Here is a 72,089-nt window from a genome sequence, read left to right on the forward strand (position 1 = left end):
GAGGATGATCTCTCACCTCTCCGCTGCCATCGCCACCAGACACTGAATTTCGGCTCAGTGCACATGACCCCGGAGTTTCGGTCATGAAAAGAGAGCTCCCTGCCTCCTAAATATTGTAATCTATATCAATTGTGGCATTTAGGAGGATAAACATCTTGGGGTGGTGGAGACATGGGTCTTGAAGGGGTAACACATACGACACTATATACACAAATTTGGAGAAAAAAACTTTATGTAAGTTTCTTTAATGTGATTTCTGTTGTGATGAATGAATTCTCGGTTGTTACAATCAGTTTACATAGATTATATACTATACTGCTTAAGCTTACAGGGCATCATTGTAGTGATTGTGATCAGATATAACTTTTCGCCTTGTATTTTTGGATCCTGTGTGTGAAAGCTTTGCATAGGGACCCAATGCGGTTGCCATTTGTCCATTCTTTCACTAATCCACAACTTCTTGCACTTACCTTGTGAAGTAGGTTGTAAAATTCAGTGTTGGGAATGGGATGTGTTCACTTTGTCTAATCATCACTTCGTATGCGTGAGTAATATGCAGGCTTTGCTGTTGTAATCTGCAATACAATAACTTATTATAGTATTAGTAACTATTACAAGGTTATGGGAACATTTAGTTAATGGAAGTTTGTTTTACAGGTACCACAGCCTGTACTTAAAGGTCAAGGGTAACGTGTTTAAGAACAAGCGTATTCTCATGGAGCACATCCACAAACTGAAGGCAGACAAGGCTCGTAAGAAGATGTTGGCGTAAGTATCTGCTGCAGAAACTAGAAATGGTTTCATGAATGTAAGAGGGGAGACTATCAATTGTCAATTCTTCTCGAGGATGCTTTGCCTTATGTGCTCCAAGCTTGTGTTGCTGTTTCTTTGCTTGTAACACTTCTCTCTAGAGATGGTTTTTATACTGCCCCTTCATGACAGTAGTGAAAAATTGCAACTTTCTGCAGGTTCTTAAACTTTAAATTTGCTCAACCACGCTAACGTTCCCTTTCAGTTAGTGTCAAACAGCGTATAAATACAGAACCTGCATGCTTTTGCATAAAAGTATGGTAATAAAAAATAGATTTAAAATCAAGGAAAGTCATTAACCACTTCACGACACATACTGGGTACATCATGGCTCATGTCTGGGGAATCACCGCCGGCCGCTGCGGGCAGCCAGCGGAGATCCCCGCACATGTCAGCTAATTTGAACAGCTGACTTGTGCCTCGCAGGCACGAGTGGATCCGCAATCCACCCATGCCTGTTAACCCCTTAGATCGCGCTGTCATGTGATGGAAATGCCTGTCACGGTAAACGTGTGCTCACCCGACATGATCACGGGGAGCTGATGGTTACCCAATGTAGCACAGGGTCATGTGATGACTCCTGTAGCTATCATGACTCACTTGCTCTTACTGCTGAGAGCACAGTCTGTAATAGGAGAGCAGCAGATCAAATCTCTGCAGCTGTGATCTACAGAAATACACAAGCGATCAGACTGCTTATCCTTATAGCCCTCTAGGGGGCTAGTAAAATAGTTTAAAGTTTTAAAAAATTAAAAAAACCTAAAAGTTCAAATGACATTTGGCATTGCTGCATTCAGAAATGCCCGATCTATAAAAATATAAAATCAGTTATTCTGATTAAAACACTTTTGCCGTTAACCAAACGCTAAAATGTTTATTGGTCGCTGCAGAATGCATTAACAGGCGATCAGAACGCCCACTCCCCCTTAGATAAAAGTAAACCTATACATGTCTGGTGTTTACGAACTCATACCGACTTGAGACATCACACCTGACACATCAGTTTTACCATATAGTGAATAAAATATCCCAGAAACACTTGTGCAATCGCACTTGGAATTTTTTTTGTGGACTTTTAAAGTGTAGGGCAAGAAAACTGAACATTCTGTGGTCTTCATTCTAAAAGTAGGTAAAGCGGCCAAAACTGCTGAGTTGGAGGGGTATGTGGCATGGCTCATCTGTGCATAGATATGTCGTATTCATACTTCCAGACCAGCTGTCTTTTTTTTTTTTTTTTTCTTAAGTGGTCGTAGAAATAGTTAAACCACGCTACCGTGCGGGAGAACCTTATCTGGACACTGTTTTCCCGCACAGCAGTGCAGTTTAACCATATTTATCACCACTTAGTTTGCATCTATGTTGGGCTGCTGCAGCCATGTATTGTAACAGTCATATTGGTTGTGACTCTCACAACCTGACAAGGTGAGCCTCCCTTCTCCATGGTCACCCAGACTTCCACCTGAGTAAGACCTTTTGCGCTCCTTTTTTCTTCAACAGTTATCAGTCTACTGACCCGAACTTGACAGCCTCCTAAAAAAAGAGCCTGTTAAGTTCAGGTCTGGACAGCCATGACCGGTCAATGCATCAGTCTGTGCTCAAACATGACACACATAAATGCCACCTAAGGCCGGGGTCACACTTGCAATTGACTCGCACCAGTGCAATCTGAGAATCTTATTGCACTTGAACCAATGTTAATCAGGCAGCTCTGATCTGCTTTTTTTTTTCTCAGCTTTAAATCGTACTGAGGGAAAAAAAATAGCAGCATGCTGCGATTTCAAGAGTATCTCACGTAAGACTCCAATGCAAGTCTATGCGTGTGAAGAAAAAATGGGTGGCACACTGACCATCCTAGTAACATCTGTTTTTCTAAATAGAATTCTATAATGTAGCAGAGAACACTGTAAATGCTCCTGTATATGACTAAGTGACTAATAGCTGCAAAGAAAAAAAACAATTTCACACGGACAGCACAGAATGAAAAGTGAGAAATTGTCCTACTCTCCGGCATGAGAATCGGACCGATTCCTCATACGCAAGTGTGACTCCGAACTAAAGCAGACCCTGGTGGATTTTAACGTTCAAAAACAATTACTTATGGAGCCATTATAAATGGCACTAATCATATGCTGTAAGTTCATGCTCTGTTCATAGAGCGTGGTTTCCAGCTCGCAGCATGCTGAAGGGGGGGGAGCTTTTATTAGCCGGCTTATCAGAATTCTTAGACTTCAGAACAGGGTTCATATGAAGCTGCCAATCATTTTAAGGCAGAAAATGGTAGATTTATTTCTACTTCTGTGATATATATAATATATATATTATATTATTCTCTACATCTATCACATAGAAGATAGTATGCTATGGGGCAGTCATTTTTCCAATTTGTGCATGGATGATTTAAGATTTAAAGCACACCAATCACCAGGATTTTCGTATATAACCTAAAGCCAGTGCTATACTGGCACAATCAGGCTGATTTTATACATACCTTTAGTTGTCAGCTAGGATGTATAGTTTCTGAAACACAAGCAAGTAAAGCTTGTAAAATAGCTTTTTGATTGGCAGCAGCTGCTGATCAGCTAATGTCTGGGGTGGGTATTCATAGTGGTTCCCGCCCCCTGCCTGCCCGTCCTCCACCTATTTATGCTAATTCCATTATAAACGGTCGGGGCTATAATGTTGGCTAGAAGGACCTTGCTCAGGTCATACCCATGTGACCAGAAGGGGCAGGACCTCAGTGAACAGAAAAATAATGTTGCTTCATGCTATCAGCTATGTTGGCGAAGGCCCCGTCCCTTTTGGTCACATGGGTATGATGTCAGCACAGGTCCTTCTAGCTACAACCATTAGTAAAACACTTCTATAATAGAATTTGTATAAATAATAGGGGGAGGACGGGCAGGCAGGGGATGAGAATCGCTATCAAACCTCACCCCAGCTATCAGCTGCTGCTGTCAATAAAAAAAAACAAACCCCTATAGATTCTGTATGGCGTGCACTCAGTCAGGATAGAGGTGCTGGTAGAGGGGATGAGAATCCCACGTAGTCAATAAATTCTAATCACCGCACACTCAGAAGTAGTTTGCAAGAAGTGTTCAAAGTTTATTTACAAATATGGTACAGGGCAGTAGGTGGTGTCGGGAATTGAGCAACTAAAACAACGTTTTGACCCTGCATGGGTCTTGTTCACGTTGTCGCTGAAATAGTGAAAATAAGAGAACATAGAATAAATAACGACATACAGGTACGGTGAAACAATAATGAAAAACAAGCAATATACACAGTAATAGGGTTAAAATGACATCTGATGAATACAATATATACATATGCAGCGAGCTAACATGGAAATTTGGATCATTCTTAAAGTACAATATGAGAGAGACTGCAGTAAGTATGAACCAGAGGAGAAACAGAGGAACAAACAACAAAATGAGATAAAAGAAATTATATGTACCTCAGATATATACAGTGCAAGAGGCGCTCCTGTGCCTGTATCCATTAGTGGTAACCAATGGTGGGTACCTTGAATGATAACAAAATGGGTATCTATTGAAAAATAGATGGGATAGGTGAGTTATTTTGAAATTAATACAGTGGATTGTGTTTAAAAGGGTAACTGGAAGGGGAGATACCTTCTGAGTCCTGGTTAATATAACGCACCAGCGTTTTGTAGTGACAGGGTTCTAGTTATATAGCCTGTGGAAATCACATAAATAACCTATGGACATATGTGGATATATATGGCATACTTTTCTAATTAAAAGGATAATGTTGGTTTACCTTGAGGATGGAGATAGTGACCCAAACGTTCCCTCGTTTCATTTTACAACCATTACGTGCTTGTGTTTCAAAACCTATACATCCAAGCTGACCACTACAGGTACGTATAGAATCAGCCTGATAGCGCCAGTATAGCACTGGCTTTAGGTTATATACGAAAATCCTGGCAATTGGTGCACTTTAATAACCTGACAATATAGATCACTGCTTGGCTCATTAGTGTCCAGGGTGCGCTGGGCAGTAGTGATTATCTGGCATGGTTTTTAATGTTTTTAAATGTTTTTTTTTCTCTTTATTTTAGTGACCAGGCAGAAGCTCGCAGATCCAAGACAAAGGAGGCAAGGAAGCGCCGCGAGGAAAGGCTTCAGGCCAAGAAAGAGGAGATAGTCAAGACTCTTTCAAAGGAAGAGGAGTCCGGCAAGAAATAAATTGTCTACCCCATGACGTGTATATAGAGTACTGCTCTGTGCAAGCTCAATAAACCATCCTCAACCAGGGTGCTGTCTGCATGTGGTTCACACAAGTCCATCTGTCATCATTTTGAGTGAATCTTCCATTATGTATCAAATGGTTTTCAGACAATTAAATGGAACCCTTACCCAAAATACAAATTCCCTGATTTATTTCTTTTGATAATGGTACACCCTAGCCTTTTTATTTTTATGGGTGTGATTTGCTTTGGTATGAATTCCTCTAATGTAAGTTCGAGCCTCATTGTGAGTCTCATTGTGATAGGGATTTCCAGTCACACACAATGCTGTTGTGAGTCAGCTAGTGACATGATCCAGGGCAACACTGGAAACTGCATGTGTCGCGGGCGGGGAGGAGGGTGTCGGCACACCGCGCTCGCCCCCTTCTGCTCGGGTCCGGCGGCCGCTGCTCAGTGGTGGCTCGAGCCGTAGGCCGGATCCCGGGGGTTTCTCGAGCGGCACTCCTCGCCCGTGAGTGAAAGGGGTTTGTTGGGTGCGGGGATTGTTATAGTTCGTGACGCCACCCACGGTTGTGGTGATTTCACCACCGCTGCTCAATGCGGGGATCCCGGGGATGGTGATGCGGAGCAGCCAGGTGTTGTGTTGCCCCTCCGTGGGCAGGGGTTGGTGGGCCCGGTGATGGTTTGTGAGGTGCGGGGCCTGGTGGGCGCAGGGACGCGGGGGCAGCGCTGTGCCTTGCGGCACTGTGGTACTCACTCAGCCTGAGACACGGACACAGTTTGTACGGTAAACCAAACTGCTGGTAGGACGGTCCCACAGACGGCTGCACCTGCACTCCCGGTAGGTGACGGTGATGTCCCTCTTCCTTGCACCTATGGTTGACTTGTGGTAGCGGTGGATTCCCTCCGGTTACCCGCTCCCCGACTACAATCTGGGCCGGAGGAGCTCTACACTTTGCCCGCAGGCGCTGGCCCTGAGAAACTGGTGCCTTGGCGGTGGCGGCGTCTCTGCTTCAGGTTGGGCTGTTGCCTTCAATCGGGACTTGGTTGCTGGGGGATCTACGTCCCCTTCACTGACGGATTCGGCAAATTTGGCGACTCCTAGCCTTGCCGGGGTCCGAGAGGCCCCTGCCCTGGTGCTGACTGTCCTTCGGAACACTGCTCCAGACCACCGGGCACACAGCCAACGGGGTCCTTCCAGGAACTTCCAAACGGTCCCACTCCAGACGGTCACCGCCGTCGCTGACCTTGCTGTTCTGGCCCTACACAAAGCTGGACCTTTCAGGCTTTCCTTCCTTCTTGTCACCTCACTTGCTTTCCTCCTTTACCACCTTTCTACTTTCACTACTTGTTTACTCTTGCCCTCCCTGGGCTACTCTCTAGCTCTTCCCTGAGCTAACTGCTCACACAAGCCCTGCCTGGGCTACTCTGCCTGGTTTCTCCCGCCTCCAGAACTGTGATCTCCTTGGTGGGCGGAGCCCACCGCCTGGCCCAACCCCTTGTGTGAATCATCAGCCTCTGGAGGAAGGCAACAAGGATTTGTAGTTTAGCTGTGATGTGCCTACCTGGAGTGTGGGGTGTGGTGGTGTTGTGACCTGTGACCCCTGGCTTGCCCAGGGCGTCACATTCCCCCTTAGCAAAATGCAGACCGTCCGCGGGCTGCCGTCCTACACCGGTTTTATTTTTCTGAAAAAGATAACATTTGGAAAAATCAACATATATACATTTTTTATAACTCTTCCCAAGACGGGAGGCACATTTCTTAAACGTTGCAACGGTTTACGGTTACGGTTTCCGCTCTCTCCCACCCAAGCAACCTGGCCCTGATGCTGCCCCTAAAGCCCAGGCAGCACCCCTTGACCCACAGTCCAGCACACGGTACCCGAGCGGGATCTGTCCTTCCCTCCAGAGGGTAGCCACCGGTTCCTTTGGTGGCTGGGCCCCAGCCTGCTCTGCTGAGGGCCCTCCCTCCAACCTGCCTCTCCGGAGGCGGCCTGCGGAAAACGGTAACGGTAACCAACATATTTACAAGCCACTAACGTCTGTGGTTGCCCTGCAAGTTCACGGGCTTGTCCATGGATAGTTCCCATGCATTTTTAAACGGTCCCCACGGGGACAACGGTGCCGGCTCCGGCCGGTTCAATCACAACAGACAATCTGGTGAAAACTCGGTAATTATCATTTTTCAAACTTTCAACAAACAAACTGTGGTGGTCCCAACGGGGACGGTGCTGCGGGCGTCCGCTGCCCTACTCCGGTTCTTCGGCTGCGGCGGACCCATCCTCGGCCACCAGCATATCCAACATGCACTGACATGCCCGCGGTGACAGGGGCACCCGGTACCCATTTCCACCGGTACACGGATTATGAACAACCACAGGGTCTCCTACACAACAGGTACGCTCACCTGCCTCTTCGCACTCCACAGCGGACCCGAGGCTAGGGCAGGAGTCGTCATCTCTTGTCCCTGCGTCAGGCGGGTTGCCGCCAGCTGTCGCAGCTTCCTGACATCCAGCATTTCAGACCCTTCCGCAGTAGCACGGAGCAGCATATTAGGCGAGCTTACACTGGGGCGCCTCATCAGTAACGGTAAGGGCGGTGCATAAGCCGAGACTAGGCCGGGCCCCTCAGCCGCAGCGGCCGGTCCTGGTAGGACATAGGGACGTGGGTCACTAGTCGACTCTGCTACATCCATTTCCCCTCCGCACATCGGGGCAGTTGTAATCAGCTCTTCCACCTCGTTGGTCCACTGCTCCATCATCCTGCAGATCTGTTCCTGCTGGCGCTGGTGGAACTGAATCACCTGGGCCCTCATCCAGGCCACGGTCCCGGACTCGGGGCCTGGCACCATCACTGCCGGGGCTTCTGGCACAATGCTGTTAAGGGGCCGCGGTTCTAGCGGTTCCCCCTGGTGTACTTCAGGGACGTCCCGATCGTCGGCAGCCGGCTGGTCCGCCGGAGCGGCTGGGCAGGGTATCGCTACCGGTTGGGCAGGTAGCGGGCCTAATGGCGGGGCGGCAGCAACTATCAGGGGTAGAGGGGAGAGAGGCAGGGTGAGCGGAAGCCGGCCGGGCCCCTCAGGTCCAACGGCCGATCCCTCAGGAATACAGGGGCGTGGGTCGCTTACCCGCTCCTCCAAATCCCCTTCTGCCTCGCGTCGCCACATAGCAGCCACCACGTCCGCCATGTCGGTCTCCCACTCCTCCAGGAGGAGTTGCATATGAGCCTGCAGACGGTTACTCAGCGGGACGGTCCGGTCCCTCAACCACGTCGCCGGGCGCGGGGGCTTCCTCGTTGGGAGTTGGGTTGTACATCTTGGCAATTGTGCTTTCCAGGAACCCAATCAGTCTGCAGAGTCCTGGCGTCCCTGCTTTTATGGCTGCAGCTACATGCGGCCAGCCGCCATCGCATCCCCCTTAGCTCTTTTCGGCCCCTCCTCTCTCGGGGCGGGGTCTTGGCCTTCGCGCCTCTACTGCTCGAGAAGACGCTCGAGCGGGAACTTTTCGCGCCAAAGATGGCGGCTTCTGCAATTTTTCTGCCGGATACCTCCGGCGGTAACAAGGCGCACCTCTACCAGACGGCAGAGCGGTAAGATCCTGTTCGTGACGCCAAGTTGTCGCGGGCGGGGAGGAGGGTGTCGGCACACCGCGCTCGCCCCCTTCTGCTCGGGTCCGGCGGCCGCTGCTCAGTGGTGGCTCGAGCCGTAGGCCGGATCCCGGGGGTTTCTCGAGCGGCACTCCTCGCCCGTGAGTGAAAGGGGCTTGTTGGGTGCGGGGATTGTTATAGTTCGTGACGCCACCCACGGTTGTGGTGATTTCACCACCGCTGCTCAATGCGGGGATCCCGGGGATAGTGATGCGGAGCAGCCAGGTGTTGTGTTGCCTCTCCGTGGGCAGGGGTTGGTGATCCCGGGGCCCGGTGATGGTTTGTGAGGTGCGGGGCCTGGTGGGCGCAGGGACGCGGGAGCAGCGCTGTGCCTTGCGGCACTGTGGTACTCACTCAGCCTGAGACACGGACACAGTTTGTACGGTAAACCAAACGGCTGGTAGGACGGTCCCACAGACGGCTGCACCTGCACTCCCGGTAGGTGACGGTGATGTCCCTCTTCCTTGCACCTATGGTTGACTTGTGGTAGCGGTGGATTCCCTCCGGTTACCCGCTCCCCGACTACAATCTGGGCCGGAGGAGCTCTACACTTTGCCCGCAGGCGCTGGCCCTGAGAAACTGGTGCCTTGGCGGTGGCGGCGTCTCTCTGCTTCAGGTTGGGCTGTTGCCTTCAATCGGGACTTGGTTGCTGGGGGATCTACGTCCCCTTCACTGACGGATTCGGCAAATTTGGCGACTCCTAGCCTTGCCGGGGTCCGAGAGGCCCCTGCCCTGGTGCTGACTGTCCTTCGGAACACTGCTCCAGACCACCGGGCACACAGCCAACGGGGTCCTTCCAGGAACTTCCAAACGGTCCCACTCCAGACGGTCACCGCCGTCGCTGACCTTGCTGTTCTGGCCCTACACAAAGCTGGACCTTTCAGGCTTTCCTTCCTTCTTGTCACCTCACTTGCTTTCCTCCTTTACCACCTTTCTACTTTCACTACTTGTTTACTCTTGCCCTCCCTGGGCTACTCTCTAGCTCTTCCCTGAGCTAACTGCTCACATAAGCCCTGCCTGGGCTACTCTGCCTGGTTTCTCCCGCCTCCAGAACTGTGATCTCCTTGGTGGGCGGAGCCAACCGCCTGGCCCACCCCCTGGTGTGAATCATCAGCCTCTGGAGGAAGGCAACAAGGATTTGTAGTTTAGCTGTGATGTGCCTACCTGGAGTGTGGGGTGTGGTGGTGTTGTGACCTGTGACCCGTGACCCCTGGCTTGCCCAGGGCGTCACACATGCATTATACATGCATTACTGTATTCCCCCCCCCCCTTTTCCCCTTGGGAAGGGGGAAGCAACACCTTGTAATGGGATTTTAATTTGTGTATCTCTCAAATTGCTTGCCTTTCCTCCTATACCAGAAAACCCAATTAGTGTGAGAGTCTGGCTTAGCATGAAATATAGCAAATCTTTAACTTTTTAGCAGCGCTGAGGAGTCTGAGTCGGATCTCTTTTTGGTGGAGTCTGAGTCGGTATAAAATGCTTTGGGGACAGTAGTGCAATGAACATTTTTTTCATAGGAATTTGGGAAAGTTATGAAATGTCCTATAAATGGCTGTTCTATTCCTGATGTAAGGCTGCATTCACACACAGCATTTTTTCTGCGTTTTTTGAGGATACGTTTTTCAGCTGCAAAAGCAGATCGGCTTTTTAAAAAAAAACGCATCACCTGAAAGGTTTCTGAGCTCGTAGATAATGCTTTCAATAGCAAAAGCAGATTAGAAACACCACAAAAACTGACATGCTGATTCTTTGTGAGGATCCTCACAAAACGCTGTCTGAATGTCCTATCTTGAAACCCATTGCCTTTGCTGGGATGCCCGGAGTCACTGCATTTCACTGAATTTTGCCATCATGTTCGATATGTTTGTGACAAGAAAGAAAGAAATTGTTAGCAAGACACTGGCAGTAAAAGATGGTAAGGCTAAGTTCACACACTGCGGGGGTTTTTTTTTTTTTTTGACGCTGCATTTTTGGCCGCTAAAAAATGCACCCGCGTCAAAAAAACGCATGCGTTTTTACCGCGATTTGGTGCGTTTTTGGCTGCGTTTTGCTGCGTTTTTCCTATGCATTGCATGGGGGAAAAACGCAGGAAAGAATTGACATGTCCATTTTTTTTTTTTTTTTCAAGCTCAAAAACGCACCTTAAAAAAAGTTGTGTGTGGACAGCAAAAATGAAAACTCATAGACTTTGCTGGGGAAGCAAAGTCATGCAGTTTTGAGGCCAAAAACCGCACCCGAAAAACGCACTGTGCGCACATAGCCTTAAGCTCATCACATCAGCCAGTTTCTCCAGGCCTTAGTGGGAAAAAGTTCAGCAAGATTAGGAACGCAAAAAAGAACAGGTTCTTGCCATTGTAACGGACAATGCTTCAAACCTAAGTACAATTATCTGATGAATGAGAGTAATGAACAACTAGAAGAAAATTTAGGATTTAGTATGTGTGAGATGGAAGGCCACAGTGCTGTTCATGTAACTGAGGAACAAACAGATATTACAACAGAACAGCAAAATGATACTTTAGGATGATCTTGTTGAAGCGGCTTCAAAACACTTTCATATTCAGCACATACTGAAGCTGGCAATAAGATAGTCTGCAAGAGGGACCCTGGTTTCACACATCCGTGTTTTCGCCGGTTTGGCGGATGCGGCGCACTCCAGTACAGTGTATACAGTACAGTGGCAGCGCGACAAACTATGGTCACATGCTTTCATGTGACCGTATTATGTGACCCGGAAGTTGTGGCGCTGCCACAGTACTGTATCGTACTGTACTGGTGTGCGCCACATCCGCTAACCCGGCAAGAAGCCGGATGTGTGAAACTGGGCGAACATGCTGGAAATCTGATTGGAGAAGTGAGGAAGTTGATTATTGCCGCCAGAGCCCCTAAAATTGATTCCATCTTGAAGAGATATGCTGGGAAAGGGGCAATTGTCGATCAGGCCACTCGGTGAGGCAGCACTTATTTAATGACTGAGCGATTTGCTTTAACTAAAATCGTTTCTTATAGATATGGTGAACCCTCAAGTAACCTTAAATGAAGGTCAATAGACACAGGTAGCTGAATTGAAGGAATTGCTTAATCACCCATTTACCTTGACTAAAAAATTACAAGCTGAGGATTTAACTCCTGGTATTTTCATAAGGGAGTGGAAGAACTTGCTATTTTACCTGTCCCAAAGAGGAGGTTTAATCACAGATGGCATTTCTGCTTCAATGAAACTGAGCGAGACACAGCTATAGAAAAATAAAATTCTTCTGGCAGCTGTTTATGTGGACCAAAGTCATCGTATATTGCTTGATCAACAGCTTACTAAAGGAAAAGAAGCTTTTGAGTGAGGTAGCAGTTAGGATGACCGGCTACAGGACTGCCAGGCGCAAGAGGACTTGGGTCCTGACAGTGCTACTGCTGCCATATCTTTATCCTCATCAAATGAGTTTAACTTTGACAAGTATTTGGATGACATGGAGCAGGCAAAGCGTTGCCGCAAGGAAAAAGATTTCACTCCGTCTGCTATAGCAGCAGATTGACCAGATTTCAGTAAAATTCACTTGCTCTCAAAGAAATAGAAAAATTCAACCGTTCACAAAACTGACTGTGCATGAGGCAATTCCTTTATACCCGGAAATTGTTAGAGATGTTGCCCATGTGGTTACGGCTTTGCCTCCAACCCAAGTTAGTGTAGAGAGGTTGTTCTCTAGCCTTAACATTATTAGGTCAGATTTAGGTAATCTATGAAGGAGGATCTGATGGAAGCAATTCTATTTCTTAGAACAAATTCATAGACTGCACAAATGTTTAGTATGTTTTTGTTGAAAACTGTTTTTTGCCACTTACATGGTGTATTACATAGTTATTTACATTAACATTTAGTATATTGCTTACATTTAAGTGAAAAATGTATTGCAGTACAATGTGAACATCAGACATTTTAATCATTTTTACGATACAATAATCAAGATATTTAGAACATAAAATATATTTAATGGAATACAACTTTAGAACACAAACTGTAATTGTAAATGTTATACAATATGTAATATACAGTAGATTACATATATCTTGTGTAAAATATATATATATATATATATATATATATTAGTATTACATATATACAATTTTATTAGTTTTTTGTGTTCTAAAGTTGTATTCCAATAAATATATTTTATCTAACTCTTGGTTATTGTATCATAAAAATGATTAAATGTCTGATGTTCACATTGTACTGCAATACATTTTTCACTTAACTATAAGCAATATATGTGGGAGTCTTGAGTCGGTGCAAGGGAAATTGAGTCTGGGTCGAAGGTTTGGCTTACCAACTCCACAGCCCTGCTTTTTAGTGTGAATTTTAAAATTCTTGACAATTGTATAACCTCACAAAAATACACATTACTAAGTAATACCTTTTATTGAAATACATTTATTTTATCTGTATTGTTTAGTAGGAAGGCTAAGGTTCATGGGTTAACATGCAAGGTCTTAAATGGGTTGTCTAGGACCTTAACATTGAGAAGTAGAGATGAGCCAATTCAAACTTTAAAGTACCACTTTCTTACCGAAACATTTCAGCCCAGTACGAGCCACTTGCAGTCTCTGAATGGCTCACTGGGGTAAAAACAGCGTTATTGGGTGTAGTGGGTACAAACAAAATACTTGCTGCCCCGGAAGTGCAGTTTATGGCTGGTTGTATGGGCGGAAACATGAACTGCCCAATCAGTGACTTCTAATGAGGTTCTGATCCAAAAGAGAAGTTTATCTAAGGCTGCCTTCACATGTCCATGCAAAACACTAACGTTTTGCACTGTCCATGGGCCACGTCAATATGTGTGTGCTATCTGTGTGACATCTGGATAGCACATAGACAGCATGAGCTGGTATACTTGCCTGTCTCCGGCGCTGCTCTTACTTCTGGGTCCGCGGTGAGTGCAGTGAATATGCATGAGCATAATGAGCAGGCCCAGAAGCAACAGCTGAGGCAGAGAAAGCAGTGCTTTTATAAGTTTAGTCATAAGAAAAACTTTGGGCACCCCTATTAATGTTAACCTTTTTTCTTTATAACAATTTGGATTTTTGCAACAGCTATTTCAGTTTCATATATCTAATAATGGACTCAGTAATATTTCTGGATTGAAATTGTACTAACAGAAAATGTGCAATCCGCATTTAAACAAAATTTGACAGGTGCAAAAATATGGGCACCTCAACATAAGTGACATTAATATTTTGTAGATCCTCCTTTTGCAAAAATAACAGCCTCTAGTCGCTTCCTGTAGCTTTTAATGAGTTCCTGGATGAAGGTATATTTGACCATTCCTGTTTACAAAACAATTCCAGTTCAGTTAAGTTTGATGGTCGCCGAGCATGGACCGCACGCTTCAAATCGTCCCACAGCTTTTCAATGATATTCAGGTCTGGGAACTGGGATGGCCATTCCAGAACATTGTAATTGTTCCTCTGCATGAATGCCTGAGTAGATTTGTCATTCATGCACGGTTCACATCAGTGTGTGTGGTCTGTCACCCATGCTTACGGGCAGAAAATGGACATGTCACTGCATGGAGCACACTGACACGTGTGCCCCAAACGGACGTGTGCGCAGACCCATTGGTTTTAACAGGTCTACGTGAGTCCGTGTCCCCTGTACATGCCAAAACATGTCGCATGTACCAGAGACATGAATTTGTGAAGGAGGCCTCAAGGTCAGCTGAACATGCAGAACCTGAGCATCCACGGGCCCGCTCCTCTCTATTGATGAGCTATCGTTAGGTTATCAATGTCTGATCTGTGGGGGTGTAATTCCTGGCACCTCCGCCAAGCCACTGTCTCAGAGACCGCTGCCAGTCGAATTCCTCTGTTACGGAGCTGCACAGTACAGCTGTCAAGTGTATAGTGGCTGTGGCTGGGTACTACATACAGTTAGGTCCAGAAATATTTGGACAGTGACACAAGTTTTGTTATTTTAGCTGTTTACAAAAACATGTTCAGAAATACAATTATATATATAATATGGGCTGAAAGTGCACACTCCCAGCTGCAATATGAGAGTTTTCACATCTAAATCGGAGAAAGGGTTTAGGAATCATAGGTCTGTAATGCATAGCCTCCTCTTTTTCAAGGGACCAAAAGTAATTGGACAAGGGACTCTAAGGGCTGCAATTAACTCTGAAGGCGTCTCCCTCGTTAACCTGTAATCAATGAAGTAGTTAAAAGGTCTGGGGTTGATTACAGGTGTGTGGTTTTGCATTTGGAAGCTGTTGCTGTGACCAGACAACATGCGGTCTAAGGAACTCTCAATTGAGGTGAAGCAGAACATCTTGAGGATGAAAAAAAAGAAAAAATCCATCAGAGAGATAGCAGACATGCTTGGAGTAGCAAAATCAACAGTCGGGTACATTCTGAGAAAAAAGGAATTGACTGGTGAGCTTGGGAACTCGGATGACAACAGTGGTGGATGATCGCCGCATACTTTGGTGAAGAAGAACCCGTTCACAACATCAACTGAAGTCCAGAATACTCTCAGTGAAGTAGGTGTATCTGTCTCTAAGTCAACAGTAAAGAGAAGACTCCATGAAAGTAAATACAAAGGGTTCACATGCAGGTTGGAGAGGCGGAGAAAGCTTATATTGCCAATCCCTCTGACAACAGACAGACATGGCTCTGTGCACATAGAAGATATACACAGCACCTAGACACTAAGTCGAAACGTAAACTATTCTTCACAAGACAACAATATTTTGAACTGGGGAACCAGTCCAGCAAACTCCTAGCGTTTATGGTTAGGCAACATTAACAATGTGCTTCAAATCCGTAGGCCAGACGGTAGTATGGCCACTTCCCCCACTGACATCATTCAATGCTTTTGTAGCTTTTACGGCTCGCTTTATCAGTCTAAAAGTGGGGCGACTATGACAGGCTGCCTGACATATTTGGAGGAAGTGGACTTCCCGAGGCTTACTACAGCTCAGCAGGCTTATTTGGATGCCGAAATCACTCTGGTTGAGCTGAAATCTGCAGTGGCAGATCTGACTGTGGGCAAGGCTCCGGGGCCGGATGGCTTTCCGGTGGAATTATATGGGAAATACCAAGAGTTCATGCTACCACATTTGCTGGAGGTGTTTGTTCAGGCCACGCCGGAGACCTCTCTCCCAGACTCCTTTCACGATGCTAATATCATAGTGCTTCTGAAAGAAGGGAAGGACCCCTCAGAGTGCGGATCCTACCTCCCCATCTCTCTTGTAAACGTGGACTATAACATTTTCACTAAAATATTGGCCACTAGACTGAACTCTATCATATTAGATTTGATTCACCCTGATCAGACGGGGTTTATGCCAGGGAAGAGCACTTCCATTAATGTCAGAAGAGTTCAGTCGGTGGTCCAATCAAGTACCTTGGTGACGGATAATAAGTGGGCCTTGGCCTCCCTGGACGCGGCCAAGGCATTTGATTCTGTGGAGTGGAGTTTCCTGCGGGCCTGCCTTCAAAAGTTTGGATTTGGTCCTAAATTTTGTGATTGAATCTAGATGCTGTACCATGCTCCCCGAGCTAAGGTGATGGTCAATGGTATTCTTTCAAACTCCTTATGTTTGGGAAGAGGAATCCGGCAGGGGTTCCCCTTGTCCCCGGCTCTTTTTGCTTTGGCCATCGAAGCCCTGGCGATCAAGATTCGATCAGACAGACTGATTCAGGGCATACGCATAGCAGATCGGGTAGATACCATAGGATTGTATGCGGATGACATGATCATATTCATGGAGGATGTGTAGTGGTCTCTGCCTCGGGTGTTTGACGTTATTGACGAATTCAGTAAATTTTCAGGACTTTACATAAATTGGGACAAGTCTCATTTGATGCCCCTGTCCCTCAGCCCGATGTCCGGCTTGGAGGCATTGTCCCCGTTGCCGCTGGTTTCTAGTTTTAAGTATCTGGGGATCATTATAAATCGAGATAGCTGACAGGACCTACAGTCTAACATTTACCCTCTATTGACAGTGGTCAAAACTAAGTTCTCGCTATGGAGTTAGCTGCCCCTATTGGTCCAGAGACGTGTCAATTTGGTGAAAATGATTTTACTTCCCAAACTCAGTTACTTCCTCCAGCATAGTGCGCTTCCAGTTCCTAAATCCTTTTTCTCTTCCCTGAACTCGTTATTGTCTGGGTTCATTTGGGGCACCACACGACCTAAACTGAAACTGACCACACTACATAGATCTAAGTGACGGAGGGGCTGGCTCTGCCAGATTTCTACTTATATTACCTGTCGGGCCAGCTGAGGGCGCTGTCCTCGTGGATGCCAGGATCCGACCTTCCGAACACAGAGAGCCACCTTGCACACGCTGCTGGAACAAGGTGCTTACTTGGGTTTCTGGAACTGGATGGAACTGGCCCATCTGGGATGGTACTGCTTCTCAGGTTGGCACGGCGGGTTTGGAGACAAGCTAAAAGGGTGGTGCGTTTCTCGGGTATTATTGCCGAGATGCCCTTATGGCAGAACACGTATTTCCCTACGCTATTAGAACACCCGTCCTCCATCTTCTGGAGTTCCCATGGCGCTCTCACTTTGAGTAACATTTATGAACAAAATGTCCTGGTTCCTTTGATCCAATCCACTCCCGATTTAAAGTGGCTAGATGTCACTTCTTTAGATATCTGCAGCTTAGATCAGCAATCCAACATCATATGCAGAATAGGACGGGAGCTACCCTTATATCCTCATTTCCCTTAATTGGAATTCTGCGGTCCCAGGGCCCTAAAGAACTGATCTCATCTCTGTACACCCACTTACTGTCTGTAGGAAATGAGTCCCAGCCACTGACTGTTAGGAGGAGATGGGAGCTGTTAGTCCCGATCTTACAAGAGGAGGACTGGGAGGAGATTCCCGAATCCCCAACTAAGGTATCACCCTCAGTTAACAACAGAATGACCCAACTATATATCATACATCAAGCGTATTTAACCCCTTTAAGGTTGTTCAAAATGCAACACCGGGCAACCCCTGACTGCCCGCGGTGCTATGGGGGGATGCTGACTTTCTTCACATGATATGGGGCTGTCCGGTGGCTGCCACCTTTTGGAAGGAGGTTGTCTCAGTCTTGTCCTCCCTGGCTCTTTTTCCTATACCCCTTGAATCAGTTCTCTGTTTATTTGGGGTTATGGATGAAGGGACATGGTAACACTATCACAAAATATTTCTGCGAGAATCCCTTTTTATGGCTCGGAAACTCATAGCCATGCGGCGGATGGGCGGTTCTCCTCCTACGGTGCGAGCGTGGATAGAACTGGTGAACCAAATACTCCCGTATGAGCGGACTGTATATCAAAACAGAGGGTGTCCGAAGAAATTCAACCGGATATGGGAAATGTGGAACTCCTCCCCTTTGACCTTATCTGATTGAGTATAAGATATTCACATGTCTCTACCAATACTGAATACAAAACTGATTGTGGAGGAGGGCAGTTTCCAACGTCTGGGATGGTGTTATCGGCAGAGCTAGTTAGTAGTTATTTACTGGTTTTGTTTGTCTGTTTGTAGTATTTACCATACACTCAAATGCAATGTAATCAGCTATCTCATTGACCGTAAGACACTATAGCAGTTTTAAAATGAACATTTATTTAGCAATATAGCGACATGTCTATTTGTTGAGCCTTCTTGAGTGGCTCATAGCAAACCTGTATGTGCATATCTAATGTGTCTTTTGCTCTGTATTTGAGAATTTTTTTACTGTTTAATAAACGAATTTAAAAAAAAAAAAAAATCCGTAGACAGCAGATGTGCAGTACTCGGCCGCAGCCACTATACATTCGACAAAGCTAGGCTGTGTGGCTACGTAACTATGTAGTTCCAGTCACCAGTGGCATCAGGAATGATTGTTGCACCCTCACTGATCAGACATTGAAGACCTATCCTATGGCTGGTTCATCTGTTAGGCTGGAAACACATTTATGCGTGTAAAATCGGTCCGAGTTGCATGATAAAAAGTCGTACGATTTTAGTTCACGATATGATCAGTGTGCAATGCAACTGCAATGCGATCCTGGGATTTTTCTTATGATTGCATTCCGTGTTTGATGCATATGGGATCTGTTTTTACTATGTCATCTGCCATTCAGCTCTGCTACATGGCCGCTGAGAGCAGACACAGACTGAGCCATGTAGCAGAGCTGAATGGCCGCTGACAGCAGATACAGACAGAGCCGCACGATCAGAATGAAGTCGGAAGAACTTCACCCGACTTCATTGTCATCCCACGGCTCTGTCTGTGTGGCATGGCCTGATTTTCGGTCACCGGTGAAGGTCTCACCGGTGACCGCAAATCCCCTGAGTGACTGCAGTGAGCCGCGCTATCAGCGTTGCCGTCACTGAGGTTACCCGCAGCCACAGCTGCAGTCCTCCCGCTGAGATCTGTGGCCACGGGTAACCTGAGTGAAGTCATCGCTGATAGCGCGACTCACTTCAGTTACTGCGGGGAGCTCACAGAGAGCGGTCGTGGTCTGTGGCCGCTCTCTGTCAGCTTCCGATGTAGCAGAGCTGAAAGAATCGTGGGACTGCTGTGGATTACGTCGGACCTGGAGGGATATTTGGGGACCATTTTATTAAAATGGTGAAAGAGGTTGCTGTTTTTTGTGTTTTATTGCAAATAAAGGATTTTTTGGATGTGAGTGTTTATTTTCTTTAACTAACAGATTAATCATGGAAGATATCTTGGGGAAACATCTGCCATGATTAATCTTGGACTTAGTGGCAGCTATGGGCTGCTGCCATTATCATCTTATTACCCCGATTGCCAACGCACCAGGGCAATTCGGGATGAGCCGGGTACAGTCCCGGGATTGTCGCATCTAATGGATGTGGCCATTTCGGGCGGTTGCTGGCTGATATTGTTAGGCTGGGGGGGCTCCCCATAACATGGAGCTCCCCATCCTGAGAACACCAGCCTTCAGCCGTTTGCTTTACCCTGGCTGGTATCAAAATTGGGGGGAACCGCACGCCTTTTTTTAATTATTTATATATTTATTTAACTTCATGATATAGACCCGCCCACTGGCAGCTGTGATTGGTTGCAGTGAGACAGCTGTCACTCATCGTGGGGCGTGTCTGACTGCAACCAATCATAGGCGCCGGTGGGCGGGGAAAGCAGGGAATACGAGATGGATTAATGAGCGGCCGGCTTTTTCAAAAGAGGAGAAGCCGCCGGAGCAGTGTGAACGCCGTGCAGTGCCGCGCCGGTGATCGGGGATCGGTGAGTATGAGAGACGGGGGAAGAGGGATAGACCGACATGGACAGAGAGAGAGACCGACCGGCAGACCGACCGACAGAGAGAGAATAGAGACCGAGAGGGAGAGACCGGCCTACAGAGATAGAGATTGACCGACATTGTGAGACCTCACTCATTTCCAGTGTTTTCTGAAACATGCGATAAATGTATTTAGAAAAACGAATGTCACTAGGATGGTGTGTGCGCCGGTCTGTGTGACATCCGTTTATTTACCCGCTCCCATAGAGTTGGATTAGAGAGATTTGCGCGAGAAACTCACCAAAACGCAGCATGCTGCGATTTTTTTCTCAGTCCGATTTGGATTGAGAAAAAAATAGCAGATGGGAACTGCATCATTGATTAACATGTGTCCGAGTGCAATGCGAGAATTTCTCGCATTGCACTCGTGCGAGATAATCGCAAGTGTGAAACTGGCCTTAGGCTGTGTGCGCACATTGAGTTTTGCGTTACAGATTTGGTCCAGTTTATCATGCAAATTGTTGCCCAAATCTGCATATTTTTCCTTCTTCCAGCCAAGTCAATAAGAATTCTGAATTGCTATGTGCACATTGAATCTTTTTTCCTTGCAGTTTTGGGTGCAGAAAATAGAAACAGCAGGTCAATTGTTGGTGCGTTTTTGTTTTTTTTTTTGTTTTTCCTCCAGTTTTCAGCTCTTCCAATGATTTCACAAAAAAAAACAAAAAACACATGGGACAAAAAGTACCAAAAACGCATGCATTTTTGGTGCATTTTTTCTGCCTAAGTTGCCGCACGGAGACATCTCCATTTTTTTCTGGCATCACTGATGTCCCACGGACCACGCAGTGGTGTGTTTCATGAAACACGTGCCAGAAAAAAACATGCATATAAAATAAAAATCATTTTTACTCACCCGGCTTCAGCCGCGCTCTCTGCAGCCTGTTCTGCATGCTGCTTCTGAGCCGGCTCATTACTGTCGTGCATGACCACTGAGGAAGGATTTTCCGGTCGTGATGGTGACTATACCCCTTAAAACTTAACTTAAAAATAATACACCGACTGCATGCGACTTGGTTAAACAAATTGGCCACAGCAGCCTTTATTACCTATTATTAACATACTAACCACAAAGGGGGCGCCGTCCAACGGGCGACCCCAAACACAGAATAATAGGTAACACATAATAATAAACGGTACATGAAACCCTATGTAGGCCCGGTCCAGAAACCCTTTTCTACACCAATATCCCTGGACGCAACACTCCGACCCAGAGATGAGGTATTAATCACCCCACGGATTAATACCCCCCAAACTTTGCAGAACCCCGTGCCTGCAATTTCCCGGAACCCAGAGACACCATACCAAGACAGTGCCTCTCGGTCCAGCTACAAATCCCTTCCAACCGCTTCTGGACCAGACCTACCCCCGCTGCTGCGACAAAACATACATCCCTTTTATAATAATTCCTTGTTGTCTTCTTGTTTTTTTTGTTTTTTTTTTAACATAGTTAAACAACTCACAAACACAAAAAAGGGAGGGTGGGCGGGAATCTGTCGCCGTCCGGTGTCCAAAAGGGGAGGTAAGACCCTCCCTCATCGCTTTTATACTCCCCCCCCCCCCTCCCCTACAGGGATCCTTTCTCCACCAATCCCCTATACCTTCCCATAATGCCCCTCATTATAACTTTATTAACCCCTCACTCCCTCCCTTCCCTCTGGTCATGTCGCCCCTCCCCCCTATGGGGTCCATGGCTTTCTTGACCACTGAGGAAGGATTTTCCGGTCGTGATGGTTACTATACCCCTTAAAACTTAACCTAAAAATAATACACCGACTGCATGCGACTTGGTTAAACAAATTGGCCACAGCAGCCTTTATTACCTATTATTAACATACTAACCACAAAGGGGGCGCCGTCCAACGGGCGACCCCAAACACAGAATAATAGGTAACACATAATAATAAACGGTACATGAAACCCTATGTAGGCCCGGTCCAGAAACCCTTTTCTACACCAATATCCCTGGCCGCAACACTCCGACCCAGAGATGAGGTATTAATCACCCCACGGATTAATACCCCCCAAACTTTGCAGAACCCCGTGCCTGCAATTTCCCGGAACCCAGAGACACCATACCAAGACAGTGCCTCTCGGTCCAGCTACAAATCCCTTCCAACCGCTTCTGGACCAGACCTACCCCCGCCACAGGACAGGACACGTGACACCTTACGTGGCCTGGACCCGCCACACGCCCAAGGCTTGCTCCACACCATCCCGCAAACCCAGGGCCCATAAATCAGAACCAATGTCATTAAGATGAACCCCATCACCTCTCCGAAACTGCCACTTCGCCGATTCCAGGTCCACATGCCTCACCACCACGCCGCCGTTTCTCCGCACGAAACGCGCAACCACCCTGTTCACTTGTGCCCGGGCGCGATTAATCTTCTCAACCGACCGGGCCCCCCTCCACCATAATCTGGCCACAATATCCGACCACACCACTATCAGGCCCGGATACCTTGCCCATAACCGCAGTAGGTCGATCTTAATGTCCCGAATCAGATCGCGGGATGCCCGCGAACCCAGGTCATTCCCCCCCACGTGCAAAACCAACACGTTCGGGGGTCTGTCCATCCTGCAATAGTACTCGAATTCCGGCACGACCCTGCTCCATTCCATGCCCCGCACTCCAATCCACTTGACCGATGCCAGCGACCTGTCCAGACCCAACTGCCGACCATTCGGGCGAGCGTCGGCCCGACGGGCCCCCCAAAAAACGAATGAGTGCCCCAGGATCCAGATCAGACACACTCCTACAATAAAGGAAACAATTTTAACAACAACACCAGCATTCCAGATTGCAACAAAGAACAACAAAAACCTAACGGCAGAACAAACAACTCCCCACCAGAGCCCTCAACGAGATAATAACTGCGGGCGAACATAACCACGAAAACGAGAGGACTCCCACCGACCAATCCGTCTCACCATGTCATCTCCAAGACCCCAACGAGAAGCCTCGGTAGCCGCCCCAATCCTGAACGAATGGGACCCGTAATCCTCTGGGCGCTCACCCGCCCAGCGCAAACAACTCCTCAGCACTGCCACAAACTGATAACGAGACAACCAAGCCCCGTCCTCGTGACGTAGCAGGGGCCCGGAAGACCGCCCCGCAGACCACAAAACTGACTCACCACCTGCACCGGGCACAAGCCATCCCCTTGCACCGCATACAACACTACCAACCTGCCCCGACCCATCTGGTCCGTCTTGGACCGCCGAAGCCGACACTCCACTCTCCGTCCCACTACCGACACATCCTCGAATAGCAAACCACCCCCAATCACCATTGACGGGCTCACCAATTCTCCTATCCGAAAAGCCCCGAAAAAAGCCAACACGAAAGCAGTTTTAAACAACACCGTCTCATACGCTGAGACACAAATGCCCTGCAAACCATCCACCAAACGCCGTAACAAGTCCAACGAAATGGGCCGCCTAGTGTCCCGCACCTTCACCCCTTTCCGAAAACCTTTCAATGCTTGCCGTACCCGAAAGTCCCTTGAAACGTCCTGCTCACCCCTAACCTTTAACCAGAAGGCCACGGCCGCCACCCTAATCGCCACCGCCGACGCTGACCTCCCAGCCCTAAAATCCTCACTCACCAATGCCAAGAGCACCAGTAAATAATCCGCTCGCCCGTTACCAAACATCTCACCCAGCACTGCCTGCCACTCAACCCACACCTTAGCATAACGGCACCAAGTCACCTCGGTCACCGAATTCCTAATCAAACCCGCAATCACTGCCTCACCAGGCTCCACAATTCCTCTGGGCACACCGCTCCGACCTCGTCCGCCCCCGGCAGTAACTCCCGAAACCTGTGGAACTGAAAACGAGATAAAGCGTCAGCCACCCCGTTATCCACCCCCGGCACATGTTTTGCAACCACATGAATATTCCACAGCAAACACTCGAGCACCAAATGCCGCAAATATGCCACTACAGGTCCAGATTTCGCTGACAAGCTGTTGATTGCATGTACAACTGCCTGATTATCGCAATGGAAGCACACCTTACGTCCCGAAAATTGCGACCCCCACAACTCCACCGCCACCACGATTGGAAACAACTCGAGCAGGGCCAGATTTTTGACAAGGCCACCCTGTCGCCAATCCTCGGGCCACCTTCCCACACACCAATGACCCTGAAAAATGGCGCCGAAACCCGCCGACCCGGCCGCATCCGTATATAGTTCCAGAGCATCATTGGGCACCACCTTCTTCAACCACAAAGTGCGGCCGTTAAAATGTCGCAAGAAGACGTCCCAAACCAACAAGTCTGCCTTGATCTCCCGCGTGACCCGCACGAAATGCGCCGATGACCGTACGCCTGCCGTAGCTGCCGCCAACCTCCTGGCGAAAACACGCCCCATCGGCATAATCCTGCATGCAAAATTCAGCTTTCCAAGCAAAGACTGTACCACCTTAAGCCGCACTTTTTTTGCTGCCAGCATTGCTGCAACCGCACTCCGCAAATCCACAATCTTGTCCTCTGGCAACCTACATTCCATGGCCAGCGAGTCGATTTCAATCCCCAGGAACCGCATAACCGGCGCCGGCCCCTCCGTTTTTTCCTGCGCCAAAGGGATCCCGAACCGATCCGCCACTCTCTGCAAGGCGAACAACAAACCAGCGCAAACCATGGAACCCGCCGGACCAACACACAGAAAATCATCCAAATAATGAATAATGGACGACAAGCCGGACACGTCCCGCACCACCCACTCAACAAAGGAGCTAAACGCCTCAAAATATGAACAAGAAATCGAACAGCCCATGGGCAAACAACGATCAACATAAAACTTCCCGTTCTACCAGCAACCCAGAAGGTGCTGACTCTCCGGATGCACCGGCAACAAACGAAACGCCGATTCTACATCCGCCTTTGCCATCAATGCACCGCGTCCTGCCGCCCGTACCAAGTCCAACGCTTTGTCAAACGAGACGTAGTACACCGCCGACAATTCCGGCGCAATGCCGTCATTCACAGACGACCCCTCCGGAAATGAAAGATGATGAATGAGCCGAAATTTATTCGGCTCCTTCTTTGGCACCACCCCCAGCGGGGACACCACCAAATTACTGCACGGAGGGCTCTCAAATGGGCCCCCCATCCTGCCCAGCTCAACCTCTTTACCCAACTTCTCACCCACAACCATAGGGTGGTCCCTTGCCGACCGTAAGTTGCGACAAACCGGAGGCAATGCCTCAACCGCCGACGGAATCCGAAAACCGTACAAAAAACCAAACCGCAAAAGCGACGCCGCTGCCCCGTCCGGGTACCTACTTAAAAACGGCGCCATCGCCTCTATTTTCACCGGCGTCCTCCCTTTTTCCAGACCCGTCCCCAGCCTTGCCTCTCCCTTTTTTAAAGCATTTGGACAAGCTATGTCCCCCCCCGCAGCCGGAGCACTCATGCTTGAACCTACACGCTGCGCCAAATTTGCACTGGCCTTCGTTAAATTGCCAGCACAATCCCTTTTTCTGAATCCCCGAGGGCCCGGCTCCCGGTCCCCCGGCACCGCCACGAAAGGGCTGGCTCGGGGCCGCCATTAAGCGCATCCATAAGGAAATGTCCTTATGGTCCCACCGCATGCCGGGCCGCAACGCCTTCCGCTGCCTAAACTGCTCATCATACCGCAGCCATGCCAAACCCCCGTACGTGCGATACGCCTCCCCAATTGCATCCATATAGCCGAATAGAGCCGAGCAGTGCTCCGGCTCCTTTTCCCCTACCACGCTAGCCAAAATTGCGAACGCCTGCAACCAATTGGAAAAGGAACGAGGAATGAGCATATAACGGCGTTTTTCTTCCTCCTCCTTTTCCTTCTTGGAATCGCTCGGCTTCACCTTGTCTAGGTTAAATTTTTCCAGGGGCAGCAGGGAAAATATCTCCACATACTCCCCTTTCCAAATTTTTTCCCTCACCTCTTTTTTGAGGTGCGCCCCTAGCGGTCCCTCAAAGCACACATACACCTCGCTCTTAGCCCTATCATCCAGCCTCACCACCTCATCTTCCTTTTCCTTCTCCTTTTCTCCCGCTTTCTCGCCTGCAGGCTCCACTACTCCGCTACCTACACCCGCCCCCACCGGCACCTTCTCGCCGCTAGCCGCCGCCGCGCCATCCACCGCCGACCCTGTCCAGGCCGTCGCCGCCGCCGGCGCTCGCGCTAAACCCTGCAAAAGCCCCAGCAACTGGCTAAGCAAAACTGACCCCTCTGGCGCTGCCGTGCCCGCAGCCACCTCCCCAGCACCCGCACCCCGTGCCGCAAGCAATGCCGAATCCACGGCTAGCTCACCCGACCGTGACGCGGAGACGGAATTCGATACTGCGATGTCGTCCGCCAGCGGCTCCTCTAATTCATCCCCCGACCTGAGGGCTCCTTCTTCCTCTTCGCTGTAGCCGTCCTCCACCGTCCCAGCTCCAGAGGACGCAGCCGATGCGTCCCCTCCACCACAGCCACCCTCCTGGGCAGCCGCGTGGGCACTGGCGGTGGGCGTCCTCTGCTTTCTGTGCGGCGACAGCCCACAAGACCGTCCTGTCCCCTGGGCCGCCGACGACTGAGTCCTCTTCCTGGAGAAGCCTCTCCCCAAGGTCAGGGGGCTCCCCTCCGCCGGTTCCGGCCCTCCAGGGCCTCCGACCGAGCCCTCCCGCTGGGTCCTCCCCCGCCCGAGGGAGACCGCGGCCGCCGGGCGCAGCGCTGATGACCTGAGGGACCTGGCGGTCCCTGTGGGGGTCCCGCCGTCCCTCCCGCCCTCCGCAGCCGTACAGGTATCCGGGTGGCGCCTGCCCACACCGGTCCCCCTGCTGGCCGCCCGCGCCCGGCCCCCCCATCGTCCTCGGGGGGTACTGCTGGCCTCAGTCACAAGCCGGGCCCGCTCCTGCCCAGAAGCAGCCGCCGGGACGTGCCCCACCGCCAGGGGCCCGGCGTCCAGAGCAGGCCCCAGGCTGGACACGCCCCCTCTCCGTGCCTCCTGATCACGCTGGGCACGGCCCGGTTCCCGGGCTGCCGCCGGCCTATCAAATCTAGCCCGAGGCCTGGGACCGGAAGTAGGCCCCAGGCCGGGCCCGCCGCCATCCAGGCCACCGCTGGCCTCATTCCATCGCCGGGCTCGCTCCCGGCCGGGAGACGCCGCTGGGCTCTGCACTCCAGCCCGAGGCCTGACATCGGAAGAAGGCCCCGGGCTGGCCACGCCCCTTTCTCGGCCACCGCGGCCTCGCCGGAGATTCCTCCCGGCGGCCGGGGCAGACGCTGGGAGCTGCTGCCGCCCGCCCCGCCGCGGAGGGTCCCGAGGGGGGCTCTCGCTGGGCCTCCTCGCCCCCCCTGCGCCCGGAGAGTACCTGAGCGGGGGCCTGGAACACCGCCCGCGGCTGGAGGGGGAGCGAGGGGCAGGTGCCGACGGGGAAACCCAGGCAGCCCTGACGTGGGACTGCACTGCCTGGGCCCCGTGCACCGCCATCGCCGCTCTTATCATCCGATTCAGCTCCTGGAGGTCCGCCATGCTGGGTCCTGTGGTCCTGGTCCTGGGTCACAAATCTGTCGCCGTCCGGAGTCCAAAAGGGGAGGTAAGACCCTCCCTCATCGCTTTTATACTCCCCCCCCTCCCCTACAGGGATCCTTTCTCCACCAATCCCCTATACCTTCCCATAATGCCCCTCATTATAACTTTATTAACCCCTCACTCCCTCCCTTCCCTCTGGTCATGTCGCCCCTCCCCCCTATGGGGTCCATGGCTTTCTTATTCATGAATGGCCGACCTGGAAGCAGCTGCTGCGGAGGTCAGCGCCGGCCGGATGCTGCACCGGGGGAGCGTTCAACACCATGGAGAGCGGGAGCGGGCACAGGTGAGTTAATCTCTATGTGCAATCACGGACCACGGAGAACGGAGCCCGGATTGCACATAGACAACCCACGTGTGCCGAGAATCACGGCACACGGAGGGACAGGTGCGTGTTTAACACTTCAGTGAAGAACGTCTGTGTTTTTCACTGACGTGTGAAACAGGCCTTACCTGCAAAGTGCACACAACTCCTTTAGGCCTGTTGCACACGTCAGTGATTCTGGTACGTTTGTGCTTTTTTATACGTACCAGAATCACTGACATATGCAGATACATTATAATCAATGGGTCTGCTCACACATCAGTGATTTTTCACTGAACGTGTCTCCGTGCAGCGTGCACGCGTGGCCGTGATTCTGCACGGAGACAGTTTTTGTCTGGCATCACTGATGACACACGGACCACACTATGGTGTGATCTGTGTATGATCAGTGAAACACGTACCAGAAAATTACGGACATGTTAAATATTAAAAATGTTCTACTTACCTTGCCTGCTATTCGCTGTGCATGCTCCGCTCTCGGCAGCTCTTGCCTGGCTCATGAATATTCATGAGCAGGAATAGCTGACCAGGAAGTAGGTGCTGAGAGCGGTGGGCGGACGCTGCAGAGCCAAAGACTTCAGCACCATGGACAGCAGCAGTGAAGGCAGGTGAGTAATGTCCATATGCAATCACGGGATCAAGGATTGCACATGGACAACCCACGTGTGCCGTGAATCACGGAACACGGAGGGACATGTGCGTCCCTGAACGTCAGTGTTTTTCACCGACGTGTGAAACGGGCCTTAAGATCTTACATGTAATCACTGAACCTCAGCCTACCTCCTACACAAAACAGGTGACAAAAATGTCATACATAGCCTTACAAAGCACCTGCAGACTACTATATGCACACATTGCAGATTTTGCATGTCTGGCAGGAAAAACGCTGTGGGAAAAAAAGCTTGCGTATTTGCCGTGTTTTCATTGCTTTGGTGAAAACGCAGAAAGAATTGACATATTGCAGATTTCTTTTTTCTGCAACAAAATCTGCAAATAAAAAATCCTGAGTGAGTGCACAACACTACAGAGAATGCTCAGACTTTCCTTCCATCAGGATTTCCTTGCATATTTCTGAAAATCTGCAAGAAAAAAGTGGCAAACGAAACGTGTGCACACAGCCTAAGGCCTCTGCCACACTCACGTGAAAATCACGCACGTGCCGAGAGACACGTATTTCCCCTGCGTGTTGCGTGCAGGTAAGTACGTGTCTCTGGTACGTGCGGGCCACGTGTGTTCTACGTGTGCTATCTGCGATAGAACACGTAGAACCGGTAATTTGCATACTCACGTGGTCCTTCCTGCTGTCCGCGCGGCTATCCGTGGTGCTGATCTTCGGTCTCCAGCCCTCCCGTCTCCAGTGAAGTGAATATTAAATGAGCATAATGAGCGGCGGTCGGCAGCAAGTGGCAGCAGCAGCAGCAGAGACAAGAGGGCTGGAGAAGGTGAGTAAATGTTTTTTTTTTTTTTTCACTGACACATGTGTTTTCTCCAGCGCGTGTCAAACGGGACCGCATCCACACTACATCCGTGTGGTACGGGTGCGGGCCGTGTGACACCCGTGCTGTCGGAGAAAACACTGACATGTCAGCGTTTAGAAAAACGCACACACGTACAAACGCACACGGACACACGTTCCGTGCGGTTTTACGTGTGTGTGCCTGCTACCATAGGGTAGCATTGGTATACGTTTCTCCGTGCCGCCGGGACGTGCAAAAAATGGCAAACACGTACCGGCGGCACGGATGTGTGTTGCAGGCCTAAAGCTGCACAGGGTTTTTGACATTCTCATGTATGTGCCTCCAAGGCCTCGGCCACATGGCAATTTTATGCCTGATGACTAGTGTACACTGACTACAGTAGATCAGATTGCGGAAAGGCATGATCACTCCTACTGTCAATCCATGGGGGCCTGATATTAATTCGCATATGCACATGTATCTCTAATTTGACAATTGCTAATTAAATGTATGGATACAATTGTATATACCCCCCCCCACCTTAGGTTAGCATCTGCAATGTACTGCAAAGATTGGTTTGTGGAAGTCACGTTTATCACTTCTGGTGCTTATTGCCATCGTAGCAGGAGAGAGATCGATTATACACGTCACGTCCAGTGTCCTGCAGCCACGTTAAATGCAATCTCACACTGCTCCTGCATGTGCATTTATCACTCATTGCAGCAATATGGTGCCTATACTACTGTGTGAGTTCTTACTGCACTTCCATCAGCATTTATTTCACATGGCCGTCATGCAACGGCCTCATTCACACAGGGTTTCATCAGTATTTGTAGGCCAAAAGCAGGAGTGGCTCAAAATGCAGAGCAGCTGTGACTCTCATAGTGGTTTTTTTTCCCCCCTCAGTAGGTTCAACCCATTGTTATGGCTTAGGCTAGTTTCACACTTGCGCTATTTTGACGCAAACGGAATCCGTCACTAATGTAGTACAGTTCATTTATTTACAGTGGAAGCGCGTTACTATGGCGCGTGTGTGTGTCATGCAGTACCCGCTTGTGTCCACATGATGTCGCGCTTCCACTGTTAATAAATGAACTGTACTACATTAGTGACGGATTCCGTTTGCGTCAAAATAGCGCAAGTGTGAGTGGGTCCTAAGGCTAGCTTCACATCAGCGTTTTAATGCCGGTCGTCAGAAAAACGGAAAACGCATGTTGCCGGATCCGTTGTCTGCTCAATGCAATGTCACTGGACTAGCGGCAACATGCGTTTGCATCCGTTTGCATGCGCCTGGGTCTGGATCCGGTGAGTTGCAGTTTTTTTACCATGTTATAAAAATGCAACATGTAACGTTTTTTGCCTCCGACCAAAAACTGCAGCTCACCGGATCCTGTACATTGCTGCACTAGCTGCAATGTATTTCAATGGGCGGCGGGTCCTGTTTTCCCACTTGCGGTATTATGCGGCTGGAATGTTCCTTTTTGCCGTTGAAAACATGGTGAAAAGGACATAGTTTTCTTTCAAATACTTCAAAATCTTTATTCAAACCTAAAATCTATAATATACATTTATATATGTATTAATAAATATATAACTTTCAAAATAGAAATGTTAATGTGTATATATATATATTTATTTAATTATCTATATATCTATATTTATAAGTAGCATTATATCTAACAATATTCATCTATCTCTATCTATCTATCTCTAGCAATCTATCAAACTTTCCATTTTTCTTTTTGTTTCTTAAAGATAAACCTATCTATCGATCTATATATATATTTATTTCCATAATCTTGCTTACTTCCTATCTATATATATATATATATATATATATATTTCTATGCATCGATCAATCTATCTATATTTATTTCTCCATTGATCTATATATCTATGTCTCTCTTCATTAGCTAACTATTGGATTTGCTAATTTTTTTTTTTTTTTACAAATCTCTAATCTCTCTCGGTCGGTCGGTCGGTCGGTCTCGCTCTCTGTCTGTCTGTCCATGTCGGTCTATCCCTCTCCCCCCTCTCTCATACTCACCGATCCCCGATTACCGGTGCGGCACTGCACGGCGTTCACACTGCTCTGGCGGCTTCTCCACTTTTGAAAAAGCCGGCCGCTCATTATTCAATCTCGTATTCCCTGCTTTCCCCGCCCACCGGCGTCTATGATTGGTTGCAGTCAGACACGTCCCCACAATGAGTGACAGCTGTCTCACTGCAACCAATCACAGCTGCCGGTGGGCGGGTCTATATCATGAAGTAAAATAAATAAATAAATAATTAAAAAAAAACAGCGTGCGGTTCCCCCCAATTTAGATACCAGCCAGGGTAAAGCCATACGGATGAAGGCTGGTATTCTCAGGATGCAGAGCTCCACGTTATGGGGAGCCCCCAGCCTAACAATATCAGCGAGCAGCCGCCCAGAATTACCGCATCCATTAGATGTAACAGTCCCGGAACTGTACCCGACTCATCCTCAATTGCCATCGTGCGATGGCAATCGAGGTAATACGGAGTTAATGGCAGCAGCCCATAGCTGCCACTAAGTCCTAGGTTAATCATGGCTGATGTCTCCTTAAGATACCTTCCATGATTAACCTGTTAGTTAAACAAAATGAAGACATACACCAAAAAATCCATTATTTGTAATAAATGACGAAAAACAACAACCTCTTTCACCACTTTATTAAAGTCCCCAATTACCCTTCCATGTCCAACGTAATCCACCGAGGTCCCACAACGTCTCTTTCAGCTCTGCTACATCAGAAGCTGACAGAGAGCGGTCACAGACCACGACCGCTCTCTGTGACCTCCCCGCAGCGACTGAAGTGAGTCGCGCTATCAGCGATGACGTCACTCAGGTTACCTGCGGCCACAGTTCTCAGTGGGAGGACTTCAGCTGTGGCCGCGAGTAACCTCAGTGACGGCACCACTGATAGCGCAGATCACTTCTGTCACTCATGGGATTTGCGGTCACCGGTGAGAACATCACTGGTGACAGAAAATCAGGCCATGACACACAGTCAGAGCCGCGGGATGACAATGAAGTCGGGTGAAGTTCATCCGACTTCATTCTGATCGCACGGCTCTGTCTGTGTCTGCTGTCAGCGGCCATTCAGCTCTGCTACATGGCTCTGTCTGTGTCTGCTGTCATCTGCCATTTAGCTCTGGTACATGGCTCTGTCTGTGTCTACTGTCAGCGGCCATGTAGCAGAGCTGAATGGCAGATGATATAGTAAAAACAGATCCGTCAAAACTAAGCCAAAAAACAGCATGCAAACGCAAGTGAACGGTCCGTTTTTATGCTGGATCCGGTAGACAGATCCAGTAAAAAAACGTTCAGGTCACTAGCGGTTCTCCAGGTCACTAGCGGTTCAATGCGTTATTCTCCTTTAAAAACGGATCCTGTAACATGCAATTTGCGTTTTTTTGCCTTAAGGCAAAAAAACGCTGATGTGTAGCCTGCCTTAGGGCACAAACACATCAGCAGTATTCCGCCGCACTGCCAGATCCGGCATAAGGGCAGTACAGTACAATACAGTTCACAGACAGTGCGGCAAGCCCCGGTCACATGCTGTCACATGCTCCAGTCACATGACCGCATGTGACCGGAGCTTGCCAGTGAACATTAATGTACTGTACTGTCCTTGTGCCGGATCTGCGAGTGCGGCAGGAAAACGCTGATGTGAAACCAGTGTAAGGCTACTTTCACACATCCGGTTTGAGCCCTGCGGCTCAATCCGGCTGTGAAAACTATGCAACGGATGCGGTGAAAACACCGCATCCTTTGCATCAGTTTTTACATGCGGCCGGTCCGTTTTTTTCCGGTTGCGGCATGCTACTGAGCATGCGCAGTGGAAAATACCGCATGCGGCGACCGGATGCGGTTTTTTCCGCATCGCGCCGCATCCGGCCTCCATAGGGATGCATTGAAAAATGCGCCGCAGCGGCCGGATGCGGCGCGATGCGGTGTTTTTTGCCGGAGCAAAAAACGTTGCAGGGTACGTTCGATCCGGCCGCCGCATCGGCTAAATCTGCCGCATGCGGCAAAAACCGGACCGAACGCAAGCCCCTACGGCACAATGCGGCACTAATGTAAGTCAATGCAAAAAAAACCGCAATCGGCGTTACAAAAGCCGGTTGCGGTTTTTCTGCAGAACGCCGTATTGTGCCGCAGAGCAAAAATCCGGATGTGTGAAAGTACCCTTTCACACATCAGTTTTTTGGCATCAGGCACAATCCAGCGTGTGCCTGATGCAACGGATCCGGCGCAGAATATGCAAAAATGGATTCGCCTGATCCTTTTCTTTTTTATGAATCCGGTATACCTGATCCGTAAAAAAATGGATCCGGCGCATCCGGCTTTTGCATCCATTTCGTCCGTTTTTTTTTTGCTGGATCCATTTTTTTCAATAAATTGGAGCATGTTCAGTTTAAAAAGACGGCCGCATACGTTTTTTGCCGCATCGCACCGGATCCGGCGTCCATAGGCTTCCATTGTAAATCACGGCGTATGGCGCTGGATCCGGCGCGATACGGTTTTTTTCAGAGACAAAAAACGTTCAATGAGACGTTCCATCCGGCCGCCGCATTGAGTAATTACGCTGGATCCGTCAAAAGCCGGATGCAACGCAAGACCATCAGGCACAATCCCGCGCTAATACAAATCAATGGGGATAAAACAGATCTGGCGCCGGATCCGTTTTATCCGTTTTTTTCCAGATTGTGCCTGATGGAAAAAAACTGATGTGTGAACGTAGCCTTAGGCTAGTTTCACACATCCAGCATTTCGCTGGATCCGCCACACTCCAGTATAATGTTAATACAGTACAATGGCATTGCGGCAAGCTCCGGTCACATGCTGTCATGTGACCGGAGCATTTGACCGGCGGTGACGCAATGCCATTGTGCTGTATTACACTGTACTGGAGTGTGCCAGATCCAGCAAACCGGCGAAAAGGGTTTTTTTTGGTTTTTTTTACCTCCGTATTTCTTAGGCTGAGTCCACATGTCCACTAATCATCTGTTAGAACGGATCCTGCAAAGATCTGTTGGCAAAAAATTTCTACAACTTTTTTTTTTTTTTGTCCGTTGTTATATACCTGTTTTCTGCCTGATCCATTTTCCTTTTAACATTGGAGTCTATGGGAATGGATCCATTAACGGATTGTGTTTGCAGACCTTTTTTCCCAATGGATCTCTGCTGGAGTTCCACTTGCGTATGACTCGTGGGAGTCTTGCATCGGCATCACCTGACACGGTCGCACAATCTCCTGACAGGAGCGGGTTGGCTGTATGTATTTCTATGCAGCTGAGGCGCTACTGTCCGAAGAGCGTCAGGCCGTGCCGCATGATGCCGATGCGAGACTCCCACGAGTCAAACGCATGTGGAACTCTGGCGTATAATTTGGACGAGTGCAATGCGAGAAAATCTCGCATTGCACTTGGCCCCATGTTAAACAATGCTGCAGCTCAGATCAGCGATTTTTTTTCTCAGCCCTAAACGGACTGAGGAAAAAAATCACTGCATGCTGTGACCCGATTGCAAGATCGGACCACAGTCGCATGACCCTCGGCTCATGCTCACAGCAGAGCCTGAACCGGGGGTCATTAGCATATCGCATCCGTTGCTCTCGCATCAGATGCCATACGCTTATGTGTCTGCAGCCTAAGGGCCGTTTCACACATCTGGCTTTTCGCCGGATTCGGCGCACTCCAGTACAGTGTATACAGTACAATGGCAGCGTGACAAGCATGTGACCCGGAAGTTGTTGCGATGCCATTGTACTGTATCATACTGAACTGGAGTGCGGCGAATCCAGCAATCTGGCGAAAAACCGGATGTGTGAAACTAGCCTAGCAGATCATTACTGTGAACTTAGCCTAAGCCAAAACCAGAAGTAAAAAAAATCTGAGGAAAAGTATAATTGAAACCCGTAACCACTTCTGCATTTTTTTTTTTTTTTTTTACCTACTCCTGGTTTTGGCTTACAAATATTGAGGTTAAAAAACTCCCTAAATACGCAATGTGTGCACGTGGCCTTACAAATACTGTTGTGTAAATAAGGCTGTGGTCACACATTGCAGCTACAGAGCTCCAAAAATGTACCTTTTTGCTACAATTTTCAAAAACCCTGGTAAAAACATCCGGTTATATTATTTTAATACTGCAGCCATGTGTGAGCATAAGGCTGGAATCACACTTGCGAGTGTAAAATCGGACAGAGTCTCATGCTAGAAAGTAGCATGAGCTCTGTCCGAGTCTTGATCAGTGTGCAATGCAACAGCAATGCGATTCTGTGATTTTTCTCATGATTGTAGTCCATGTGCAATCCGTGTTTGATGCGTATGTGATCCGTTTTTATTTTCAGCAGCTATGTCATCTGCCATTCAGCTCTGCTAAATGGCCGCTGACAGCAGACACAGACAGAGCCATAGAGAAACCAAGGAAAAAATTGTGAAAACATACCCTGCTGTAACTAAATAAAAGCATAGTGCATATAAACATAGGGTACTTAGTAAACACTGTTTTTGATCAAAAAAAGCATAAAGCTATCCCACCAAACGTCAAGGTGTACCCAGTTGGGATAGTACCTACACTCTCTAATATTAAAACCTTACCATGGGTCTAAAATAGGCCTCAATGTGGCTAAGGGCTGAGAGCGACCGGGTCCCAACAGGACACACACAGTCAGGGGGATTCACAGAATGAAATGTCCAGCTCACTGAGAAGGGGGCCACTCCCTGTTTGTACTGAATACAAAAAAACTACATAAGAACAAAAAAGTGAGCCGGACTATGAGATGGTATACATGGAACTTGTAAGACCATGTTCACACTGGCCATGAGACAAAGAGAAATCTGCGCTATCAGAGGTGCCGTCACTGAGGTTACCCGCGGCCACAGCAGAAGTCCTCCCGCTGAGATCTGTGGCCGCGGGTAACCTGAGTGACGTCATCGCTGATAGCACGACTCACTTCAGTCGCTGCGGGGAGCTCACAGAGAGTGGTCGTAAAAAAATTTAAGACATGTCTGAGTTTGGTCTGATTCCTGGATCAAAATTGCATATGTGAACAGATGCCATTGGACAACAAGTGCATTCCATCTGTCTGGGGTCCTTTAACACTAGAACTACTGGACTCGTGACACCTATATAGAAATACATAGTGCAAAGTAGTCAAAATGAATACCTCAGTAGTTCTAGTGTTAAAAAAACAAAAAACAACCCACTGCCAGAAAGGCTGCTTTCACACATCGGTTTGTTGGCATCTGGCACAATCCAGCGAAAAATGGATAAAACGGATCCAGCGCCGGATCCGTTTTTTCCCCATAGTCTTATATTAGCGCCGGATTATGCCGCATGGTGTTGCGTTTCATCCGGCGTGCGCCGGATCCGCTAAAAGTTGTCTGTGTGGCTGCTGGACAGGACGCACCATGTATGGCCTTTTACACACATCACTTTTTGCCATCATGCGGAATCTGGCATTTTATGCAGAAAAAACGGATCCGGCGCCGGTTTCGTTTTTCCCTCATAGTGTTGTTTTTGAGCCGGATTGTGCCGCATGGCATTGCGTTTTGATCCAGCATGCGCCGATCTGGCGAAATGTGTTTGTGCAGCCGCCGGAAGGAACGCAGCATGCAAAGAAACGGATTGCGACGAATCCGGTGATGTCTGTTTTTTTTACAATGGTAGCCTATAGGTGCCGGATCTGTCGCCATTCGTAAAAAAAAACGGAATCAGGCGATGAATCCATTGAATCCATGAATCCAGAACATATGTAGATGCACTTCTGGAAATAAAAAAAAAAAAAAAACCTCTCTCACTGGAAGGGGACAAATGAGACTGATCCGGTTTTCTGCCTCATCCGTCACATCAGTTTTGTCACAATCTGTGATGGATCCGTCGCATCAGGCACAATCCGGTTTGTGCCTGAGGAAAAAAAAAAAATGAGAAAAAGTAAAGTTTTTTGATGAAAAACAAAAAAAAAACAGACGCCGGATACGGCTGGCGTGTTGTATAATGGAAGCCTATGGGCGCCGGATCCGTCGTAATACGGCAAAAAACGCAATACAGCGACGGATTGCGTTTTTTTAAACTGAACATGCTCAGTATCACAATGGATCCGTCGAAAAACAGAAGAAATGGATGGGAAAAAACTGATGCGACGGATCTGTCACATCAGTTTTTTCGCCGGATTGTGCCTGATGCCAAAAAACTGATGTGTGAAAAGCAGCCTTAGGCTACTTTCACACATCCGTTTTTTGCTCTGCGGCACAATACGGCGCTCTGCAGAAAAACCGCAACCGTTTTTTTTTCCGCCGGTTGCGTTTTTTTTTTGCATAGACTTACATTAGTGCCGTATTGTGCCGCATGGCCTTGCGTTCGGTCCGGTTTTTGCCGCATGCGGCAGATTTAGCCGATGCCGCGGCCGGATGGAACGTTGCCTGCAACGTTTTTTGCTCCGGCAAAAAAAACTGCATTGCGCGCGATGCGGAAAAAAACGCATCCGGCCGCCGCATGCGGTGTCTTCCACTGCGCATGCTCAGTAGCGTGCCGCAACCGGAAAAAAACGGACGGACCGCATGTAAAAACTTATGCAAAGGATGCGGTGTTTTCGCCGCATCCGTTGCATAGGTTTCACAGCCGGCTTGAGCTGCACTGCTCAAACCGGATGTGTGAAAGTAGCCAAACCTGTGCCATGTAGCACCTGACAGATTTCACTGCAGTGCCTCCTTCATCAGGGACTGAGTGCTATCAGCTTGTATAAGCTGGATCACCTGGGCAGGAGCAGGGCTTATAACATGCAGGAGCACAGGTTAGAGGGGGCTGTTTAAGGTGGTCAACAGGAGCAGAACTTCAGAGCCAAATGGCAGAGACACTGAGAAAGAAGCCTCTTCTTACTTGCCCATCTGTGGGGTGTAAGGCAACATTTAGAAAGCAAATGAGGCTGCGAGAGCATGTGGCGAAGCACACTGGACAGGTAAGAGGGGAAGTGGTGGGGTGTCCATAGTACAAGTGCGTAGAGCAGACTGGTGGCATTGTCTCATTACTATATCTGATTTGTGTCCATATTGTACTCAGACAAAATAGTGGTCCCTCTTTTTTGTACTTGTATACTGTCTTGTGTATAGCTAATTGTGGCAACTGAATGTCCAAAGTGGATGGTTCTGTCCTTCACCAGTCCAAGAATTCTAGTAACTGCTCTGGCCTCCATGTTATGCCCAAACTGTCATTGTGGCAACCCTTTAACACCTACTAGCCAGAAGTATTCCTTTGCTGAGAGGTCAGACTCTACCTATTGTGAGAATCTGGGTCTTGAGTAGCTTGATGGTTATATAAATTCTAAACCTTGAGTTATGTATCCATGATGACTACTTAGTGTGGTGTATGGGCTTTCTGTGTTGTGTTTTTGTTTTTTTTTTCTTCCAATTGCCGCCCTCCCCCCTCCCGAAAAAAAAAATAAAATAAATAAAAATCAGTGTATATGTGCAGTGTGTAGTATACTCCCCTGCAACTGCTTTCTCTAGAGCCCCATGCTCTTCTGGGTGAGGTTACTGCATTTTGGACCATCTGGCTCAATGTTCTGTGAGCTTAATCTTTTACAATGACTATATGGCCTTGTTCTTGTGCTCCATAAACTTGCATTGTAAGGCTACTCTCACACCTCCGGTTTTTGCAATGCGGCACACTCCGGCACTTTGCAGGAAAATCGCAACCGGTTTTTTTTGCTGCCGGCTGCGTTTTTTCTGCATAGACTTTAATTAGTGCCGCAAGGCCTTGCGTTCCATCCGTTTTTTGCCGCATGCGGCAGATTTAGCCGATGCGGCGGCCGGATGGAACGTTGCCTAGCACGTTTTTTCGTGCGGCAAAAAAAACCGCATCGCGCCGCATTTGGCCGATGCGGCGTATTTTTCAATACATGCCTATGGCGGCCGGATGCGGCGCGATGCGGCAAAAACCGCATCCGGCCGCCGCATGCGGTTTTTGCCACTGCGCATGCTCAGTAGCATGCCGCAAGCGGCAAAAACCGGACGGGCCGCATGGGAAAAACTTATGCAAAGGATGCGGTGTTTTCACCGCATCCGTTGCATAGCTTGCACAGCCGGATTGAGCCGCACAGCTCAAGCCGGATGTGTGAAAGCAGCCTAAAAGGCCCCATGCAGAGCTCAGTGTGATGTCACTGAGAAGATGATGGTAGTGAGTATGTCACTCATACTATGCCCATATACATAGGTTTTAATGTGAGTGCTTCTTTAACCGTCTACTAGACTTTGCGTTAATTGGCAGCACATGGACTATTGCTCCATTCACATTTGGGGGTCACAGCAATTAGCAACCTATCACCCATCCTGGGACATATAGATTGTGGGATAAACTCCCTCTAAATGTCTAGCTGACATTTTCTCAGGTTAAACCCCCTTTGTTAGGACTCTTGGGAGCTGCTCATTCATTTGTATTTCTGGTCCTCTAAGATGTTAATTTGTTACAGCCTACATACGAAGATGCTGAAATCATGACGTGGGGCTCTTCTAAGCCTCACCACATCCAGCGCTGTACATGGAGTTTCAATATACTCCACCCGCTCTTCTGCAATTTCTGTAAATTGCGGTCTGGTCATTCAGGGTAATAAGGATCCTGCTCCTCAGATGTCATATCTTGCTCTTGGGAGTACTGTGAAGAATCCGTAGCCTTTACTGAGCATATAGAACAGGGTACTACGTAATGTATTAATGGTATGTTAGCACCAATCATGTTTATAGTCCCAATTGTATTTTTTTTCATTTTTTATAATTTTTTTTTTTTTTCCTCTCCTTTGCCCAGAAACTATGGCGTTGTGATAAACCAGGTTGTGGAAAAGCATTTTTCCATAGGAATCAGATGAGGAACCATTTACAAAAACACCTAGGCCTGAAGAAGTACATGTAAGACTATTCTATAAAGTGCATGGGTTGTTTTGTTTTTTTTGTTTTTTTCAGGAAGATGTGAACATGTCCATACACTATACTGGCTACTTGTTCAATCTATCACACACTGGTAAATGGACTTCTGTATAAGACAACCTGTATTAATTTGGCTTTTTCCAGTTGTTCCATGGCCATCTGTCGGGCAGCTTTTGTGACAAACGGGACACTGAAACGTCACCTGAAGTATAAACATGCAACAGCAGACCCCCTGAAGGTGAGTGAGGGCTCGTCTGCCAGCACCAGAAGCCTATTCACCACCAAGCTTTCTAAAACCACTCAATATGTGAACACTGCTGGCCTTTCCAGTAAAGCCAGTTTCACACACCCGGTATTTCGCCGGATCCGGCACGCATACAGTACATTAATTTACAGTGAAAGCGTGACACCATGCGGACAAATGCAGTGGTGCATAAAGCACACAACCGCGGTGTGGTGTCGCGCTTCCACTGTAAATATACTGTACTGCATGCGTGCCGGATCCGGCAAAATGCCCGATGTGTGAAACGGGCCTAAGTGTTTTTTGTTTCACTGGCTTAATAAGAACCCACCTGCTTGACCAGAGTTTGGTAACTCTGATGGTGTGACCTAAGTATATATTGTATGCAAAATACATTTCTGGCCTCTGCTTTCCCCAGTGATAACAGAAAATCAGAGGGTTGCTGACTCCCCAGTCCAGATTCAATCTGAAATGGTCGTTTTGAGTTTCCTTTAAGATAATTGAGAATTGTTGATTGCTCTCAGTGAGAGAAACAAAATTTAAAATTTTTGTATTGTGATAATTTTTTTCCAAACAATTTTTATTGATTTTACAAAATTTAATACAAAACCATAGCAAAAGTATGATTGCAAAGAAAACAAAAAAAACCCGTACATTCATTGCCAGAATTTCAAAGAAAAGGATAACACCTCAACATGGTATTCCAAACCATTTTTCGATTTGCAATGACATACAATGAGTCCGTATTAGAAAATCCAAACGTAACACATATAAAACAAACCCCTGAACCCCTTTGTCATCCTGTAATATTTCCAATATCTATGTTGAGCCTTGTTGTTGCCGACGTCTCTCCTTCGCCCTTCCCTCGAGTCACCGCTAGTTGAACCTTAATTTTCCCAAACTACCCTGGATTTGTGATACTTTTTAATGGCTAACTAAAATATATGATGATGGCTAACTGGCTAACATGGTACCAAAACCTTTTTTCTTTTAATTGAGAATTGGTCACAGCATCCACAAGTCGGTCAGGTTTATACTGGATCGTCAGTACCTGGGGTCTTGTTCTTATGCTGTTTTGTGATGTTTCTCACCAGTGTTCAGTGAATGGATGCTCAAAGACCTTCAGAAAGAAAAAGGCCTTAAAACATCACATCTTGGCACACACTGGGGAACCAATCTTTCGGTGAGTACTTGCTGATGGTTTATTGTAGCCACATGTAATGGCCTAGCCATACGTGTCCAGAAAAATTTTGCAAATGTACCTTGTCCAGAAAGATTCCAAATGAAATATTAATCCGAAGTATATTTGCTTGTGGCACTTCCCTAACCCCTCGCTTGCCATTGACAGGTTGTAATGTGGCACGTTTGTGATGCCATTTTCTGCTTCCCTGAACATGCAGTGGGCCTGATACTTTGGAATTGAATTCAGAAACTCAGCAATGTTAAGATATGGTGGACTTTGGATTGGGTGATCCCTCAATAAGGCTACGCATGTGATGTCACACTGATTTCAGTGACAGTTTCCTAAAATACTGCTAGTGTTTCTTAATGTGTTGGACTTTCTTCACCTGCATCTCACTTTCAATAGACTTCAATGCCAGTGACATGCTATTTGACTGTTTTATTTTGCAGCAAAATGGTTGTGACAACAAGTTGCACAATGGTTTGTCACGTGAGTTTTCAAAGAATTGCTGTTGCATGACCAATATCCCCATGTAGCCCTAGCCTAAATCTTGTGTGGGCCACTGCCATATCTTTTTAGTAATTGGGAACCTATGTGGAAATGGCACACTCCCTCTTTACCATTCCCATCAGTTGTATGTTCTATATTTTTGGATCCTAGCTGTGACCAACCTGGGTGTCAATGGAAATCTAACTCTAAAGCCAAAGTGGCAGGCCACATCAGGCGCCATGCAGGTAAGCTACCAAATGCATTGCTCTAGAATACCAATAGTCTTTGTTTGGCAGTGAGTAACATGTATTTGGCACTTAGGATACAGATGCCCTTTTCAAGGATGTCAAACCACCTTGCCAACTTGGTCTGCTCTGCAGAAGCACCGTAAGACTCATCCGTGTAAGTGTTATGAAAGGAACATAGAATATTTTATAATTGGTTTTGAATGCTATATACTGTGGGTGCAAACGTGCCTTCTAAATACTATTAAAGGCATGAAGTCTATAGGTTTTCAAGGATTACGCTGATTTTTTGACCCAAAGCTTCAGTTTGCCATCCAAGAACCCAGAGCTCCAGAATGTATATTTTGTAGCCTTGAGCATAAAGGATTCTACTTAACCAAAAAGATTTGGTGTCTAGGATCTGTTCCATAGTGCATGGGACCAGTCTGATGCCACTCACTAACTGTAATATCACTGGTTTTGGAAGAAGGTAGATTTTATATATTAAATGTCCATGTTTGCAAACATTTAACACTTGGAAACCGATTCACAAGGTAGTATATCAATTAATTGCACCCAGGAGCTACCTCAATTAGTATATCTAAAAGCAATTTTTGAAATTTATTAAAATAACTCAACATTCCACCTGTGGAAAAAATGTGACACACACAAAAGATCCCAGGACCATGGGACGGCCCCAATAGTTTCCACCAAGGGAACAAAGCCAGTTGTTCCACTATTATATCACCTTAATAGTACTGCCAATGGGAAGAATCTCTAGGTGACCCTTGTTCTCTTTCCTCTGCCTGCCAATGGAGATATAACTTAAGTTACACGCACCCTAAAGGTAAAGAGGTGCCCCCATTCCTCGGAGGCTTTCCCTCCTATGATATCCCTGAACTCCCTTCTTATCGGGTAGAATCTAGAGGGTTATACCATCAAATAGTGAGGGGAAAATAAAAAAAAAATTGCACTTATCTGAGATACGTTCGGGTCAAAAGTCCCTTAGCAGTATTTCTCTCAAGGTGAGGGTGTCCAGGCTTTCCATGGTCCTCAACCCAATAATATAAAATCAGTCTGTCTCGACGCGTTTCTCTCCATGTAATTAATTGGGGTTCATCAGGAGACAGTATTAAATAGATGGCTCAGTCGCCTGTGGAATAAATAGATATCAAAAAACCCAAATCTAAACCATGTAAATTGTCGTCCTTAAAGTATTAGGTCACATGGGTTACATACCAGAAGGTTGTCAGGGGGCTACTCGCTCTGCAGCACACACCACTCTATGTAGATGTATAGCATGGACGACCTGCCCTGCAACTAACCATACTTAATACGTCAATGTAAAGATAATTGGCCAGGTGATTAACCCGAGCACGCCCACGTATCCATAGGAACCCTGGATGTTTATCATAAAACCAATCATCATTCGGGGAACTCTGAGCCCGTGCCGGATGTAAATAATACAATGTGACCCATCTGGGTCACATGACCGCACAGGCTACGTCACCGGGTTACCATGGATTAGTTATACACAGCGTGAGAGGCCAGGATGTGACGCACAGTCCAATGCCTCGTATATCCCAGCTGGTACCGCCCACATGGGCGTTCCCCTGCCCCCCCTCAGTCACATGACAGCATAGTTCGTTCCCCTCGGGTACGGAGTAAATCTCAGCCCCCCCCCCGTCCCCTCAGTCATTTTGTTTTGAGCGGGGAAACAGGGACAGCAAAAGAAGGGAGCGATCGCCTGGGACATAAAACTCTCCCCCCAGCGACGCCTATAAGCGCGTCTTCACGGGACCACGTGATTCACAGTAATACATAGGGTCCAAGTGCAGTACCATTCACCACAGCCAACACCTTGGGGCTGTATAAGATGTTCAACTATATTACGAAGGGGGAGGTGGGAAAGATATATCCCAGTCAGAGGAGCACACTCCTTTTATCATAAGTATGGCCAGTCATGTCCAATCCAGGATCCCCTCTAGATGGAGGGATTTTAATGCATTTATAGATAAGTAAGCGCAGCCAAATGAAAGCATCACCCTCCCATTAGATTAATTCTGCATACATCAGCAAAAGACATTACATGGATTCAAATAAGAGGTAATTAGAGATAAAGGAATATCTGATTTTAAGATATCTTATGGAGGTGAGTATGATTACACCATTCCAAATATGGCCTATTCCTTTACGGAATTATATTGGCCAGACTGGTATAGATCAAGATTTACTTTAATGCAGAATAAAGTGTCTCCATTTTCAGACAGACGTCTCCTATAGAAAACATCCAAATGTCAGCTGTTCATTCAAGCCTTTAGGATATACACAGTCAAAATGGTATATCCACTTACTTTCCCTTTGCAAAAGGATTTTGTTCCAATTATCCTTTCTAGTCGGCTCCGGGACAACTTCAATGATCTTAAAGCTAATGGAATTTAGATCTCCACCGTGGACCTGTCTAATATGTCGTGAGATCGAGGTATCTCTCTCGTTCCGTATATCTCCCAGGTGTTCCCCCTATCCGCTTTCTCAATTCCCTTTTTCGTCTTCGATGTCATTCTGACTTTGCTTGTGCATGGATGTTCTAGACTCTGCCCACAGAGTAGAGTGGTCCTGCAATGATACTATGGAGACACAAGATCGCTGTTCATTAAGTGGATGATGCAGGATGTCAACCACAGCGGGTGGGTGTGATTAGCGGCAAAGAGGCGGGACAGATGGTGCAGTGAGGAACACCATTGGACTGGACCACCTTAACTTGCATACAGCATTTCATTTGATATCTTTGGGTGTAGACAGAGGGAGTCAAATGCTGGACGTTTGTAGAATGCAGCAAAGAAACAGTTAAAGGTGGTGGCATTTGTTCATAGGATCAAACTGGTGATGGGTTCCCTTTTTGATTATGCTGAAGATCTGTCATAAACGTCTTATTTACTTCTGTAATCTGTTCCTCTAGTGGATTTGAAGTGTTCAAAGTGTCAAAAGCCCTTTAAAAACAGGGGTTCCCTGCGGAGACACAAATTAACCCATGTGATCAAGCCCATCTATACTTGCCCCCGAGAGGACTGTAAGCAGACATTTACCACAGTCTTCAACCTGACTCATCATGTAAGAAAGATCCATCTCTGCCTGCAGCCATACCACTGCTACCATGCTGGCTGCAGCCGCACCTTTGCAATGAGGGTATGTAGTTACCTATGGTTTCAGGGTGGTAGCTGCTGTTAAATAAACTATGCAACTAAAAATTAATATATTTTTTTTTTTTTTTTTCCTCTTAAGGAAAGCTTGTTGCGTCATCTTGTTGTTCATGATCCTGAAAGGAAAAAGCTGAAGGTAGGGGACTGTGCAGCGCGGCTAAAAACTTGACCGTAGACCTGATACACTCCCCTCCCCAAACTGTCTATATGGCACTCATTCCTTCACTACGCTTTGCGCTGGTCTTTAGACATTCCCCATTAACTTAGACGGGTCAATTAACCACTGATTATATTAAGGGTAAGTTACTTTGAAGGTTTTTTTTTTTTTTTACACTTCTCAATTTTTTCCTACAGCTTAAATTCAATCTAAAACCCTCAAAAAGAAATCTGAGAAGAGCGCATCGTCCACTGCCAGCTGTAGAGCAAAACCTGACTCGTCTCTTTAACCTTAAACTTGGGTTCCGGACCAAGACCAGGCTGGAAAGTAACCTTTCTGGCCTGTTCAATGAGCGACAGCTCCGTGATCCTGCAGAGCCAGAGGTGAACCTGACCAGCCTCTTCTACCTTCCTCCTGCCCGAGCCAGGGCTGAAAAGGCTGTCTGACCAGCAGTAAAGAGTTGGAAGGAAATATCCTGAAATCGCAAGACCTAAGGCACCATATTCTGTTAAGTGTAGGTCTGCCATATACTTTGAGTAGCTGACTTGGAGGGAAATGTAGCCCAGGTAGTAAATAAGTTGGACAGTATCTTCCTACTGGAAGTCTTTTGTGTAGAGTTTTATCTATATAATCAGTTTAAATTTCTGGGCAAAACTTTGTATTCTAGATTTTTAGCAAAGAATGCTACCTAATTTCACATTTTATACTGTCCTTTATAAAGACAATAAATCTTTGTCTTCAATGTGTGACTTTCATTAACGTGCCACCAGATGGGGCTCTTGTCTGTGATATCTGTATAGTCTATAGTGACTGCTGGGTGATGAAGTCACAGTATAAGGGCTCACTCACATCAGCATTTAAATCGGACAAGTGCAATGTGAGAATATCGCACTGCGCTCAGATCAATGTTTGTCAATGAAACGGATCGTGGTTTTTTTTTTTTCTTTAACTTTCCTTTTTTGTGGGTGAATTAAAAGAATAAACATCTGATGCTGTAGTCCAGCAACTTCTTGAACAAGTGTTAAGTATCATACCATACATTACACCCCATTGATAACGCTTATCACATTCCACATCAATATATAATACTAGAAGGTGGCCCGATTCTAACGTATCGGGTAGTCTAGAATGTGTATGTAGGTTAGCAGATTGAATAATAAGGTAATGAATAGACTGGATGAGTTAGGTTTAATTTAGTATTCTTATAATTGTTTTGGTTTTAAAATGACAAACAGAAGGAACAGTTTTTTTTATTAGAGGAGTCTAATGTTTAATGATGTCCATGGCTTGTAATGAAAAGGCCATGAACAGTGTAAAGTTAAGTAAATATATGTTGGTATGTGCCCCCATCCTGTGGGGTAAGGGCGCTTTCACACTTGCGTTCAGCAAAATCCGCCACTATGGAGAATGGCGCAGTCCGTTAACACACTGCGCTAGTCTTCATAGACATGTATTGACAACATACTGTAATGCAAGTGTCTGCGTTTCATCCGCTGGATGACGCTGAGTCGTTATTTTGACGCAGTGTCGGGCGGAGGGAATGCTTCATGTAGCGTTTTTGGGTCGTTAAAATGACACACTGACAGATTCCGTTGGAATCCGCCAAGGTGTCTAATTGTCTATGGTGGCAGATTCCGCCGCTATGCGGCAGAATCTGCTGAAAAATTCCATCACGTTCGACTGAGCATGCCCAGCATGTTGTCTAGCAGAACGATTTAAATTTGTTTAAAATCACTCCTGGTCTCTTCCCAAACCCTCCCCACCTCTCTCATACTCATCGATCTTGGGCGCTGCATGGCTGTCGCAAAGCTCCGGTGGCTTTTCCTCTTTGAATAATGAGCGGCTAGCATTTTCAAATCTCATATTCCCTGCTTCCCCTGCCTACTGGTGCCTATGGTTGCAGTCAGACCCACCCCATGCTGAGTGACAGCTCTCACTGCAACCAATCACAGCCTATCAATATCAGCCAGCAGCTGCCCAGAATTGCCACATCAATTAGATGCAACAGTCCTGGGACTCTACCCGGCTCATCCCAAATTGCCCTGGTGTGGTGGCAATCGAGGTAATAAGGAGTTAATGGCAGCAGCCCATAGCTGCCACTAAGTCCTAGGTTAATCATGGCAGGCGTCTCCCCGAGATACCTTCCATGATTAACCTGTAAGTTAAAGGATTTTTTCGGGTGTTTATTTTCTTTTTTTGGCATAAAAGACAAACACCCTCTTTCACCACTTTATTAAACCCCCAAATACTCCTCCAGGTCTGATGTTATCCAGAGGTCCCACGACGCTTTCAGCTCTGCTACATGAAGCTGACAGGAGTGGCAGTAGAACACGACTGCTCCCGATCAGCTCCATGCAGCAACTGAAGTGAGCTGCACCATCAGCTATGCCCACATTCAGGTGCCCCACGGCCACAGCTTTCAGGGGTAGGACTGCAGCTGTGGCTGTGGGTCACCTGAGTGACGGTACCGCTGATCGTGTGGCTCACTGCAGTCACTCAGGGGATTTGCGGTTACCTCTCTCCTCCTGACCGCAAATTTCCTTTTCCCAGTGAAACATTAAAAACACAGATGCAAAACGTTCGGTTACAGGAATCCATTCATTTATTAGCACACTATTTGCAACATATTCATCACATGGTGTGTGTGTGTGTGTGTGTGTGTGTGTGTGTGTGTCCCTCCTCTCTTCACATACTTGTATGTTGTATGTTATGGGCTGCTGGTTCTGACAGCCCCATGGTCTAACCTTTTTGGAATCTCCTTGGAGAGTTGGGGCTGTGTTTCTACTACTCTTCCAATCACCAGGAGTGGAGGATCAGGGTGGGATCACTCTTCTCTGAAGGGAAGATGATGTGGGCAAGTCATCAGTGGTCTCCTGTATTCAGGTTGCCAACACCATGTACAAGACCTGTAGTCCATTTTCACACTTGCGCCTTTTCTCAAGCTAGCTCTATGATAGAGGGAAGTGGTGTTAACAGATCTTCTGGCCAGTCTTGATCACGAAACCAAATACTGCTTGCGGTCAAAATACGTAAGGATTCCCTGAGTCATCTGTCATTTGACACAAGACACTAGAAAATTTCACCCTGTAGTGCCTGGCATATGGAGCATATTGCTCTGCTTTGCATTAACAAAGTAAAAAGCAAATACATAGTTTTGTTTATTGAAAAGCAAATTTATGTTGTGACATTTTCCCTTGATCATCACTTTACAATTTCCCCAATATGTGGTAGGAGTTTAAACACAGAATTCAGATAGGTGTCTCTTATCACACTGTGCTGTTTACTTAAATGGTTTTATCACTAGTTGAGTATCCCTGAAATGATGTCGCTGGTCTCTGCACATCGGGTATTCTGACACCGCTCTGTTGTCGACTAATTTCTGCTAATCTGATTAGACTATGCGCATCTCATATTCCACATCATGCTGGGACTAGACTAGCCCAGCAAAGTAGTGATTGCAGCCTCTGCTCCTGGTGACTTTTGAGTACCCCGGAATGGGGGGGAAAAATGGAAAAGCAGTTACTGTAATTGGGGAAGAATAGAAAATTTTTAATGAAAGTGTATTAATATAATTTAGGTAAGTATTTAGAATATTAATTACTTTGTCCTTGGAACTCTCCTTCAAGCAGTTAAATGCTGCTAGATAATCCCCTCTAAAAGGATAGTCAAATTTGGATTTTTAAAATCTGATTATGCTGAACGTGATTCCATAAATGACTTGACTTTTTTGTAGTAATATCTATAGTTTTAAATCACTGCTTTTGTACTGACCTTATAGGATAAGTTAACCATAAAGTAAATGGCAGAATTCTTGTAGTCAAAAAAGCCTATATGTAACCCAAATGAATGCCATAGAAAAAAAATATCCTACGAAAAAAAAATAAGCTCTCCTACAGCTATTTTGAAAAATTCCACCTCTAAAGTACTATATTTGTACTGACTTTTTTTTTTTTTTTTTATATAAGGCCGGAGTCACATTTGCCAGTGTCTCGTGTGTAACTTGCGCGAGTCTCTCATTGAATCACCCGGCAGCTGCACACTCTCCTGACAGGAGTGGGTCGGTTGCATGTATCTCTATGCAGCTGAGATGCTCCTGTCCAGAGAGTGTGTGGCCGTGTCGGGTGATTCAATGAGAGACTCGCACGAGTTACACGCGAGATACTCGGAAGTGTATTCAGACAAGCTCAAATACTTTGTGGAAGAGGGCCTTCACTAAAACTTTTTTCATGTTGAACTGCATGCTTACCCAACATAATAAGTAAAATTATTTTCTTTTTTGCTTCTCTACTGTGGAGATATTAGCGAGCAAAATACTTGGCACCTAACCAGTTAGACACTTTTAATGGGCATTACTAGTAAGATTTCACTGGATGTGTGTACAATTTCTAACACTCACCAATTGTGAGCAGGAAAGACCCCCACCTCATTCAATAGCTTGTCAGGCTCAATTATATGTGCATTGACCATCTACTCTCCTCCTTGCAGAGAGATGATTGGTGATGAGTGAGCAGTGCACTACCATGCTTGGGTTCTCGGTACTCTGAACGAGCAGTTGGATGCTCAGATGGGTGCGACTCTGATACTAGGAAAATAATTGCGTTTCCCATTGACTCGAGTCGCACCCATCTGAACAGCCAATTGCTTGTTACAAGTACCCAGCACCTGAGCGTGGTAGTGCTCACTCGTCAGTAATGATGTTCTGGAGAACAGCAGACCTGAGTGACTGTAAGATTTGAGATGTAAGCTGTTAGTGTGGGTGGAGGGGCTGTACTGCAGAAGCTGAGTCCCCATACAAACACATCTTCTAGTAGCTCTCCCTCAAAGTCAAATGAGCTTTATTAGCAGATCCAAATACACATGAGCATTGCGAAAGCAAGTGTAATGCTGGTAGAAAAAAAAAAAAAAAACTTGGTGACAGATTCCCTTTTTTTTTTTTTAAAAAAAAAACTGTTTCAGTGCCAAAAACTTTGATTGCCAAGTTCTCCACAATGGGGAGGTAAAAAATAAAAAAAAAAAAATTCTGCTCAGCAGTCACATTGTGACTAGGGCTGAGCGGACCTGAATTATAAAAGTCTAGATCCGTGCGTCTTCATAGATGCCCGGATGCTTGGCCGGGGCCCAAGATTCTGGATGTACGATCCAGATTCGACATTGGGGAAATTAAAGGGAAAAATAAAGAAAACAAGAATTAAGTGAGCATTTCATACTTTCTAAGATTTGGTGTCATGGCGGCAAACTACTTCCGGGTCGCGCATTCACTTCCTGTACTGCGCAAAAGGCTCCGCGAATAAACACAACTTTCTGTACTTTCCCTGCCCACCGGCCATCCTGTTGTCCGTGATTGGTTGCAGTCAGAAGCGCCCCTAGCCTGCCTGCAGTCGTTGCTTATTGTGGCTCAGTTATAGTCTACGCTCTCAGCTGGCGGTCTTGATGTATGGCCACTTGCTGTGAGATGTAGCCGAGCTTGAAGCTGCGTGGGACCTTGCGTGGATTACGCCGGGCCTGGAACCTGGAGGGGTGTTTGGGGTTAATAAAGAGGGTGTATTTTTGTATTTTCAAATAAAGGATTTTTTTCCCTCTGTGTTTGTACTTATTTGCTGTCATTTATAGGTTAGTGATGCAGGTATCTCATAGATGCCCGTGCCATCAAAACCTAGGGTTTAGTAGCAGCTGTGCACTGTTATTAACCCCTGCTATTACCCCAAATGCCACTGCACCAGGAAGAGCTGATAAAGCACTGGGATTGTCACATCTAATGGATGCGGCAATACCAGGCGGCTGTGGGCTGAGAATTCCAGCCCCCAGCTGGCTTTATCTTGGCTGGGAAACAATATTGGAGGGGGGACTGCATGTCAGTATTTTTTTTTTTTTTATAAAAATTCTTTATTTAAATAAAAAAAAAGTTGCATGTGGTTTCTCTTAGGCCAGAGTCACACTTGCGAGGGAGTCGTGCCAGTCTCGCGTCGCATTATCCAGCACAGCTGCACACACTCCTAACTGCAGTGAGTCAGCCGTTGTGTTTCTATGGAGCTGCACGCTCATGTTTGGAGAGCGACAGGCCGTGCTGGGTGATGTCATGCCAGACTCGCACAAGTCTCGCCTCGCATCACCAAGCTCAGTCGCACACTCTCCTGACAGGAGCGGGTCAGCCACATGTGTTTCTATACCTGCACGCTCATGTTCGGAGAGCGGCAGGCCATGCCAGGTGATGTGATGCTAGTCCCTCGCACGTGTGACTGGGCTTATTTTGATACACAGAACAGATAAAGCCGACAGCTGGGGGCTGCAGCTGTGGATTTATCTATGCTGGCATCAGAATATGGGGGACCCTGCACCGATTGTTTGTTTTATTTATTCATTTATTTTTATACCACCATACTGACCCGCAGACACTTTCACTGCTTTCCCCGCCCACCGACAACGAGAGTTTGTCTGCTCCGGAAGGGAACGCGTGACCCAGAAAGAGTGTGCTGCCATGACCGCCTCTGTGAGTACATCGCACGTGCTCCTACCCTCCTATCCCTTCCACCAACAATTTTAATCTCCGGATTTTGGTCCCCATAGACTTATATGGGTACCGGATTCTGGAGCGGATCCAGGTTGTTTTTTTTTCCCCCATTTAGCAGGGTTTTTTGCGCGTCGACCAGCTCTAATTGGGACCAGTTCAAAGTGAAAAATCTGGTGAAAGGTCGCTTTGGATTAGTCTCGGTCAGCTTTCCACATCTTGCCACTGGTAGTTTTGTCCATTCCTCAAGGCAAAACTGCTCCAGCTCCTTCAGGTTACATGGTTTCCTCTGGTATACAGCAATCTTCAAGTCTGACCACGGATTCTCAATTGGATAAAGATCCAGGCTATAACTAGGCCACTCCAATATGACACGCCCACCAGGGCCGTGGGGCACTCTGAACCGGCCCGGTTCTGTTGGGAGGTCATGGCGGCAGGGCCCGACTCCGTGACCCTGGCGGCGTCGTTTAAATGAGAGATATTTACAGGGGTTAAGTCGTGATGACTCCTGTTGCAATGTATGTCCAACACTGCTGGATGGGACCACTGGGGTAGATGGTGATGCAGCAATGATGGTACAGCTCCCCATAGGTGGAACAGGGCCCCAGGGCAACCGTTAGTCTATGGTGGAGGAAATAACGTTTGGGTGCAGGACCAAAGACGCAGCCAATAACTGGATGACAGAGGGACTGTAGTTTCCTTTACCTTTTTACTTGGTAGTGGATGGTGCAGACCAGGGAAACTAGTTCGGATGGTAACGGAGATCCAGGCAGCCTGGAAGCAATTGGGGGATCCACCTAGCCAGGTGGGTTCAGAGGCCTTCCTTCTGCGCTGTCCCGTGTAGGCCACTGTTGCTTAAAGCTATGCTGCAGCCCTCTTCCTGGTGTTGCTACTGTTTCTCACCCGTATGGCAGGCGGTGTGAGCTTTTTACAGGTGCCGCTCTTTTGGTTGCAACTTCGAGCTCTAGTATGCTGCTGTGCCCCTGGCATTTTGTGTGGCCAAAAGACATGCAGTCTCCTGCTCTCTGGATTCAGCTGCCGGCATACTTCCTAACCGTCCCGGATACAGCGGGACTGTACCGGATTTCCCGGTGTCACGATCGTGAGGCTTTTGTCCCGTGGCTCAGCCCACCCGCTCTTTCCCCGTCTGACTTTCTCCCCATCCTAATGCACATGAGCAGAGCCGAGCGCTACTTCACTGCTCTGGCTCTGTGCTGCCGCTGTTATTAATGGGCGGCAGCAGCACTTTCCTGGCTGCTGGCGCTTTAAATCGGCACCTACAGCTCAGCGTGCACTGCTCTCAGCTGGGCTGCTTGTGTACGGAAGTGCATCTGTGGGCGGAGCTACCGAGCAACATGCTGAGCCCTGTCCACAGATGAAGAGACTAGAGGAAGAGGAGCTGCAGCACCTAGAAATGCTGTATGTGACCCCCACCTACCCAGAGCTGTATGCCCCAGCCCCCTCCTCACCAGAGCTATATGCCTCCAGTCACCCCCCTCACCACATCTGTATGGCCCCCTCACCAAATTTGTATGCCCCCCAGCCCCCCCACCAGATCTATATGCCCCCCAGCTCTGTATGCCTCCAGCCCCCTCCCACCAGATATGTATCCACCAGCCCACCTCACCAGATCTGTATGCCCCAGCAGCCCTCTCCTCACCAGAGCTATATGCCTCCAGCCACCCCCCCACCAGATCTGTGTGCCCCCCAGCCCCCACACCAGATTTGTATGCCCCCATCCCTTCCATCAGAGCTGTATGTGCCCCCAGAGCTGTATAAGCCCCAACATCAGAGCTATACACCCCTTAGTAATATCTATGCTACCAGTAATTTGAATGCCCCACAGTAAAGTGTATTTCCCCAGTAATGTGTGTACCCCTTAGTAACGTGTATGCCCCTCAGTGAAAAACACAGACATTCTTCACTGATGTGTTAAACACGCATATGTCCCTTCATACTCCGTGATTCACGGCACACAGTGGTTGTCCATGTGCAATCCGTGATACGTGATCTGTACTCCGTGATTGCACATGGACATATACTCACCTGCCCCCGCTCCTGCTCTCCGTGGTGCTGAAGAGTCCCACGATTCAGCATCCAGCCACCGCTCTCTCACCTCTGCAGCTACTTCTGGGTCGGCTCTGGCTGCATAAATGAATATGCATGCCATAATGAACCAGGCAGGAATAAGCAGAGAGCAGCTGCTGAACTCCGCATCGCTGGAGAAGGTGAGTTGAAAAAGCTTTTTATTTTAAATGTCCGTGTTTTTCTGGTACGTGTTTCACGGATCACACCATAGTGTGGTCCGTGGGACATCAGTGATGCCAGAAAAAAACAGACATGTTTCTGTGCGGCAATCATGGATACGCATGTACGCAGCACGGAGACACGGTCAGTGAAAAATCACTGATGTGTGCGCAGACCCATTGATTATAATGGGTCTGCATAGGTCAGTGATTCTGGTACGTATAAAAACTAGCAAATACATACCAGAATCACTGACATCTGAAACAGGCCTAATATGTATGCCCCCTCAAGTACTGTCTATGCCCCAAAACCCTCCTGTGCTGTATATACTATAACCCCAGCCCCTCCTGTGCTGTATATACTGTAGCCCCCAGCCCCTCCTGTGCTGTATATACTGTAGCCCCCAGCCCCTCCTGTGCTGTATATACTGTAGCCCCCAGCCCCTCCTGTGCTGTATATACTGTAGCCCCCAGCCCCTCCTGTGATGTATATACTGTAGCCCCCAGCCCCTCCTGTGCTGTATATACTGTAGCCCCCAGCCCCTCCTGTGATGTATATACTATAGCCCCCAGCCCCTCCTGTGATGTATATACTATAGCCCCCAGCCACTCCTGTGATGTATATACTATAACCCCAGCCCCACCTGTGATGAATAAACTGTAGCCCCCAGCCCCTCCTGTGATGTAGCCCCCAGCCCCTCCTGTTATGTATATACTGTAGCCCCCAGCCCCTCCTGTGATATATACTGTATATATACAGTGTGTGTGTGTGTGTGTGTATGTATGTATATATATATATATATATATAAAAAACCCATCCTCCCTTGTGATACATACACAGCGGTGTCAGTGTGCACTGTGCGTGGCTTGGTCTGTTAAAGTGATGCCAAGTGATCACATGCCAAGGAGGAGCTGGATAGAGACAAGCTGGGTAGGTGAGTGCGGCTGCTGCCGGCTTCCCCATATTATTACCTCCAATGTGTGTATATGTATGATGTATATATCTATGCATGTCAGTGCAGATGACTGTGTATAGATTTGTCTGTTTATATGTATATTAGAGAATTTGTCTTCAAATATGTACCGTATATGTGCGTATGCCTGTGCCCACGATCAGGACTCACTGTGTCCTGGAGGCAGCGGGTCCTGACCTGCGGGGCTGCAAGTCTCCTCTGCAGGAGAACACAGCTGCCTGTGCCCACGATCAGGGTTCAGTGCGCTGCGGTCTCCTGCTGTGTTCTCCCTACGGAGGACGCATGCAACTGCAGCAAACAATTGACATGCTGCAGTCTGAAAAAGACGCTCTGCAGGTCAGTGTTTGCTGCAGAAAAAACAAGCACAGTGGGCATGGGATTTCTAGAAATCCCTCCACTGTGCTTGTACTGTACAATGCAGCGTTTTAGACACAGTAAATACACGCTACATCCAAAATGCTGCAAATACTGATCATGCGCACGCAGCCTTAAACAATGTGATCAGCAGTACTGAAAAGGATTGGATGTGGGCGTGACAAATTGCAAATTGGGTGTGGTTAGGGGGCGTGGCTTAAAATTGCCGCGGCACCCTACGCGCGCCGCATACTTTGGCCCTCTTTCTCATCTTTAAATGTTGGGAGGTATAGCTGCCGGGCATTCAGTACCCGGACAACCAAGGACTCCGCCATCCTGTTCCTAGCTCTCTGCTCTGGGGTGAGCTCTGTTCCTGCTCCACTCCCCAGGCTCTTTCTCCAGAGATTATCTGCTTGATTCTGCTCTGCTCTCCTCTTCCTTGTTTCTGACCCCTCCCCCAGGCCAGAATGTATAGAGAAGCTCCACATGAACTGGGTTTTAGAGCTCCCCCTTCTGGTATGGAGTCAGGGAAACGTGTGCTGCTGGTGCTACCTAGTTTGGGGGACCCCCTTCTTGCTTCCAGACATAGCATCACCCCCTGTGAGGAGGGCAACATTACTTTGGCAATCGGACCACTGGGGTGCCACAAATACATTTACACATTTCCCCTTAAACCACTCGAGAGTTGCTTGAGTAGTATTCTTTGGGTCATTGTCTTGTTGGAAGGTGAACCTCTGTCTCAGTCTCAAATCACTGACAGACTAAAACAGGTTTTGCTCCAGAATATCCCTGTATTTTGCAACATCCATCTTCCCTATGACTCGGACCATTATCCCTATCCCCGCTGCTAAAAAAGTTCTCACAGTATGATACTGCCACCACCTTGTTTCACTGTGGGGATGGTGTTGTTGGGGTGATGAACTGCATTTGTTTGGCACCAGACATAGCTTTTACCTTCATGGCCAAAAAGTTCATTTTCTGTCTCATTTGACTATAGCACCTTTGTCCATACAGTTGGGGAGTCTCCCACATGTCTTTTGTCAAAACAAAACAAGCATTCCAATTTTTGGCTGCAAGTAAAGACTTTTCTTCTGGCCACTGTTCCATATAGGCCAGTGCTATAAAGTGTATGGATTATTGTGGTCATATGGACAGATACTCCAGTCTCTGCTTAAGAACTGTACAGCTCCTTCAGGGTTACCTTTGGCTTCTATGTTGCCTATCTGTGCCTTCTTTGCTCAGGCTGAGAGTTTTGGTGGGCAGCCATCTCTTGGCAGGTTTGTTGTGGTACCATGTTCTTTCCATTTGATGATAATGGATTTGGGTGCGTCTTATGGTCCGGTGCGTCTTATAGTCAGAAAAATACGGTATGCATATGGTGTCCATGACGCCACCCGTGGTTCGCGGCAAGGCGAGTACCGCCGCTGCCGATGGGAGTACCCAGGGGAGATGGAGTGGGGCAGCCAGATGACGTTCCCTCCACAGGTAGGGGATGCCCCGGGACTCTGGGTGGTGGAGGTGTAGGGATGCGTGGTGCAGGCTTTGCGGCAGGCAGGACGCAGGGGAGAGTAGCGTACTCACTCAGGCTGTGTGGATGTTGGTGCGACTATTAAGCAGACTTTGACACAGGAGTAAACCAAGTCTCTGGGTGCAGCTGCCACTCTAGGGGAGCTCGTCCGGGAATCCGTCCCCGTTGTTTTTGCTGATGGACTGGAACCTGCCTCCATGCACTTGTATTTAGACATTTCTGAGTGACCCCTCAGCCTGGAACTGTTGGGGTCCCGCTCCCTATAATTATATAGAAGAGCTGTGCTCTCGATGGCTGACACTTGGGATTTCAGTGGGCCGCATAAGCTGGAAAGCCCTATCCCCCTCGTTGTGTTGGTGCCTTCGATCTCTGAGCTCTTGGGGACAGTTCAGAAAGTGACTATCCTCCACAGGTTAATTATCAGGTTGCGTGAAGCTACTCCCTGATCTAGGGTCCAGTACCCTGCCGTGCTCGGTACCGGTTCAGTTACTAGATTTTCCGGTGCCGACCGTTCTGCAAAACTAAGTTTGGGCACCCTTCTCCAATACCCTGTGACCGGGTCTTCGACTCCTCCGGTCCCAGACCACCGTCTGCGACCTAGCCAAAGTCTCCCAGGGAGCTCCAACTCCCTCAACTCATGACTCTCTGAGGGCTATTCTGTTCTGACTATGTCCCTCCCACCAGTCTGCCTGACCCCCAGGCGGGTGGCCCTTTTCCAGCTAGACCACCCACTGGTGTGCCTGACAGGGTGTGGTGTGAGGTGCGGCTAGGATTTGGATGCTGATGGAAGCAATACCAACAGTTAGGATCCCAGAACCATGGAGGGCGAGTTCTGCATAAAAGAGAAAGGAGTGCAATTCCCTGTGACACCCTGATTAGGTCAGGGGCGTCACATGTCCATGTTATTTGCTGATTTGTGTTTATTTAAAATAGTGTATTAAAAATTTCATTACTGTAATTTTTAAAAAATAATTTTTCAGGTCATTTATAGGAAAAAAAAAATCTGAGTCGGGCTGCAGTCTTCCTGAGTGGCTGGGCGGCGTTTCAATGCTCATCACAGCCCAGTGTCGCTCCTGTTTGCGGTTCTCTGCAGTGAAGGAGAGAGCACGCGAGATGCTGAGATGTGATGTTGGGCTGTGATGCACGGTGAACCGCCACCCACAGCCCACCCACTCAGGAAGACTGTGGCCCGCCTCAGTTGACATGACGTCCCTGGACATCAGAGGTCACGGAGCCCGGGGGTCATGCGAAAGGGGTGAGCGGACCACAATAGCACCACTCACAGGCACCATTGGCAACACAAGGTATTTGAGAGAAACCTTGTTTCTCAACATAATTTCGATGTGGCCAGTTAAGAAAATGGATGAAACACTCCTTTAAGCCCTGTATCGTTTTAGTAAAAAGGCACATGGGATCACGCTGCCCCCTTTCCCCCTATGTCTTTAATTTATTTCTTGTTTTTCTTTAATTTTATTCCTTTTATTTCTCCTTTTTCTGTTATAGTGGTTTAGTTTGTCCCCCCTTTGTTTTGGGGATATTGTCTTGGCAGTAACCTTTCCAGAACTTTCTCTAGTAGGTCACATGTGAGTTTGTGAAGTTTTCTGCAACTGGTTCCTGATTGGCAGATGTCAGCTTTGGAGGGCACAGTGCTCCGACACCTGGGTTGTGTGACTGAAGTTTTCTTCAGAGGATTATTGCCCCAGTCTCCGTCCCTGTCATCTTGCAGTGTTTGTAGGTGGTCGCCCATCCAGTGCTTGGTTGACAGTGGTTTTAATGATATTTAATATAATATTTAATGATATTCTTGTTATTGTAGTTTATAATAAAATACTTATTAATTTATTTGTTAAATAAACACTGTGGCCTTCTTATTCCAAATTCTGGTGTTTCTTTGTCTTTATTGTTTAGTTTTTATTTGGTGGTGGGCAGCTGTGGATCTATGTTTTTGACTTACAAATACTGAGGTAAAAAAACTCCCCAAATACTCAACGTGTGCACATGGCCTAAGGCTATGTGCGCACTAGAAAAGTGATTTTCCTCAAGAAAATTTCTTGAGAAACTTCTGGGAGTTGAAGATTTCCGCACCTGCGGAAAAATCCGCGGGAAAAACGCATGCGGATTTGCCGCGGATTTACCGCAGATTGGTCCCTGTGGTTTTGCAATAAATAATATAGATAATCGATAGACAGATAATGGATAGAGGGAAAGATGGATAGATGAATAGATAGATAGATAGGTGAGAAAGACCTATATAATGTCCCACCTCCCTGCATTTTCTAAGCTGGCACCCTTTAGTGAATTTCATGTAGCACTAAAGGGTGCTTAGCCTTGTATTTAGCCATAAAATAAATAAATAAATAATTAAAAAAAAAAAAACCGACGTGAGGTCCCCCCATCTTTTGTAGCCAGCTAGGATAAAGCAGACGGCTGCAGCCTGCAAACCACAGCTGGCAGCTTCACCTTGGCTGGTAATCCAAAACAGAGGGCACCCCACACTGTTATTTTACATTAAATAAATAATTTAAAACAAAAAACGTGGGGTCCCCCCCAAATTGCATCACCAGCCGAGGTAAAGCGGACAGCTGTGGTCTGGTATTCTCAGACTAGGGAGGTCCACTGTTATTGGGCACTCCCCAGCCTAAAAATAGCAGGCCGCAGCCGCCCCAGAAGTGGCGCATCCATTAGACGTGCCAATCCTGGCGCTTCGCCCCAACTCATCCCGTTGCCCTGGTGTGTTGGCAAACGAGGTAATATATGGGGTTGATGCCAGATGTGTAATGTCACCTGGCATCAAGCCCTGGGGTTGGTGAGGTCAGGCGTCTATCAGATACCCGACATCCCCAACCCAGTCAGTAAGAAATAAAAAATAGACAACAAAAAAAGTTTTATTTGAAAAAACACTCCCCAAAACATTCCCTCTCTCACCAATTTATTGAAAAGAACACGTCCGGCGTAATCCAATAAGGAAGGGGGGGGCCCACGGCGATCCATACCATAGTCGCTGTCCCAGTCAATGAAGAACAGAATGTTCCCCATTGGCTGGGAGAGCAATGCAATGACCTGAGCTAACATCAATAGCCCATGTCACTGCATGGGATGCCGAGCGCTGCTGTCAGGAGGTTAGATGAGATCATTACATGCTGTGATCATCTCCTGTACTGACGTCAGCGCTGTCACTGACTTCTATGCCCGCCGCGTTGTCAGAAGTATCGCAAGAGCCCGTGACATCACCGCTAGTGACAGTCTCGGGCCGCTCGCGAGACGGGCATAGACAGCAGTGACCGCGGTGACGTCAGGAGGCAGGAGATCGTCACAGCAGGTAATGATCTCACCTCCTGACAGCAGCGATCGTCATCCCCGCGGCTGCCAGCACTGCAGGGTGTCAGTGTCTGCCTGCGCTGCCGCGTGACAGGCTGCTGACACTGCGGGCAGACACTGACACCCTGCAGTGCAGTGTCAGTGTCTGCCTGTGTCAGTGTCTGCCTGCGCTGCCGCGTGACAAGCTGCTAATACTGCGGGCAGACACTGATACCCTGCAGTGCAGTGTGTCAGTTTCTGCCTATGTCAGTGTCTGCCTGCGCTGCAGCGTGACAGGCTGCTGACACTGCGGGCAGACACTGACACCCTGCAGTGCAGGCAGCCGCGAGGCTGGAGCGGGACACAGACTGCACGGACACCTGGAGGTCGCACGGAAGTGCTTCTGTGCGGCGTCCATGGAGTGTGACGTGTGTGTTTACTCTGCTCCGCTTCCTCTTCCTGGCATAATGACATCGCTTCCTGCAAAACCGCAGGCACCGATGAGCATTACCGCAGGTAAATCGCGGCTATACCGGGGGTATACCGCACATCATTTGCTACCTGCGGTATACCCCCGGTATTTCGCGATTACATTACAGTGAATAGAGTGAAATTCCGGGGGTATACCGCAGCTACCTGCGGAAAATAATGGACATGCTCATTTTCTCAAAATTTCTTGAGAAAAATCCGCAGTGTGCGCACAGCTATTTTTTTTTCACATAGGATTTGCTGGGAAATGTCTGCACAAAGATTGCAGACATTTCTCAAGAAATTTCCGCGGCAAATCCGCGGGTTAATCTGCGGGTAAAACACACCAGTGCGCACAGGGCCTAAGGGCTCACTCACACTAGTGAGGATTCTCCAGTGCAAAAGAATCGGATGCATTATGCAAATGACACTTGGCCCAAACGCTGCTGCGAACATGAGCCGAGTGTCATTCATTGGGATCTGATTCTCTACATGAGGAGAACATGGAGAGCTTAATTTCTCCATTGTCCGTATGCGCCGGCGTATAGCGGACTATACTCAGATGTCATCCGAGTGCAGTCTGATGTTTCACACAAACCCATAGACTTGTATGGGTGCGCATTATCCGCTGATATACGCTGCCAATCGCAACATGTGGTGATTTTTGTTTCTAATGCCGAATCTATGCCGTCCAATGTAATGCGAGGGAGCCCTAATACTGGACTTGTTTGGACCAATTTATTTTGACTTTTTGTCCAGCTCAAAGATGTTGGTCTTGCAAGTGGTTTATCAATTGTAGGAGGAGGATTGACAAGTCTGGTCTCTCTAACATCAGCAATATTGAGAATAGGAGAGACATGCAGTCGGTGAGGAGGGTCCACGACATCATGTCTCCAACACATCTGGCCAACCCCTTTAATAATCATATATGTAGATGTGTACATTGTAAGAAACTTTACAGTTTTTATTATTTTCTTGGTGTGGCATTTTAGGTTGCAGTTCTCGTCTCGGTTCTTCTAGCAAGTCAGAATAAGACAGAACATGATGATATCGGGGCGTCTCCTAGATGTAGAGAGATACGTTTGCTATAACCGCTCTCTCAGCCCAGTTTCTTCTTCACATCAATCAGGCCTCGTTTGTAGGCTTTCCTACATTGTGCCGGCTCCTAAAATCGATATCCACTGTCTGTAGTCAGGAACACTGCAGAAAGACGAGATGCAAATCCCAGCTCTGCTTCTGAAGCTGCTCACCCTTAACACCACTGTCATATTAAAGATGTCACAGCAAGCCAACTGGGCACTGTGCCTGTCTCATGCCAGCTGCCCGCTTTGTGCCAGGCTGAAGGTCGACCTGAAACATGAACTCTTAGTCCAAAGACTTCTGTCTGCTCATTGCCTTCATACTCTGGCTCGTCTCCTTTGTATTCTCTGGGGTGCACTCTATATTGGGGGTTGGGGTCTACCGTGCCCCTAATTTCACTCTGGTCTCATATTGTGAGGGTTCTAGTAATAGACACAGAACACGGCTCTGCACTTAGGTGTGATGTAACCTTTCTCTAGCTGTCATTTTGACCTCCCCCTGGATTTATAGGCTTTGCAGTACTCACAAAGCACAGGGCTTATGTCCTGGAGCTGAATGCAGCAAAATGGAGCTGGCGCTTTATAGAGATTAATATTGATGGCAGAAACATATATAATGTGCGCATCCATCAAGCGGACAGTGCTCTAGTGTTAAACAAAAATGAAAACTGAGAGGCTCTGGTGTATTAGATGGCTCAGAGATGCAATGGCTGCGGTTACATTTCTGTTATTTAGTGCTATGGGATGTGACACTCCTTTTGGATAAGAGAAAGGAAATATTGATACATGCAGAGTTTTTAAAGGAGGAATCTGTGAGTAGGGGACGCCAAGAAAACTAGCAGCAAATTGCCCCCAATTATATAGATTTTTCCAACTTTCCAGATAAATGACATCACAATGGTGTTTTTGGAGATAAGTTTGCCTACGTTATATCATTATATTGTTTAGGATGTTGGTGGTCATAAGCATGACAGTACCAATAATTTAATTCATATAAAAATCCAGGCTTTTTTGCCTCCAAATTTTAAATTAACATTCAGTGTAATTCTATCTGCTTCTGCCACTAGGGGAGCTCACTGCAGAGGGCTTTTTACAGCCCCTACTAAGCCTTAAAACTACAGGGTGGGCCATTTATATGGATACACCTAAATAAAATGGGAATGGTTGGTGATATCAACTTCCTGTTTGTGGCTCATTAGTATATAGGAGGGGGGAAACTGTTCAAGATGGGTGGTGACCATGGCGGCCATTTTGAAGTCGGCCATATTGGATCCAACTTTATTTTTTTCAATGGGTAGAGGGTCATGTAACACATCAAATGTATTGAGAATTTGACAAGAAAAATAATGGTGTTCTTGGGTAGAGATGAGCGAACCGGTCGCGGTTCAGCTCGAGGTTGGTTCGCCGAACGGACCTCCCGTTCGAGTTCGGTTCGTCGAACGTTCGACGAACCGAACTCGAACTGCATAGGAAACAATGGCAGGCAATCACAAACACAGAAAAACACCTAGAAAACACCCTCAAAGGTGTCCTAAAGGTGACAAACAACTCAAACACATTGGAAAGTGACAAGGACATATACTCATGCGAAAACAAAACAGCTGGACAAGGAAAAAGAGGAGGACACACAGATATAGGCATGGCACGCCCTTCTAAAATCATGTAAAACACCGCAAGGTGACTCCAAGCGGAGTCTCCATTTTTTCCAAAAATTGGGCCACACACACACCCACCCCTTCAGTGGCAGCAGTTGTGCCCCAGTTGTACACTTCACAGCTACATTTGCATCAAGCACATTCAAAAATACGCCATTCTTATCCATCCCCAGGATGACACCGGGGTAGGTAGCAAAGTCTTTGCTGACCCATGACTTGTTCATCTTGGCTTCTTTTAAAAACAATGTAAGCAAGGGTTACTCCAAGCGGAGTCTCCCTTTTTTCCAAAAATTGGGCCACACAGACACCCACCCCATCAGTGGCAGCACTTGGGCCCTAGTTGCAAACAGGATGTTTTGATTTGCATCAAGCACATTCAAAAATACGCCATTCTTATCCGTCCCCAGGATGACACCGGGGTAGGTAGCAAAGTCTTTCCTGATCCCAGCTCTGTTCATCTTGGCTTCTTTTAAAAACACATCAAGCAAGGGTTACTCCAAGCGGAGTCTCCCTTTTTTTCCAAAAATTGGGCCACACAGACACCCACCCCATCAGTGGCAGCACTTGGGCCCTAGTTGCAAACAGGATGTTTTGATTTGCATCAAGCACATTCAAAAATACGCCATTCTTATCCGTCCCCAGGATGACACCGGGGTAGGTAGCAAAGTCTTTGCTGATCCCAGCTCTGTTCATCTTGGCTTCTTTTAAAAACACATCAAGCAAGGGTTACTCCAAGCGGAGTCTCCCTTTTTTTCCAAAAATTGGGCCACACAGACACCCACCCCATCAGTGGCAGCACTTGGGCCCTAGTTGCAAACAGGATGTTTTGATTTGCATCAAGCACATTCAAAAATACGCCATTCTTATCCGTCCCCAGGATGACACCGGGGTAGGTAGCAAAGTCTTTCCTGATCCCAGCTCTGTTCATCTTGGCTTCTTTTAAAAACACATCAAGCAAGGGTTACTCCAAGCGGAGTCTCCCTTTTTTTCCAAAAATTGGGCCACACAGACACCCACCCCATCAGTGGCAGCACTTGGGCCCTAGTTGCAAACAGGATGTTTTGATTTGCATCAAGCACATTCAAAAATACGCCATTCTTATCCGTCCCCAGGATGACACCGGGGTAGGTAGCAAAGTCTTTGCTGATCCCAGCTCTGTTCATCTTGGCTTCTTTTAAAAACACATCAAGCAAGGGTTACTCCAAGCGGAGTCTCCCTTTTTTTCCAAAAATTGGGCCACACAGACACCCACCCCATCAGTGGCAGCACTTGGGCCCTAGTTGCAAACAGGATGTTTTGATTTGCATCAAGCACATTCAAAAATACGCCATTCTTATCCGTCCCCAGGATGACACCGGGGTAGGTAGCAAAGTCTTTGCTGATCCCAGCTCTGTTCATCTTGGCTTCTTTTAAAAACACATCAAGCAAGGGTTACTCCAAGCGGAGTCTCCCTTTTTTTCCAAAAATTGGGCCACACAGACACCCACCCCATCAGTGGCAGCACTTGGGCCCTAGTTGCAAACAGGATGTTTTGATTTGCATCAAGCACATTCCAAATCCACAAGCATTTACTCTCCCCAGGATGACACAGGGGTAGTAAATTCCTTCTGGATCCATGACTTGTTCATTTTGATGAACGTCAGTCTGTCCACATTGTCACTGGACAGACGCGTGCGCTTATCTGTCAGCACACACCCAGCAGCACTGAATACACGTTCAGAGACAACGCTGGCAGCTGGACACGACAAAATCTCCAAGGCGTAACTGGAGAGCTCTGGCCATTTTTTTTCTATGTTTGAAGCCCAAAAGGAGCAAGGCTCCAGTTGCACAGTCATGGCATCGATGTTCATTTGGAGATACTCCTGTATCATCCTCTCCAGCCGTTGAGTATGTGTCAGACTTGTTGTCTCTGGTGGCCTTGCAAAAGAGGGTCTAAAAAAATTATGAAAAGATTCCATAAAATTGCTGTTACCGGCACCAGATACGGTCCTACTGGTACGGGTAGACTGGTGAAGATGACGAGACCGTCCCATGTTTGTCAAGTTACAACTGGGAGATTCCCTCCCTGCACCTGCACGGTTGTTTGGTGGAAAAGCCGAGCTAAGATCGAGTAACAGCTTCTGCTGATACTCCTGCATACGTGCGTCCCTTTCTATGGCTGGAATTATGTCACAAAATTTGGACTTGTACCGGGGATCTAATAGTGTGGCAATCCAGTAGTCATCATCACTTCTAATTTTGACAATACGACTGTCATGTTGGAGGTAGTGCAACAAAAAGGCACTCATGTGTCTTGCGCAGCCATGCGGACCAAGTCCACGCTGTGTTTGTGGCATAGAGGTGCTACCCGTTCTTTCTTCCTCTGACATCTCCCCCCAACCTCTTTCAACTGAAATTTGACCAAGGTCTCCCTCATCCGCTGAGTCTTCCATGTCCATGGACAGTTCGTCCTCCATTTCTTCATGTTCTCCTGCACCTTGCTCAACATTTCGCCTGCTACTATGCGCCCTTGTCGATCCCTGTTCCCCATGGTCCCATGCCTGCTGCGTTGGTGATGATGAACGTCTGGACCTTGGTGATGTTGTTGTCCCTTGCACATATGAATCCTCCTGTAGTTCCTCCCCTTCATGTTGTCCCACCCCCTGACTCCGAATAGTGTTTAGCATGTGCTCCAGCATGTAAATGACTGGAATCGTCATGCTGATAATGGCATTGTCAGAGCTAAACATATTCGTCGCCATGTCGAAACTGTGCAGAAGGGTGCATAGGTCCTTGATCTGAGACCACTCCATCAGGGTGATCTGCCCCACCTCTGCATCTCGTTGGCCCAGGCTATACGTCATGACGTATTGCACCAGGGCTCTGCGGTGCTGCCACAGTCGCTGTAACATGTGGAGAGTTGAATTCCAGCGTGTCGCCACATCGCATTTCAGGCGATGAACCGGCAGGCCGAAAGACTTCTGTAGCGATGCAAGTCGCTCAGCTGCGGCGCTTGAACGCCGGAAGTGAGCAGACAGTTTTCGTGCCCTGTTCAGAAGGCCATCTAGGCCGGGATAGTGTGTTAAAAATTGCTGCACGACAAGGTTCAACACGTGAGCCATACAAGGTACGTGTGTCACCTTGCCCAGGCGAAGGGCCGCACCCAGGTTTGCAGCATTGTCGCACACGGCCTTACCAGGCTGCAGGTTGAGTGGAGACAACCATTTATTAAACTCGGACCGCAGAGCTGACCACAACTCCTCAGCTGTGTGACTCTTATTACCAAGACATGTCAAGCTAAAGACCGCCTGATGCCGTTGCGCTCGGCTGCCAGCATAGTAATGAGGCGTGCGTGATTCCTTCTGCGCAGTGAGAACGCTGGTGGCCTGACCAGGCAGGCTTGGGGCGGAGGTGGAGGACCCAGATGAGGTGGAGGATGCAGAAGCTGTGGCGGAACTTGGACAGACAGAGGATTGACACACAAGTCGTGGGGACGGCAAGACTTGTGCAGCAGACCCTTCACCATCTATCACCATAGTTACCCAGTGCCCAGTCAGCGACATGTAACGTCCCTGTCCATGCTTACTGGTCCAAGTATCGGTGGTGAAATGCACCCGTTCACACACAGAGTTTCTCAAGGAAGCGGTGATGTTGTGTGCGACATGCTGGTGTAGCGCGGGCACACCTTTCTTAGAGAAGTAGTGGCGACTAGGCATCTGGTACTGGGGCACAGCGACAGACATAAGGTCTCTAAAATCCTGTGTGTCCACTAGGCGGAAAGGCAGCATTTCGGTAGCCAACAGCTTACAGAGGGATAGAGTCAACCTCTTAGCTTTGTCATGGGTCGGAGGAAGTGGCCTTTTATTTGACCACATCTGAGGGACAGAGATCTGGCTGCTGTGTGTAGACGGTGTTGAGTAGGGTGTCCCTGGAAAAATGCAGGTTTGTGAGGAAAGTGCAGGCGGAGACATGATGTTGCCTTCATCCAACGTTGGTGCTATCGATGTCTGAGAGAGCTGTACACACTCACTTGTTTCCCCTTCCAAACCAACTGACGACCTTACAAGCAAACTGCCTGTTGCGGTTACAGTGGTGGAAGTTTTGCGTGGAAAAACAGGTGTGACAGCTGTCCCCACAGTCCTAGAAGATGAAGAGCGCGCGGATGCACTGGAAGGGGCGGGCGGTGGATGGTTCGCTCCGCTAGCCGGCATTGCAGCACGGTGAGCTTCCCACCGGGACTTATGATATTTATTCATGTGACGATTCATGGAAGAAGTTGTCAAACTGCTGAGGTTTTGACCTCTACTAACAGAATCATGACAAATGTTACATATCACATGAGTTGGGCGATCTTTTTCGATGTGAAAAAAGGCCCAGGCTAGGCAAGGCTTAGAGGCCATGCGACCTGTTGATCCACCCCGAATAATGCTCATAGGCAGAGTGGTGGCTGAGGATGCAGTTGTAGACGTGCTACCAGTGCTCCGACTCTGTCCAGGAAGGCGCAAGGTAACTTCGTCGTCGGTTGCATCCTCCTCCACCGCCTCTGTTGACCTCCTCGAGTGCCTGACTGGGGGTTGACAGTAGGTGGGATCTAGAACGTCATCATCAATTGTTGTGTTCGCACTCCCCTCCCCCTCAGACCGAGCCTCTTCTTGCCCTGACCGAATATTTAAGTTGTCATCCCAATCGGGTATCTGCGTCTCATCTTCATCAGTATGTTCCTCATTGTCTATAACCACAGGTGTTACAGTTTGTGACAAAGGGTCAACATTATGCTCAGAAACTTGGTCCTCACGGCCTGAATCTGAGTCACAAAGGTTCTGGGCATCACTGCAGACCATTTCCTGTTCTGTACTCACTGTAGCTTGGGAGCAGACCTCTGATTCCCAGGCTATAGTGTGACTGAACAGCTCTGCAGACTCAGCCATCTCAGTTCCACCATACTGTGCAGGGCTGATGGAGACTTCAGAGCTGGGAGAAATCAAGTGTGATTGGGATGACAACTCAGAGGACTGGTGTTTTTTGGATGCGGTACTTGAAGTGGCTGAGAGGGCACTTGTTGGACCACTTGAGATCCATTCAAGCATTTTCCTTTTTTGCCCATCATCTACCTTTGTTCCTCTTGTTCGTGTCCGTAAAAAAGGGAGCACATCGGATTGTCCACAATAAGTAGTAGACATCTTACTTTTGCTAGTAGATGGTCTATCTTCAGCAGATGATAATGGAGCTTTGGCACCTTCCCCACTGACAAAACCTTTTTTGCCTTTTCCACCACGCCTCTTCCCCTTTCCACCAGCATCTGTCATTTTGCCACTCATGTTGATTGCGACAAGATTGTGGACTGAAAATGTGGTAGTAAAAATTGAGAGGTGGTGAAGATTGCAGTGGTGGTCTAGCTTTATTAACAGCAGAATAATAAAGAATAAATATCCCTGACAATGTAACTTAGTTATAATTCGTTGGAGTGTGCAACGCAGGCAGACGTGCTGCAAATGTCTTGGCACTAGTGGGACTATAGCAAAGTCCAATATCCACGTATAGGATGCCACTAGGTTCACTGAGTGTGTGCTAGTATAATGGCTTAGTTATAATTAGTTGGAGTGTACAACGCAGGCAGATGCGCTCTGCAAATGTCTTGGCACTAGTAGGACTATAGCAAAGTCCAATAGCCACGTATAGGATGCCACTAAAAAACACTTAGTGTGTGCAAGTATAATGGCTTAGTTATAATTAGTTGGAGTGTGCAACGCAGGCAGACGTGCTGCAAATGTCTTGGCACTAGTGGGACTATAGCAAAGTCCAATAGCCACGTATAGGATGCCACTAGGTACACTGAGTGTGTGCTAGTATAATGGCTTAGTTATAATTAGTTGGAGTGTGCAACGCAGGCAGACGTGCTGCAAATGTCTTGGCACTAGTGGGACTATAGCAAAGTCCAATAGCCACGTATAGGATGCCACTAGGTACACTGAGTGTGTGCTAGTATAATGGCTTAGTTATAATTAGTTGGAGTGTGCAACGCAGGCAGACGTGCTGCAAATGTCTTGGCACTAGTGGGACTATAGCAAAGTCCAATAGCCACGTATAGGATGCCACTAGGTTCACTGAGTGTGTGCTAGTATAATGGCTTAGTTATAATTAGTTGGAGTGTGCAACGCAGGCAGATGCGCTCTGCAAATGTCTTGGCACTAGTAGGACTATAGCAAAGTCCAGTAGCCACGTATAGGATGCCACTAAAAAACACTTAGTGTGTGCAAGTATAATGGCTTAGTTATAATTAGTTGGAGTGTGCAACGCAGGCAGATGCGCTCTGCAAATGTCTTGGCACTAGTGGGACTATAGCAAAGTCCAATAGCCACGTATAGGATGCCACTAGGTACACTGAGTGTTTGCTAGTAAAATTGCTTAGTTTAAAAAAGTTGTAGTGTGCAATGCAGGCAGACGTGCTCTGCAAATGTCTTTGCACTAGTGGGACTATAGCAAAGTCCAATAGCCACGTATAGGATGCCACTAGGTACACTGAGTGTTTGCTAGTAAAATTGCTTAGTTTAAAAAACTTGGAGTGTGCAATGCAGGCAGATGTGCTCTGCTAATGTCTTTGCACTAGTGGGACTATAGCAAAGTCCAATAGCCACGTATAGGATGCCACTAGGTACACTGAGTGTGTGCTAGTATAATGGCTTAGTTATAATTCGTTGGAGTGTGCAACGCAGGCAGACGTGCTGCAAATGTCTTGGCACTAGTGGGACTATAGCAAAGTCCAATAGCCACGTATAGGATGCCACTAGGTACACTGAGTGTGTGCTAGTATAATGGCTTAGTTATAATTAGTTGGAGTGTGCAACGCAGGCAGACGTGCTGCAAATGTCTTGGCACTAGTGGGACTATAGCAAAGTCCAATAGCCACGTATAGGATGCCACTAGGTTCACTGAGTGTGTGCTAGTATAATGGCTTAGTTATAATTAGTTGGAGTGTGCAACGCAGGCAGATGCGCTCTGCAAATGTCTTGGCACTAGTAGGACTATAGCAAAGTCCAATAGCCACGTATAGGATGCCACTAGGTACACTGAGTGTGTGCTAGTATAATGGCTTAGTTATAATTAGTTGGAGTGTGCAACGCAGGCAGACGTGCTGCAAATGTCTTGGCACTAGTGGGACTATAGCAAAGTCCAATAGCCACGTATAGGATGCCACTAGGTACACTGAGTGTGTGCTAGTATAATGGCTTAGTTATAATTAGTTGGAGTGTGCAACGCAGGCAGACGTGCTGCAAATGTCTTTGCACTAGTGGGACTATAGCAAAGTCCAATAGCCACGTATAGGATGCCACTAGGTACACTGAGTGTTTGCTAGTAAAATTGCTTAGTTTAAAAAACTTGGAGTGTGCAATGCAGGCAGATGTGCTCTGCTAATGTCTTTGCACTAGTGGGACTATAGCAAAGTCCAATAGCCACGTATAGGATGCCACTAGGTACACTGAGTGTGTGCTAGTATAATGGCTTAGTTATAATTCGTTGGAGTGTGCAACGCAGGCAGATGCGCTCTGCAAATGTCTTGGCACTAGTGGGACTATAGCAAAGTCCAATAGCCACGTATAGGATGCCACTAGGTACACTGAGTGTTTGCTAGTAAAATTGCTTAGTTTAAAAAAGTTGTAGTGTGCAATGCAGGCAGACGTGCTCTGCAAATGTCTTTGCACTAGTGGGACTATAGCAAAGTCCAATAGCCACGTATAGGATGCCACTAGGTACACTGAATGTTTGCTAGTATAATGGCTTACTTAGAATGAATTGGAGTGTGCAGAGGACAAGAGGGTACAGTGGCAGGATTGTGGGGCTCTGGGTAGAGGAATGGAAGCCTGCCTTTCTATTCCCTCCTAATGGTGAAATGCAGGGAGGAAATCCCTGACCTTGGCTGCACAGACGCTGGCGCTGTTTGCAGGACCTGTCACCTTAACTCTGACCCTGCCGCTTTGAGCCCTTAAAAGGACTGCTAGAAAGTGCTCTCCCTAAGCTGTCTAACGCTGTGTATGCAGCGCATACAGCTGTATCGGCTATAGGACTCAGGAAGACGGAGCTGCGACAGTGATGTCTGACACCAAAGACGCAGAAGGCAGATAATGGCGTTCGTGAAGAAAATGTCCGGTTTTATAATGCAGGGACATGTGACATGCAGATCCTATCACACATGCCGTTGCTTCTCTGGCTCAAAGTCCACTTAGGTGTGTGTGTGTCTGTGATTGGCT

At 47.6% G+C, this 72,089-nt stretch overlaps 2 protein-coding genes across 2 annotated transcripts in view; both read left to right on the forward strand.

Annotated features, from left to right (window-relative positions):
• Nucleotides 1-5,113, forward strand: part of RPL19 (ribosomal protein L19) — a 9,013-nt gene extending 3,900 nt beyond the window's left edge. The window contains exons 5-6 of the mRNA XM_075350119.1: nt 658-768; nt 4,892-5,113. Coding sequence (XP_075206234.1) covers nt 658-768; nt 4,892-5,018 — 238 coding nt within the window. The 3' untranslated portion in view covers nt 5,019-5,113. The remainder of the gene's footprint in view (nt 1-657; nt 769-4,891) is intronic.
• A 10,461-nt stretch (nt 5,114-15,574) lies between these two features.
• Nucleotides 15,575-46,204, forward strand: LOC142312774 (P43 5S RNA-binding protein-like). Its single transcript, XM_075351761.1, has 10 exons — nt 15,575-16,155; nt 38,160-38,304; nt 40,146-40,246; nt 40,409-40,502; nt 41,600-41,688; nt 42,349-42,422; nt 42,499-42,579; nt 45,361-45,587; nt 45,684-45,737; nt 45,956-46,204. The coding sequence occupies exons 1-10, from the start codon at nt 15,575-15,577 to the stop codon at nt 46,202-46,204; spliced, it is 1,695 nt and encodes a 564-aa protein (XP_075207876.1).
• Nucleotides 46,205-72,089: the final 25,885 nt, after the last annotated feature.

This window comes from Anomaloglossus baeobatrachus, chromosome 5, assembly GCF_048569485.1.
Source record: "Anomaloglossus baeobatrachus isolate aAnoBae1 chromosome 5, aAnoBae1.hap1, whole genome shotgun sequence".
In the NCBI taxonomy this organism is placed as follows: domain Eukaryota; kingdom Metazoa; phylum Chordata; class Amphibia; order Anura; family Aromobatidae; genus Anomaloglossus; species Anomaloglossus baeobatrachus.

Excerpts from the sequence above, each read along its gene's own strand:
- LOC142312774 (XM_075351761.1), top strand. The coding sequence starts at position 15,575 with ATGACAGGCTGCCTGACATATTTGGAGGAAGTGGACTTCCCGAGGCTT. Across the intron at positions 16,156-38,159 it reads CTGCGGGCCTGCCTTCAAAA|GTGGTCAACAGGAGCAGAAC; the intron begins GTTTGGATTTGG and ends GGGCTGTTTAAG. Across the intron at positions 40,503-41,599 it reads CAACAGCAGACCCCCTGAAG|TGTTCAGTGAATGGATGCTC; the intron begins GTGAGTGAGGGC and ends GTTTCTCACCAG.